The sequence below is a fragment of the Equus przewalskii genome, chromosome 27, assembly GCF_037783145.1.
Source record: "Equus przewalskii isolate Varuska chromosome 27, EquPr2, whole genome shotgun sequence".
Taxonomy (NCBI): domain Eukaryota; kingdom Metazoa; phylum Chordata; class Mammalia; order Perissodactyla; family Equidae; genus Equus; species Equus przewalskii.
Genome location: NC_091857.1, coordinates 37,105,269 through 37,175,968, shown reverse-complemented (window position 1 = coordinate 37,175,968; position 70,700 = coordinate 37,105,269). Strand labels below are relative to the sequence as shown.

General features: G+C 50.7%; 3 protein-coding genes and 1 long non-coding RNA gene across 4 annotated transcripts; 2 read left to right on the top strand and 2 right to left on the bottom strand.

Moving 5' to 3' along the window:
- Positions 1–43,202: 43,202 nt before the first annotated feature.
- On the bottom strand, positions 43,203–43,929 carry LOC103540627 (keratin-associated protein 12-1-like). Its single transcript, XM_008507246.2, has one exon. The coding sequence runs from the start codon at positions 43,887–43,889 to the stop codon at positions 43,479–43,481; it is 411 nt and encodes a 136-aa protein (XP_008505468.2). The 5' UTR covers positions 43,890–43,929; the 3' UTR covers positions 43,203–43,478.
- Positions 43,930–45,895: 1,966 nt separating this feature from the next.
- Positions 45,896–46,522, top strand: LOC139079957 (keratin-associated protein 12-1-like). Its single transcript, XM_070597895.1, has one exon. The coding sequence runs from the start codon at positions 45,979–45,981 to the stop codon at positions 46,237–46,239; it is 261 nt and encodes an 86-aa protein (XP_070453996.1). The 5' UTR covers positions 45,896–45,978; the 3' UTR covers positions 46,240–46,522.
- A 1,500-nt stretch (positions 46,523–48,022) lies between these two features.
- Positions 48,023–51,193, top strand: LOC139079958 (uncharacterized). Its single transcript, XR_011534011.1, has 2 exons — positions 48,023–48,147; positions 50,467–51,193. It is a non-coding gene; the product is annotated as an uncharacterized lncRNA (long non-coding RNA).
- LOC103540626 (keratin-associated protein 10-12-like) lies at positions 49,276–50,423 on the bottom strand. The gene has a single exon (XM_008507245.2). It carries the CDS (start codon positions 50,346–50,348, stop codon positions 49,539–49,541), a length of 810 nt encoding a protein of 269 aa, XP_008505467.2. The 5' UTR covers positions 50,349–50,423; the 3' UTR covers positions 49,276–49,538.
- Positions 51,194–70,700: the final 19,507 nt, after the last annotated feature.

The following is a 70,700-nucleotide window of genomic DNA, read 5'->3' as shown; positions in this document are numbered from 1 at the left end:
GTGTGGCTTGGACAGACAGATGGCAGAGCAGGGGAGAAAAATGACAGAGGTAGAAAGGGGAAGGCTGAGATCTGGGGCAGCACGGCCTCCCTGCTCCCCTGGCCTCCAGCTCTGCTACGCCCTTCCCCTCTCGCAGGCCAGCGGGCCTCGGCCAGGTTGGCGGTCCTTAGGAGAATCTAACCTGGGGCCTGGCTCCGGCCTGTCGACAGGGGCTTCAGGCTGCCCCAATTACACCTCTCCTTTCCCTGGTCCCTTTCATCTGGCGTGGAGGGTTGTCATTAGATCCCCATCTCACGAGGGACATAGAACTGGGGCATCCAGAATGTGCCTTTCAAGCTGTGGCATGACTTTACAAGCTGCCAGGGAAGTTCTCGGAGCTGGGGAGGAGTGGGGCGCTAATCACACATTGTGGCTGGAGGGGGCCCCCTCCCTGGCTGTGAGACTGACCCCATGCCTGCCGCTCATCTCCTTTCCCACCCAGGTGGCCTGAGATCACATCTCGTTTTGAAGGAGCTTCAACTCCAGGACCCTCATCTGCACAGCCCCTGGGAGTGCACGGAGTTTCTGGGAGCTATAGAGTGTTGTAGAAGAGGAGGGGAAGCCAGCATGCTATCCACGTAGGCATTTCCGGTAAATAGCCTAAAGAGATCACAGATGAAAAGTATCCAAATGTCCACACCTCCAGTAATTTCCTGTGATTTGTTTGCATTATAAATATGAATCCACATTTCTACCTAATTTTGATTTAATAATTTTGTATTCTTTTCCTTAGAGATGGCTCCTAAATCATGTAAACGTCAGTCCTACAAAACCTGGATGTGGATTAGGGTCGGCTCTAAATCCGATGACCGGTGTCCCTACAAGAAGAGGGAAATTTGGACCCGGAGACACACGGGGAGAAGGCCATGTGCAGATGGAGGCAGAGACTGGAGTGATACAGCCAAGGAGCGCTAAGGAAGAGGCGAGGAACAGATTTTTCCCTGAGAGCCTCCAGAGGGAGCCCATCCTGCCGCCACCTTGATCTCGGCCCTGTGGCCTCCGGAGCTGGGAGAGAATCCACTTCTGCTCCTTCAAGCCCCTGGTTTGTGGGACTTTGTTACAGCAGCCCGAGCCACATGACACCTTTTAGGGGAGAAGGAGAGCTAGAAAGTGAAGCTGCAGCCCCAGGGAAAGTGATTTAGACCCTCAACAATTCACGCGTGGCCGTTGATCGGGGTTGACCATCTTGAGTCTCAAACCATAAGCGGGGACGGGCATGATTCTTGCTAAGCGTTGCGCAACGATTTAAATCCCTGGGAAGGAGCTGGCCGAGAGCATGTCAACACAACCTCCAGCCCTTCAGGCTTTGGCTTCTTCGGTAGCCCTGGATGATGGAGAGCTTTTTCTCTCTTTCCGGTCAGCGCTGCCTGCCTTGCTCATCCTGTCTCAGACGGCCTATGAAGTGAAGGCACACGCGTCAGCTCGTACAGTGCTCCCTGGCCCCGTGCTGGGCTGCGTGAGTCACTCGAGGGCTTTTAAAGATGAATGCTCGGTGAGCCGGCTTCTCAGGAAGATTAACCATAAGTCACGGCCGTGCTTGCCGGGGCCAGGCTCTGTAGAACAGATTCACGTGCCCCAGGAAACATCGGCAAGGCGGACGGCCTGGCACAGAGCTTTGAAGCCGTGATTCTGCGGTCTCCACATGGGTTGGGGCGTGTCTCCATTTTCTACTTTCTTTTCGTTATTGTGTATAGTGTAGACTATATAAATGGAGCTATCCCATATATGTAGGTATTTATCAGTGGGTATACACCTGTCTCTGTCTGTCTGTCTCTCTCTATGTATACATACACTATATATATATCCGTATACTATATATTGTGTATACTATAGATATAGCATAATGAGTGGGGATAAACCAGTGGTTTGCAGATTTTTTAAGCTGGACAGCTTTCTTTGCTGTGAAATATGACAAACATAGAAGAATGGGCATAAAATGAAAAAGCACGGCTCCATGAGGGACCACAAAGTGGAGCACCCCCCCGTGACCTGCGCCCAGCAGCTCCCGTGGGAATCCACCCATGGGGCCTTAAGAAAAAGAAACACCTGCTACTTAGGGAGGTGCGCTTATGTGGGAACTGTGACCAGGAAGTTATTACCGCCAAGGGCAAGGTGGTAGAAAGGAGGAAAGGGGGGAGCTCGGGGTGGGGAAGGAGCACAGGCTGCCAGGACCTTGTCAGCCCCCAGAATCACCCTGTGCCCCATCTACGTGGTGTTATGCATACCACTCCTTTGTGCCTTTTCGTGGTTGTGTAGTATTCCACCATATGACTGTACCATCGTGCGTTCATTCTATTCTTCACGCCCTTTGGGTTGTTTGCAGTTCTTGGTTATTATGAATAAACAGCTAGGAACCTTCCATCCAGGTCTTGTCGGGGATTATGTGAAGGCCCATGCATTTCCCTTTTCTCCCTTTCTGCTTCCTTCTCTCCCACCCATCCTCCTTTCTACCTTTTCTCTCTCCTTTGCTGCCTTCCCCTCTCCCCTCCCTCGCCCCATGCTGGGCACCCAGGACAGGACGGAACAATGAGGACCTGTGTGCTCTGGGCAGGGCCGGGGGCACAGTGCCCTCCGTGGAGACTGCACCGGGAGAGCGAGGCTAGGCCTGGTCTCGTGAATGTCCACCATGGTACCCCTTGCTCAACACCTCTCCCTCCACCCCAGGGAGGGTGTACTTTCTACCCAGTTTCCAGCCCTGGCTGCCAAATCTTTTCCTCCCCAGAAGGCATAAGCTTGATGTAATTTGTAGGGAGCAGCCTGTGATCTTGGGGTCCATAAAGGGCCCAGTCGTTGCTTGGGTGGGCTCTCAACTGGATGACCCCCAGTCTACTCTTCCAGACCCTCTGGATCCTGCTCAGCTTCCCGTAACCCGCCTCCTCCAGGAAGCCCCCCACGGTTGCCTTAACCCCTGTGAACCCTCCTTCTCATGCTCCCCGCACCCTGAGGTCTACGTCTCACCTCTTAGCCCCCTCTCTGTGGGGGAGGATGGACATGTAAAGTTAACTATGCCCATACCTTCTGGCTGGTCAGTCCATTTCTAGAATCTATTCTATAGAAATGCAACCCCAAATTCTCCAAGATGAATGGACAAGAATATTCATTGCAGTGCAGGCCGCATGCAGACAGCATTGGGAATGGTTTCAAGGTCCGTTGGTAAGAGAACGTGTAAATAAATGTTGGCACATGCATTCAATAGACCCCGTGTCACGGCTCACACCTGTGCTACAAGACCTCTATTCAGTGTCCTGAGGTCCTCTCAGCACCCCTTTGAGTTGGGAATTCATACACCCATTTTGCAGATAAGGAACATGGGGCTTAGAGAACTCAAGTAACTTTTTCAAGAAAAGTTTTCAAAAAACTGTAGCTTTAAAATTGCTAAAGATGGGAGCTGACTCGAATCCACAGCCCGTCCATCTGGCCGCTGTGTAGCACCACCCTGAGCGCTAGGCCCCACGAGGTTGTGGCTTACATCACGTTATACTAATCCTGGGGACCCGTGCTTGTGCTCTTGTCAGACTCCCTTGAAGTGACATTGGTTGGGAACATTTCCAGGTGATACCCTGGGGTGGGGGCTTTGTCAGAGTTCCCGAAGTGACATTTGTAAAGTCTACTCATCTCTGTCTGCTTCCTTTTCAAGCTGCCCTCGAACCCCGGGGGCTCTCGGCTCTGCCTGTGTCCGCACGCGTGCCACACCAGCTGTGACAATCATGCACATGTCACCGCCTCATCGGGGGTGGGGGGTGGGGCTGACTCCGCTGATAGAGGCCCGGCTGGAGCTGCCCACGCCCGGTGAGCCATGAGCACGATCAGAGGGAGTTTCCACGGTCCTGAGTCAGATCCCACGGGTAGGGAGGGATGGGACAGGCGCTCGGAAATGAGCCTTGGTGAGCGAGCTGTTGGTGGAAGGGGGTGGGAGGTGAGCCGGAGAGGGTCAGAGATGCAAAAGGCTCAGCTCGTTGTCACCTGTGCCATGCCACCTCTCTCATATAGCCACACACTCTGAGAGGGTTGGACCCATCCCAACTAAGCCAGAGTGGACAGCAGCCCTAACACAGAGCCTGTCACTCAGTGGGGGTCCCAGCTCCTGTCTGCTGCACAAAATGAACATATCTAGGACTGTGTGTGTCCACCTAGAACCTCAGAATGAGAGCTTAACTGGAAACAGGGGCTTTGCAGATGTAATCAGTTAAATTAAAATGAAGTCATATTGCATTAGGGAGAGCCCTAAATCCAGTATGACTAGTGTCCTTACAAAAAGAGGAGAGAGTCACAGACACACTCAGAGGGAAGACACCCGTGTGACAGCGGAGGCAGAGTGAGAGTCAGAGGGATGCAGCTGTAGGCTGAAGCTCACCCAGGATTGCCGGAGCCACCAGAACCTGAAGGGGGCCAGGAAGGGCCCTCTGCAGAGCCTTTAGGGGGAGCACAGCCCCGCGGACGCCTGGATTTTGGAGTCTGAGCCTCGGGACCTGTGGGAGAATACACCCCTGTTGTTTCAGTCACCCAGTTTGTGATAATTTGGTACGACAGCCACAGAACGCCAAGACTATGAAACACAGGCTCCCCTCAGAGCGCAAGGTCACCAACACACGGACGATGTAACTGTGCACGGTGGTGTTAATGCACACAGTCTGATTACCAGATGAAACCTGGGTTCGAATCCCACCACTACCAGTCATGGGCTCTTGTGACTAAGTCATAAGAACAGCTGGCTTCCCTGCTGCTGAAAGGCTACAGTAAAACACCAGACACAGAATGAGTCTCAACACAAGAGAGTTTGCAGAAGATTCCTCAGGAAGCAGCAGAGTCTATTGATTTGGGCAATTTTTGTGGGGTTTTTTTGGTGAAGAAGATTGGCCCTGAGCAAACATCTGTTGCCAATCTTCCTCTTTTTGCTTGAAGAAGATTGGCCCTGAGCTAACATCTGTGCCCATCTTCCTCTATTTTGTATATGGGGTGCCACCACAGTATGGCTGATGAGCAGTGTGTAAGTCTGAGCCCGGGATCCTGCGAACCCCAGGCTGCCCAAGCGGAGTGTGCAAATTTAACCACTATGCCACTGGGCTGGGCCCTGAGCAATAAGTTTTAAATCCTCCTTTTTGTCATCTCATGATGAATTTCCCAAAATAATTCGGAAGCAGGGTTGAAGCACAGTGAGGAGGGAAGGAAGTAACGTTGTTCCTCAAACACCAAAATTTCCCTTGGGTTTAACATTTCTGTACTGACTTGTGCTAAACATATATGCAAATATTTGGGTAGATAGACCACTGATCCCAAAACACTTCCCCCACCCAGTCCAAGCCCCCCGGGGGGCCCTGCAGACATCACGAAGACCAGAGGGAAGTAGAAAGACTCCAAACATGGGCAAAGAGAGCCAGCACGAGCCTTGGTGCCCTGGAAGCTGCTGGTCAAGGAACCTCAGAGACTTGCAGGACCGGAGACCTGAACGCGCAGACCAGCGCTCTTTCTGTGACCTCACTCCCATTGCGTCTGCAGCTCAGCATCAGAGTCAGAGTCAGCCCCCTCCATCCTCCCACTTGTTTTCTGCCAAGAAGGAGAAGAGAGGGCGGATTCTTCCCTGGCGGCAGGACAGGAGGCCTTGACTCGGGCAGGAGGGCATCCGAGCAGCTCTCCGTATTCTTGTCTGTCCATCCCCGCCCGGAACGTGCGTGAGGTTTGGGGTCACGGACAAAGGGCAGGCAGGAGCTGGTGGATTTCCTCGGATCTCCCTACAAACCAATGCTGCTGGAGCCCTGCCCGGACCACCCCTCCCCCCCCCACACGCACCCCCTGCTGGGCTTGCTTTGGGGATGGCAAGCACTTCTGGGGCCAACCAGGTAGCCTCTGACCTGGACACTACTATGCTTGCAGCCCCGCGAGTTCAAAGAGGAGGGCTGAACTTGGGCATCACTGTGCCCTAGGAATGCTGTCTCCTCAAAGGCGGGTGTATGCTCATCACTCTTGCCCTTTGTGCAGGCGGTGAGGGCTCAGAGGGGACCACAGGCTGAGGACTTGGGGTACCAGACCCAGGACACCAGGGAGGGTGGGCACGGCTGATACTATGACCTTCACTGATGTCCAGGCGGGGAGAGAGGAGGCTGGATGCGGAATGACATCACGGCAGCATGCACAAGGATATTCTGTGTGTGTGTGTGTGCGCACTCGCGCGCGCGTGTGTGTGTTCTTTTGCCAGGACTGGCTTCCATTCATTCATTCACTTGTTGATTCTGATAAACAAATGGCAAGCAATAGGATATATTGGAGTATATGAGGAAGCCATGTGGTTTAAACCTAATTCGGCCTGACCTTCTTTTTCCAAAAGGGCCTGACGTGGCCGTTGAGCATGCATTGTGTATCTGCTTTAAGCATGTGCTACGTTCCAAAGATAAGAACAAATGTCCTCAAGATAAAGGTGCAACTTCCCCCACATTGGCATTTCCTCAAGGATGAACATCTCTCTCTTGGCTAGGAACTGATTGCTGTGCTCACCTGTGACCACCCAGGTTGAGACAACAGATGTGCTACCTGCTGTGTGAATAGCCGTGCTGTGCCGGCTGGGCAATCTCATGACTGTTGTAAAAGGGACATTCCTGTCATACGTGACATGTGCTCTTTGTTCCAAGACAGTATATAACCACTCTGTACACCCCACTCCTTTGGTGCCCATCCTTCCTTGGGGAAGGAAGGCCCCAGGCTATAGTCTTCAAACCTGGCTCATAATATACTCACCCCAATTTTGATTTATAGACTGGTTATGGATTATTTGCGTCATCAATTCATTCATTCATTGCCTTTTCATTTGCTCTTCCCTCGGCCGGGAGCTTTCTTCTCCTGGACAGCCTCATTTCTCCCTCCTGCACTTTCACAGTCTCTGCTCAGATGCCTCCCCTCGGAGATCCTTCCCTGTGGCTGTCCTGAGTCGGCGCCCACCTACCCTGTGCCGCCGACAGCAAACCTCATCACACGTCCCAGGCAGGGGTGAACAGGTGTGAGCCCAGGAACACGGAGACCTGCTCGGACGCCTTCCTGCATGGAGTGGTCGCCCCCTGTCCCGCCATCAGGGAGGAATCTGCCCTCTCTTCACCTTCTCTCAAGTGGGAAGGGCAGAGGAGGACTGATTTCAACTAGAAACCGTTCACCGCCATTTTACTGGGCTCTCTTTAGAGCCACATCCAGTTGTTTCCATCACAGCACATATCACTTCCAGCTTCATCGCATGTTCGTGTGCTTACTGTCTGTCTCTCATGCCTTTTCATCGCTGTATCACCAGCCCCTAGAATAATGCCTGGCACCCTTGTGTGTGCTATTAAAAAATTTTAAAAATGGGGGCCAGCCGGTGGCGTGGTGGTTAAGTTGGTGTGCTCCGCTTTGGCAGCCTGGGGTTCGCAGGTTCAGGTCCTGGGTGTGGACACATGCACTGCTCATCAAGCCATGCTGTGGCCATGACCCACATACAAAATAGAGGAAGATGGGCACAGATGTTAGCTCAGGGCCAATCTTCCTCGCCAAAAGAATTAAAAAATGATTGTGCTTTCTTATCATATGAAGTAGACAGTTAAAATCTTCTGTCATCTCATACCTCCCCCACATTAATTATTTTTAACAATTTGCTATAAATTCATCTGCATTTTAAAGGATACAGTAATTAAAAAAAAAAAGCAGCAATAGTATCCTCCTATATTTAGTACTTTGTAACTTGCTTAGCAACAAATCTGGGCCATCTTTCCTGTAGGTATTTACAAGTTAACCTCATTCTTTCAATGGCCATGTACTGTTCCATTGTGTAAATATGCTGTCAGGTGTGCAATCCCACCTTTGCTGATAGAAATGTGGGTTGTTTTCAAATTGCCTTTTACATGCATGCTGTAATAAATATCCAGCACGCCCACTTCTGTGCCCTGGGGTAAGTGACAGACACATTTCAGGAGCTGGGTCAAAGGGTAAGAAAGTTTCAAATTTTGTTAGATGTTGCCAAATTGCTCTTTGGAAGGCTGTACCCGTTTACCTTCCCTCCACGGGTGTATGAGAGTGTGACTCTGCTCACATACTCCCCAGAAGACACCATCACGCTTTCAAATCTTTATTTCCAAGGCTTTTAACACTTTGTTTTACAAGTGGTGCGTCTCATGGTGCCATCTTAATCGTATGCTTTCATTTTGATGTTTACAAGTGTGAGTGTGTGTGTACTTTGTGTTACACACGTGTTTGGATCATCTGACTATCCATTTTAAATTATCTGCTGCCACACAACGCTGTTATCTACTTACACTGGATTTATAGTCACAACGACATTGGCATCTGGTCCAGATATATGAGTGAATGCTTCACAGCCAACCAAGTACACAGGCCGCAGTCACCTTGACCCAGGCCAGAGGGGGAATGCTGACCCTCAAGTCCTGCCCTGCTTGTAGCAGCGAGGATGGTCCTCCAGCTGGGGGAGGACAAATGGTGGGGATTCTGTCCCTCTGTGTAGAAACTCCAAGAAGTTCATTAGCAGTAAGTACCATAGGAAAAAATACACAGCGTGGACTTTATTATTACGAGTTATTTTTATTATATTCTGGGGTAGACTCTTACATTTTTAGGATCATTGAAGTAATGGATTGAATGGTAAACTGAGTTCTTTGTTAAAAAAGAGAAAGAATAGAGCCAGCCCTGATGGCATAGCAGTTAAAGTTCAGGGCACTCTGCTTCAGCGGCCCAGGTTCGGTTCCCACACGCGGAACCACACCACTCGTCCGTCAGTCGCCATGCTGTGGTGGCAGCTCACATGGAAGAACCAGGAGGATTTACAACTAAAATGTACAGCTATGTACTGGGGCTTTGGGGAGAAAAACAAAATTAAAAAAAAAGAGAGAGAGAGAGACATAGTAATTAAAACAACCATAACTCCAAAGAGGGATCATTATTCTCAAAACCAAAGGAATCAAGCCTACCAGTAAAATATGAAACACAAGTATAAATGTTTAAAAGAAAAATGTAAACCCAACCTTGGTGATTTATTCTTAACAAAATAGCGTCATCCTCCACATTAAGCTTACATTGTTCATTGGAAATGTATCCATATTGCAGGTTTGTTTCAGTTCATTTGTAAATCTCTCTGGGTTTAGTTACATAAGGGCCATTTATAACATAACAGAACATACTTATAATATAAAAGTAACATATTTATACATACTCTAGTGTTGCTACACATATAAGTAACATTAACATCAAAATGATTCAACAAAAGCTTGGAAGTCCACACAATTTTTTCTTTAAAGGGGATCCACATATACAAGCTTGAGAAAAAGTGGTTTAAGGGAAACCAAGCTGAATGCTGTACGTGGCGTGCTTGGTCTGTCCTGGATGCAGAGGTGGGAGTTGTGTCTGAGCTGGTGGGAGATGCCAGGGACGTGAGACGTTAGGTCATAGCTTGATTGTGGCTTAGGCCTTCTTTCATTCACCGGATGGGGCCCAAGTGTGGTTGGCATCGAGTGGGGGATCCAGCCCAAGAGATCAGAGGGTAACAAGAGCTAGACAGGATATTCCCAGATCCCGGAATTATCCTGCCAGACCACAGAAGGACTAGAAAGGGAAACTGAGCCAGGAGGCCAGAGCATACTATGGGGGTGGGAAGGTGTCAGAGGGAGGAAGGTAGTGACGCCAGGGTCATTCCAACCCTTAGTGCTGACCCAAGACCTCACTGGAGTCCTGACCTACCAGCAGGAAGCCAGCCCCCTGCCCGAGAGCTCTTTGCCCTGGTCCAGAGGGCTCAGTCCCCGGGATGCTGCAGGGGTCCCTGACGCTTGGTCCCTGAGGGCTGGGAGGCAGAGCCGCCACAGGGCAATCATTGGCCATTCAGCCCTCTCTGGACATGCGGGCTGTTTTTCGTTTGTCATGACTGTGAATAAATAGCATATTGTCTCTTAGAGTTTTCTAGGCCCAGAAAATCTTGATGCATTGGGGAACAGAACTTTGGGCTCCTAATTAAATGCTTGTCCTAGCATTTAAGCAGATTCAAATCTCTTTTTAGGGCATCTTTTGGCCTTTCCCACAGGCAAGCTGCCCACTGCCTGGGAAGGGGTGGCCTGAGTTCGAGTGAGGCCATCTCCAGCCCTTCCGTGTCCATAGCTGACCGCCGACGCTATTTTCTCCTCTGTTAACTGGAGCGCTTGGCTGTCTTTTTAATCGGTAACGCAAAATATGGAATTGGCATTCTTGGGCTAAGTTGATTGATTTTTAGTTCCTGCCAAATATATGTTTGAAATGTCTATTACTGAATAGACATTGTTGAAACGCCCTACCATCCATTTTTATTTCCAAGTTTCATACTGTTGAAAATTAAATATCACCAGGAAGCAGCAAACTATTTTAGCTTTGCTCTCCCCCTAGATAAATTGCTTCACTGAGTAATAAACTGACGCAGTGCCCCTGGCTTCCACCTAGAGCCTGGAGAGGAACCCTTCCCCATCGCCTGCCAACCCACATGAGAAAGTGATGGGGCCCAAGTGAAGATGCACGTGGCATGTTCCTTCTGGGCTGGCAACAGCCCACAAGCGAGCTGCACACGCCCTCGGGGCACCTGGGGGAAATGCTCTCATACGCTGCCGGCGGGAATTCAGATTAGAGGAAAAGTTGGTGATTTCCATCAAAATGACAAATGCCTAGATATTTTTTGACCCAATAATCTTACTTCTGGGAATCCACGCTACACCTCTAGTTGCACATGTGCAAAAGGATGTTATGTACAAGATTATTCATTGCAGCATTTTTGATAATGGTGAAAGACTGGAAAAGCCAAACATCCGCTAACAGAAGAGTGAGTAAACGCGTTTAGAGGGCTTCCGTGCTATGGAATACTATTTCTCTGTAACAAAGAACAAGGGGCTCTCTGGGTGTGGTGGGCAGACTAACGGCCCCCCAAATGTCCATGTCTTCATCCCCGGAACCCGACACGATGTTACTTTATGTGAAAAGGACTTTGCAGATGTGGTTAAATTAGGGACCTTGAGATGAGGAAATTACCCCAGATTATCAGGTGGGCTCAGTGTAACCCCCAGTGTATACGATTGATGCAAGAGGCAGGAGATCCAGGCAGAAGGAGATGCGATGATGAGAGCAGAGGGCTGAATAATGTGATTGCTGGCTGGGAAGGTGGAGGGGGAGGCCACAAGCCAAGGAGTGTGGGCAGCCTCTAGGACCTGGAGAAAGCAAGGAAGCATATTCTCCCACAGAGCTTCTGGAAGAAACACAGCCTGCCAACATATCGATTTGTGCCCAGTGACAGCCATTTTGGTCTTTTGGCCTCCAGAACTGTAAGATAATAAATTTGTGTCATTTTAAGCCTCTATGTGCTGGGAGCCGTGGCTACATCATTTGATCGGCTGTTTGACAGGGTCCAGCTGATTAACGCCGAGGGGTGCAGGGCCGCCCCTTGGTGAAGAATAACCGGCCAGCCCCTCACATAGTTCTGAAACCTGTGCTGCTTCTAATTGCCCTTCATTCCTTTTCCTTTCTTAACCTCCAGTTTTCACTCCTTTGGGTGGCTGCTTGGGAGGCACTACCTCCCGGGAAAATTAGATACAGTAAGAGAATGTGACCACCTGCAGGTAACTTTCAAGATATTTTTCAGTTAATTAATGGAGGAGCACACAGTCCCATGTGAGACAATCAGAAAGGAATCCTGCCCAGATAAGATGTCGAATTAGGTTTATGGCCTCCATCTGGTTAATGTTTCCTTCTCCCTCCAGTTCTTTGTCTAAATATACATATGCATCGTCCTTCTAAGTTTGCTGGTTAATTGGATGATCAAGAAGTATCTATATATTATTCTTGACCTTCTGCTTTCTGTTAAAATGTTATAGAGGTTTTCTCCTAAAAGCAATAAATAATAAATAATTGGTGAGTAGAAGGGCCGAGGGGTGCAAGAATGCCCCTCGGTGAAGAATGGCCGGCCAACACCCCCGATATTTTCTGAATTATATGCATGCTTTCTATCAAGGTTATGTGTATACTTATTTCTCTTTTTTATTCTTGAAGATTTATAGTTTAGCTTAGCTTTTCAGCCCTTTACTTTACTAACAATATGATACTTTCTCCGGCAGTGTACTTAAGAGACCGTTAGCTCTACAATCTAAAAGACAAAGGAATGCTTCCACCCCCTAAAGGGCGCGAAAAAGTAAAGATGTTTAACTGCCCGCTGAGAATGCAGATAGCCCTGGGGATAAGACACCCTGGAGTCACCTTTTGTTCCCATTAACCATCTACACTAATGGCGTAAATGATTGAGGGAGGCAGGGATGGCTCCACCAGGATGTAACCAGACCGGCTGCTGCCCTGTCCGGAGGCCTGGACCTTCTCTCTTTGATTTAACTTTACCGTGAATTACAACAGATGCCTAGGTACCTATCTCCTTTAGTTTAGAGACAACAAACACTAGTTAATTGCAGAGAAGACGATCATTAACCTTATGCTCTATAGAATGGAATGCTAATAAATATTCTTGTGCTCGTTTCTTACTTCCTTATCTCTCTGAGAATATTTGTAAAACTATTTCTGTACTAATCCTGAAAAATATATAAACGACACTTGTGCACAGTAAAGTCGGACTTGCTAACACCAACCCAAGTCTCACGTCCCCTTTATTTTCCCCCTCCCTCATCGCGCCGACGCCGTCCATCCCTCAGGAACCTGGACTCCGCCGGGGCGGGACCCCGGCATCTATGTTTGTGGTAATTTGTTACAACGGCAGTCAGAGCAAATATACTAGGCAATGATATATTGTTCAGTTAAAAAAATGAATGAAAGGTTGAAAGAAAGAAAAGAAGGGAGGAAGGAAGAAGGAAGAGAGGAAGAGAGAAAGAGGACAGAGAGAGAAAGCAAGCAAAGCCAGTGGGTTCCGTCAGACATCGGATCGGGTAGCCAGGTGGCACCCAGACCCTGGCTCATTTACGAGCTGCGTGACACTGGCCAGTTTCTTAACCTCTCTGAGCCTGGGTTCCTCCTCCATAAAACAGAGTCAATAATTTATTGACCACACAGGGCTGTTGTGAAGGTTAAGTCAGTTAATACATGAAAGCACTTAGAGCCACCTCTAGGGCTAGTGTATATGAGCACTACGTAAATAGCCCACATTTGTGTAAAAAGAGAGGGGGAGATAAGAATGTCTATTTTTTCATTTGCTCATATTTGCCTAAAGAAACTCCTGAAGGATGCATTTGAAACTGATCAAATGGTTGTCTGAGGAGGGAGAGTGGGAGGGAATGGGCTGATGGAGGAGAGGAGTTGAAGGGCCTTTTCGCTGCATATGTAACATGATGCCAGTATATAGGTACACATATGCACTTTATAATACAGGCATGCATTTGAAAAGATATTTAAGCCGCGCCAATGTGGTGCCTATTCAACACACACACACACGGATAAATATCTGTATATCATTAATGCCTTTAGAGGGTCTCGGCACGGAGCGGGCAGCCCCTCAGGAAGTCCCGCAGGTCTTCCATGGGTCAGGCGAGCCCCACCTGATGCCTGGCCTGTTCTCCACTTGGTACCGGGGAGCATGAGCTACATCTGCTTTCCCCTGCGGGAACTGACCCTTCGCAGACCCCTGGAACACCCTCGTTCTAAATGGTTTCTGTTCTCACTTTATAACTTTAATGTAATTGTCCTGACTTATGGACTCAGCCTCAAGTCCTTTTAGGGCAGACGACGGGCACTCCATTTTAAATAAATAAATAAGAGTGCAAATACCAACAAGAGCTTCCGTTTCTTGAGCTCCTATTAAAATCCGGATGGTGTGAGATGCTTTCCACCCATCCTCTGTCATCGTCGTGGCGACCCCGAAGTTGAGAGTCTTCTGCCCGTTTGGCAGAGGAGGAGACTGAGGCCCAGCCAGGCTAAGTGGCTTCCCTGAGTTGCACAGCTGGTTTGTGGGGAGCTGGGCTTCGCAGCTAGGTTTGCCTGCCTCCAAAACCCATGCTCCTCCTTCTGCAGCTCAGGGTCTGGCTGGAGAAGCCGGTGTCCCTCGGACACCCGGACGCCGGATGTGGACCCACAGCCTCCTCCTCACCCTGCCCACCCTGCAGGGAGAGGAGGTGACTACACATCGCATTTCTGCTACGGCACCCTTGCCACAGACCGCAGGTCCCGAGGATTTTCAGAATGTCCCTGTTCAGAAGCGTGCTTGTTTACTCCACGATTCTGTGCTAAAGCTGGAATAAGGAGAAAGCCGTATTGTCAGGGACTATCGTTACCGAGTAGGGGCCCGCTGCCCGATGCGCAGAGAAGCCAATACTGGGGCACCGGCTTTTGAGAAAAGAAAAGGCTTTGTTGAGAGATGGACAGGCAAGGAGAGAAGGGGCCAGGCTCTCACACCTGTCTCCCCAGTGCAGGGTTCAGGGCGAAATTTAAGGAGTGGGGGCTGCTAAGCTGCAGTTGGGCCCCCGTAAGCTGATTGGCTAGTCTCGAATCAGCCCATCCATGGGAATTGAGCTGTTGGAAGCTGGACTTTCCTTCTGGAAGGACTTCTCCTTCCTAAAGAGCTCAGGTGGCGACATTTCTGAAGATTCTTGGTTCTGGGGTCATCCTGGGGCTACAGGTTCCCCCAGGCCCATGCGCAGTGCTGTCTCTGTTATTAACCAAGGTTTGATTAAAATAAGCTGTTTTAAGGAAGCAAAATTACTTTAAGCTGGTCAATGTTTTACAGGCTGTTTCAGTCTCAGCTTCCTACTGCTGTTATAACAATCTGCCACAAATGTAGCCATGGAAACAACATCTATTTGTCATCTTACACGTCTCGGGGTCAGAAGTCCGCAAGGGGTCTCACTGGGCTAAAGTCAAGGTGTCAGCAGGGCTGGTCGCTCCTGGAGGTTCCAGGGCAGAATCTGCTTCCTTGCCTTGTCCAGCTTCCAGGGGCTGCCTGCACTCCTTGGCTCATGGCTCCTCCTCCACATTCACAGCCAGCTACGTTGGGTCAGGTCCTCACACATTTAAAGAACTTGTGATGACACCGGGCCCACCCAGATCATCCAGGAGAATCTCCCTCTGTTTAGGTCTGTTGTTTAGCAATCTCAGTTCTACCTGCACCTGAATTCCCCATTGCTGTGTAACGTAACATACCATAGGTCACGGGGATTAGGATGTGGGCATCTTTGGGGGGCTCATTACTCCGCCTGCACACAGGGTTCCTTGGGGACCGGAATGAGGAGACTCCTCCCTACTCGGGTCTCTTGTTCTCTGCCCTGCTCCTTCTCTTCGCCCAGGTCTCTGCTCACCCAGGCCGTCTCTCACCTGCTCATTCCCCTCGGCTCCCCGCTGCTTCTCCTTTGTGGCTCACACTCTAGTTCCTGGCGCTGTTAATTGTTCACTGTCTCTCTCCCTGAACCACACACTCCGGAGGGAGCAACTATGCCCAGCACAGACCACAACCCATCCAGTCTTGCACTGGCTGCTAGGTCAGCAAAACTGACGACAGTGTCCGACATCACATTTATACAGCACCTTCTAATGCCCCCCCAAACATCATCCATTCTAGCCATCTTAGCAGCCTCTGACCACAGAGGTCAGGCAGGTTCCTTCCACCCTCTCCACGCACCAGGCTGGCATGTGTCTGTGTTAACTGGGACCTCATCACTCTGGGACTGATCTCTTCTCCTGTCTTATTTTCCGTTAGATTGCTACCGATGAGATCAGAACTGAAAAACTACATATTTTAAACAATATAATAAACATCTGTTTTAAATTTACCGAAGAAACAGTTTCACTGCTGTAAGACGATACTATTCCTGTTACTTCTTTATTTCTTTCAGGATCTTGTATGTAATTTCACAATGAACTTATTTCCTTGAATTCTTTTTTTCCATTGCACAATCTTTTCTCACAGGAGAAAATGTATCATCATCATCCACCCTAAGAGAAATCTATTCTAGAGCCTTAGTAAGAAGAAGAAATTTAACAGCATTACAAAAGATTGACAGTGTGTACCAGGTATGAGTTGTGGCAGGAATTGCTGAGCCCTCTCTCATGTGCGTTTACAAGTACATTTGTCCCTTATCTTCCCACGGAAATGTTTTCAGTTTATAAGCTTTTTATGAATATTTCCTTCTGTTTTCAAACTGCAATACTGGCTTTCATAACATTTTCCAGAATATCCAGGTGCAGTTTTTCCAAAGCACACTTAAAAAAATGTATAATGCAAAGTTCTATTCTGACCTTTTTTTTTAAGATTTTATTTTTTTTCCTTTTTCTCCCCAAAGCCCCCCAGTACATAGTTGTATATTCTTCGTTGTGGGTCCTTCTAGTTGTGGCATGTGGGATGCTGCCTCAGCGTGGTTTGATGAGCAGTGCCACGTCCGCAATTTGAACCAACGAAACACTGGGCCGCCTGCAGCAGAGCGCGCCAACTTAACCACTTGGCCACGGGGCCAGCCCCTATTCTGACCTTTTTTTGAAGTGGTATACCTCCTTTCCTAAATTGCTTCTAATTCTTTTGTATTCATAAAAATATATTTTGTACATATCAAGTGGACTATTTATTTAACACATAGACGTCTATTATTTGAATAGAACCTAGAATGATACTTGATATTTAAAAACATAGACTGAATGAAGCAACCGCTTTTTTGACGCTGTCGGCAGACCCTCGTGGCTGGCTCATCAAATTTCCATTCCCCTCCACATCATCCGTCCTCAGGGGAATGCAAACTAAAACAACAAGCTACCACTCCACACCTCTTAGAATGGCCCAAATCCAGAACACTGACACCACCAAATGCTGGCACGGGCGTGGAGCAACAGGAGTTCCCATTCACTGCTGGCAGGCGTGCAAAATGCTGCAGCCACTTTGGAAGACAGCTTGATGGCTTCTTTCAAAACTAAACACACTCTTGCCATGATCCAGCATTCACACACCTGGGTCTTTACCAAAGGAGCTGAAAACTTATGCCCAGACATAAACCTGCACACAGATGTTGATTGCAGCTTTATTCATCATTGCCAGACCTTGGAAGCAACCAAGACGTCCTTCAGTAGGTGAATAGATAAATAAACTGTGGGCCACCCAGACGGTGGGATATTATTCAGTGCTGAAGAGAAATGAGCTATCAAGTCACAAAAAGACATGGAGGAAAGTTAAAGGCATATTACTGAGTGAAAGGAGCCCATCTGGGAAGGCCACATACTGTACGACTCCAACTATTCTGGAAAAGGCAGAATCACGGAGACAACAAAATGACCAGTGGTTGCCGGGGAGTCGAGGGGAAAGATGAGCAGGCAGAGCACAGAGGCGTTTTCGGACAGTGAAACTGCTCTGTATGACACGACAAGCGTGGATCCATGTCATTGTATGTGTGTCCAAACCCATAGAAAGCACCACACCAAGAGTGAACTGTAATATAAACGATGGACTTCGGGCAATGATAATGTGTCACTGTAGGTTCATCCTCGGCAGAAAATGTCCCATTCTGCTGAGTGATGCCAATAGTGGGGAGGGCTATCCCTGTGAGGGGGGAAGGGTATGTGGGAAATCCCTGTACCTCCATTTCAACTTTATTGTAAACCTAAAACTGCTCTAAAATCATAAAATGTTAAATTAAAAAAAAAATTCCATTGCCAAGGATGTTCTGTGCCTCATCTATCAAGTACAGAGGCTAGAAAAGCCCCGTCTTGTGGCCTCCATTCTTCACATCTTCTGACTGAGGCTCAGCATGTTCATCCAGCCAGAGGCTCAGATTGATCCATTCTCCATCCTGGCACGAAGCTCGGCTCGGGGTGTAGGAGGGATCCAGGCCGCGTTTATTGGATGGGTGAACGAATGAATGACTAGCAGGCGTGGGCTGGCTTATAAGAAGTGACAAGGAAAAGGCCACCGGAACTTCCATTCTGTGAACTCGTGGAAATGCGTGGAACCTTTCTGAGCATCCAGGGCTGGAAGCTGGAATGCAGTTTGCACCCGGACCCCTGGAGCCTTCTCCCCTGAGAGGCGGGCGCATTCCACCCTGAATGCCTCTGGTTGTCCTCGCCACCCCTCCACCGAGGGCTGCAGGAGGAGGAGGCCTGGAGCCGGGATGCCCGGGCTTGTTCCCAGGCCTGAGGAGCAGCGAGCTTCCCACACGGTGCTCCAGGATCCAGATCAAAGCCCCGTCCAGGCCCCACAGCTACAGTTGCTGGAGGCGGACACACATTCCTGAGCGTCTTGGCAGCAAGACTTCCTGGCAGAGGCAGGGAAGGAATCTGGGAGGCGCTGTCTTTCTTACGAGGAGAACCTAACAGTTTGGATGCCCTCTATGGGGCTGAGGCCTGGCCACAGCTGGATGGACGGGGTGCTGGGCTGTGGGCACTGTGGGGGTAGGCAGGGGGGTTGAGGGTGTGTGGGGGGGCCTGGTGCTCCGCCACAGGCCAGCCATCACAGTGCCCCCTGTGGATGCTTTCCTTCCTTTTCACCACCACCCTTGTATGTGGGGGATGGGTGAGCGGGGGACAGATCAGTCAGACACACCCTCCGCCCCCAAATACCTGGGGAGAGCTCAGCCTGCAATCCTTGCTGTGCTCACGCTCAGCTAAACTTCAGCAACTACAGGGCAGCCGGGACGAGAGCAACTGAATTCAATGCATTTAGCAGGGACCGGTTTTGCTAACAAATAAAAGAAAATGCCTCTTTTATCGTTGCAGTGCTCAAGACAAAGGCAGGACTGTCCATGTCATCTTCCCAAATATCCAAGGACACGGAGCACGTGTTTGCAAAGGGGCTAGAGGTGGGCTCGATTTCTACTGCCCACACCCCCATCCCCCAGGAAGGGGTGCTGCTTTGTGCCCAGCACCCTGTGTTTCTGGGCCTGCATGAGCTGGGGTGGCCCGGAGAGGCCTGGGCAATGCCGGCTTAGCCCGGGCGGGCGTCGAAAAGTGTGGACACACCAGTCAATGCAAGGGCTAGAGCTCCCTCCTCTGGAAGCTGCAGTGCTGAACCCAGTGTCTGTCCTGCTTGGGTCCAGCTAGGTTCCACCCAGCAGGAATCAGAGAGACCACTCCCTCCCTTCTGATCTGCACAGTAGAGCCCCAGCTGCCGGGCTGATGCTCGGTGCCACGCCAAAGCACCTCCATCTCTGGTCTGTGGACCGCCGCCCCTCCTGCCTTACACTGAGACCTCTAAAGCCCTTTTGCATGGGATCCAGATGTGCTTCCACCAACCAGCACACTGTTGCCCACAGCGGGCACATCAGTGCAAGAGCTTGCCCTCCGTGACTAGCCCACAGAGCTCGTACAATGATGCAAGCATTTTATTGCATCCCCTTCTCTTATAAAAATTAGAGGCAATTGAAAAACCAAGGTGATATAAACGCAGTGCAATAAAACAACGTCTTATAAATTTAACCCACTTAACGCGAATGTGGAGAAACCCCTGTAGGAGGAAGCCCTTCCTGCACCCTGGAGAGGAGGCTCCGAGGGCCTCAGAGCCGACGCCAGTGCTCGACGGGAAGAGAAAGGTGGAATGAAGGAAGCGGGTGAGACACTGGAAACGTACCCCAGAGAATTGTCTCTGAAAGCTGAGCGGGTGGCGATCATTTCGTAATACATGTAAATGTGGAATCACTATGCTGTACCCCTGAAACTAATATAATATTGTATATCAACTACAATAAAAAAAGAAACTTTGATAAACATATGGAAAGCTAAGCAAGCTAACAATGGCAAAAAAGACAACTGTTAATTCCAGGGAAACAGTTGCATAGAAAGGGGAACTGCCATGGTCCACTGGAAACAGTGCTTTCACTGCCGTCATAAAATAACGTTGTATATCGAGCTACACAATAGTTTGGTAGCTCTGTGTTGGGGGTTGAGAAGCGTGTATATGAGAAGTGCGGTGCGGTTGGGAGTTGGTGAAAGGGAGCTAACGTCTCTTCTTCCAGAACAGGGAGTCAACAGATGAGGTATGTGTGACATCATGAGGAATCTATGTCTGGTCTCTGCCCTGCTTCCTGACACAGGGCTCCTATAACCCTTGTACTTTCCTGAGTGATGGGGGTGACAGCAGCATCTTACACAGAGCTCCTAGTCCCGCTGGAGTTTCCTGGGTGATAGGAGAGTCTCTTGTTCTACTGAGGCGAGTTTTGTGTGGGTTCCCGGATGGGGGTTGGTCCCCAGAAAGACCAGGTCATGACTAGAAGCTTGGAACTTTCAGCCCCACCTTCCATCCTCCGGGAAGGGGAGAAGATTGGAGACTGAGTTAATGATTGATCAAGCCTACGTGATGAAGCCGCCATAAAAACCTATAAACTAGGGGGTTTGGAGAGATTCCAGGTTGATGAACACATCCGTGTGTCAGGAGGGTGATACACCCCAAACTTTATAGGACAGGAGCTCCTGGGCTGGGGACTCTTCTGGACGTCACCCTCTGTACCTTCATCTGGCTGTTCATCTGTATCCTTCATTATATCCTTTACAATAAACCCATAAGAATTTAAATAAACTAAATAACAGTTAGTAGGAATTTTATCATTTTTTAACTCTCTGGACCTGGAGCCCGACGTTTGCACCTCATGCTCAGGAGCACATTCTGTACAGGGCTGGGGGCTGTCCACATTCCCGGCCAGCTGAGCCTCGGGAAAGGCCCAGAGAAAAGGGAACATCTTCCAAGACAGGTGTTTGCAACAGTGACTTGATAACAAATGTAAAGAAAATTAAAAAGACAGACCTCAGAGGAGATTCTGGGTTGTCCCAGCAGAAATCTGTCCTGGCAGAGGGACAGGCAGCCATGGAGTCTTAGCTTCTCTCCCCACCGGCCAGCTCCTGGCCCCATGGGACGACTCGTAAGACCTCAGTCCTTGAAGAGGCGTGCACACGATTCATTAATGTATAATTTGTAATTTATTGCACTACCTTCATTTCCCCCCTAAATCGTGAACCCCGCTCTGGTTATTTCTCATTGCTCCTGGCTTGTTTTGAAACAGGCAGTCAATCCTCTTTAAAAAATGGACCTACGTCATCTCAGGTCCTTGCAATTCCTCCCCACCATCAACAGTGGCCTCCAAAAAAAGCAGCAGCAAAAACCCCAAAGCATCGCCTGAACTTCCTCAGTGAACAATTATGGCCACAGGTCTGGACCTTATATAGTCATGTGCCGCAGCACGATGTGCGGGTCAGTGATGGATTGCACACATGATGGTGATGCCATAAGATTGGTACCATAGAGCCTAGGTGTATAAGAGGCTGTGACACCTAGATTTGTGTAAGCACGCTCTGTGATCCTGACATGACAACAAAATTGCCGAACAACGCATTTCTCAGAATGTATTCCCGTCCTTACGCGATGCACGACTGTACTTAATAAGGGACTGCCAAGCGATCCGATCCTTTCTTAAGGAGCAAAGCCCACGGGGGAGCAGATGCGGGCCACACTGCCCCCTGCTGGCCGGAGATCACAAAGTCCCCCCGTTCTTCGGTGGAAGCCTGGGAGGGAGCCTAGTGAGGCTCCTCTTCCTCCTCAGCCTGAGCCCCAGCACAGCTCTATCTGGCAGGAAAATAACGCCAGCCACAAAGGGGACCCACAGGTGTAATGCTGAGCTTTCCTGTAGCCGCATCAAAAGAAGCAGGTAAAATTAATTTTAATACTATATTTTATGTAACCCCATATCTCCAAAATATTATCATTTCCACATGTAATGGTATGAGACATTTATGTTCTTTGCTTTGCACTGTCTTGCAGGCCAGTGTGCATTTTATATGGACGCAGCATCTCCGTCAGATGGGCCCCATCTCAGGTGGCCCTGGGTCTGGCTGCACCCTGAGTTCTGTGCCGGGCGGGGCCACGTCCTCCCTCCCCGACCTGGGAACGCAGCCACGCAGAAAAGCTGCAGAGCTGCTCATCAAATCCCTCTCCCCAAGTCCGCTTTCTATGCCGTTACGTTACGCATTACGCTCCACTCTGTGCTGAAAAAAAGAAATAAGTGATTTTCCTTCGTCCACGAGTTTAACTCAGATCTGCTAGAGATTCTGGCGTCCCCTTCTTTCACCAGGAAGACGATAGTCCTGGCATGGACCAGCTTTGAGACCCACGTTCCAGAATCAAGCTTGCGACTTTGGGTAAGTCGCTGCTGTCCTGGTGTCTTCAGCATCTAGAAACTAAGCACAGCTTCCCCAGCGTGTTCTGCGCCTCTTTCCCTTTGGGATATTAATAACTTTTAGATTAAAGAAAGGAGTCTACCAATAGGAACTCTGCCCGTAAAAACTCTGGCTTTAAGTTTTCTCTTCCTCTGGGGCATCTCAGATCTGGGGACTTGCTGATATGAATGTCCCTACGACAGGATGCTGTAGAGTAATATGAGGTGGCCCCCAGCCTCACCAGGCCTGGCCATTTTTCCCTCGAGCCCCTCTTCCAGTCTTAGGCAGCGTTAGATGCCATGGGACGGGATGAGGCATGCTGGATTCAAGGGCCTCTGGACACGCTGGCTCCCGATGTGCTATGAGTACAGGGGGTTTATTATGGGGGTGGGTAGTGGTTTAGACTGAGCATTCTGGAGAATGCCCAGGTGCATTTGGTTCCTAGGAATTCCATCACAGACGACCACCAACTCTGCTTCAAAAGCAGAAATGTATTCTCGCCCCAGTCAGGAGCCCCGGATTCCAAGACCAAGGTACGGGCAGAGTCGGCTCCTTCTGGAGCTCTGAGGGAGAGTCTATTCCAGGCCTCTGTCCCAGCCTCTGATGCTGCCGGCCATGCTTGGCACTCCTTGGATTGTGGATGCGTCGCTCCGCTCTCTACCTCTGTCTTCCAGGGGCTTTCCCTCTGCGTCTCTGTGTCTCACAGCTCCCTCTCCTTTCTCTAACAAGGACATCTTGGTGCTCCTTGGAATGCGGACACATCACTCCACTCCCCGCCCCGTCTTCACTGTTGTCTCTCTGTCCTGTCTGTCCCTCTGTTCCTCTCCTCTTCTAATAAGGACACCACTCGTTGGATTTAGGGCCCACCTGGATATTCCAGGATGACCTCATCTCCAGGTCCTTAGCCAATTACATCTGCAAAGCCCCTATTTCCAAATGACGTCACATGCTGAGGTTCTGGGTGGACGTGAATTTGAGGGGACACCATTCAACCCACAACACCAGTCAATACTCACATTAGGGAAAGACAGAGACGGGCGGGAGCGCCCCACATTTGTACATTTTGCTGTTCACACAAACGGTCCTCACATGGCCTTATTCCAGCCTGTGTCCTCAGGTCCTGGAAGAACAGAGGCACTTGCTGAGGCCTCTCCAGCCCCGCCTGACTCACAGTCCCCCCACAGCCCATCTGTGGTCGGGAGGAGCCCCGGGATGCTCACGATGACCTGGGTCTGCTGCCTGGTCCTGTGAACTGATGCTCGTTCAGAGTCTGCCCAGAGCTCGTTTCTTTTGCTAATACCACCAGCTTCTATAGGAGGGTGGACAAGCATTCACAAAGCAGGGTGTGAAGGGCTCGATAGGAACGAAAAGGGCTGGTGTGCTTTTGTTATCTTTTCTCCTCGCTTGTGGCAGCTGTCAGAGGTTGCATCCATTGGGACTCTGCTTGATACAAGTATTAGCTCAACCTGGTGTTAAAATGGAGTTCCTTAGCTGTCACTCCTGGAAAGTCTGGGAATGGCTTGGGTTTGATCAGCAGTGTCATCGAGGACCCACTTACCTTCTCTGTCTCTGCTCTGCCTAAAGGGGGCTTCCCTCATGGTGAGAAAAAGGCTGCGGCAATTCCAAGCATCACATCTTCATACTGCACCATGCAGGAGAAAACAAGGCTGGCTTCCAGAATGTCTCTCAGAAGAGCAAGGAACTTTTTGTGCCCTGTCCCTGTGAGGGCAAATGTCCCCCATGTCTCAGTGGTGAGAAGCAGACCACGGGCTCATTTCTGGCTCGTCTCTCTGGTCGGGGGAATTCTGTACAAGGATGACCTTAGGCCACAGTCACTGACTGACCCCTGGACTAAGAGGACAGACTCAGCCAGCTGGGCTAAAACAACTACGGCCATGCCTGCAGCCTGGGTGGGTCCCCCTCAAACCTGTGACCTTCACCTGAAGTGCAGGATGCTGGGAGTGTGTCTCTGCAGACACCGTGTCTGCTGGCTGGGTTTAGCGTGGCTTCTAGAAGTCATCCTCAGAAAGAGCTCAGAAATGCAGGAAATAGTTTATGCATGAAGATGGTCCTTTTGGATTTCTTTTTGATTGCAAACAAGTGGAAACAAACGAAATAAAATCGGATATCTACTTGACAGCATGTTGTAGAACCATTTCAAGGAACCTTTAATTCCATAGGGAAGTAGTGTTCATAGTTTAACAGAAAAGTATACAGTATGGACTCAGCTCGGTACCTACACGCCTGGGGCAAAAAACAGAAGGACACACGCCAAAAAGTGTGCTCTCGCTGAGAGGTAGGATTGTCACTTTTTATTTATGATTTTTGTAGTTTCCATGTTTATTCAATTCCATGGGCATGTATTTTGTATGTGTCTACGTGTGGAGGATGCAAACGCATGAAAAATGATTCATCCAACAGCGTGGGAAGTGCCAGCAGGAGGGCCCCTTCCTTAACTTGGGGGCTTCTCGGAAGACTTCCTGGGGGAGGCAACATGTAGATGGAGGTTCGCGGCTTAGAGAGTAGGCTAAAGGGAGTGGATAGGAATGGATTGGCAGGATGGCGTCCTTCTGGCTGGACAAAGCTTCTCCTGGGAGAGCGACGGAGGCAGAGTGAAGAGGGAGGCAGGGCCAGGCTGCTGAGTGTGGTCGGCATGTGCAACGTGGCCATGGCCAGGGCTGGGTGGGGATGAGTGGGGAGGCGGCAGCAGCTTGGGGTCCGTGGAGGAAGGCCTGGCTCGGTCAGGAGGGGGCTACAGGAATGGGGGGAAGGCAGCTCCAGAGGCTGGAGGAGAAGCCCCTGCCCCTTCTGACCGTGGCAGAGCTTGGCCGGGGTCCAGCCCGAGAACCCTGCAGCCACCTGCATCACGAGGACGGCCACGAGGAGAGCCTACCTGAGGGGGACGGGAGCTTGGTTTTAGGTTGTGGAGTCTGAGGCGACTCCTGGACGCCCCCGTGGAAATGTCCAGCAGGTGATGGAAGAGGACACAGGTTCCAGGACAAGGGAGAGTGTCTGGAAGGTGGAGCCAGGAGGGCCGAGTGGCGCACAGAGCCCCTGCCCTGGGGACCCCCAACTGGCAGGACAGGGGCTGGTGGGAGGGGAGCAGGGAGTGCACGAGGCCCCTCTTGACCTCTGCTCCCAGGCTCAACCTTTCTCCTTGGACACGATCCCCTGCTGGGGGTCCTGCACGGCCCACCAGACAGTCCTGAGTTAGCTTCCCCCGTCCCCACCCTGGGTCCCTCCCAGGGGCGTCCCAGGCCCTGCAGTGGGAGAGCGTCTGCTGCTCCCTATCTGTCGTTGTTCCTCCTCTCGTTTTTATTTGCTCTTTAAACCTCTGCCTTTCCTCAAGCTCAAGGTCCCCAGGCTGTCACCATATTCCCTGTTATGCTGTCCCCATTCAGGAATTCACGAAACTTCTGTGAATTTAAAGATGCCAGTGCCCATGCACGCCACCTTAAACCGCAGATGGCCACAGGACACCTCACTTGCTCTGGGGGCTGACACCCCACCCCTGGGGCCATAGTACCACTGTGGCCTGTGAAGCTCCAGCCCTGTCACGGGGTCCCAGACGAGGGGGTCCCAGACGAGTCCATGAGGATGGGGAGCAGCAGCTGCTCAGAGCCTGGCAGAGGTGGGGCGGATCGGGGTGCTAATGCCCTGGAGCTGCCACACTGGAGGTCCGCAGCCGGGGCCACATGACCCCCAGTTATTGCCTCACGGTTCTGGAGGCCGGAAGTCCAACATCAAGGTGTGGGCAGGGCCATGCTGTCTCCCACGGCTCTAGGGGAGGGTGCCTCCTGGCCTCTGTCCTAGCTGCTGGTGTACTGGCCACCGGAGGTGTCCTTTGGCTGGTAGATGCGTCAGTCCGATCTCTTCACAGGGCCTCTCCCCGCGTGTCTCTTCGTCTGTGTCCCTTTTCTTCTAGGACACCAGTCGCTAGATTTAGGGCCCCCCTCCTCCAGTCTGACCTCATCTTACCTCGATGACATCTGCAAAGACCCTGTTTCCAAATAAGGTCACATTCACAGAAGGGGGGGTCAGGCCTTGGACATATCTCGTTGGGGGACACTGTTCAACCCCCAAGAATGGGGAGGAAGCCGGCCCGCAGTCAGGCCAGCGCAGACTCCTGCTCGCCCCCTCAGCGCGCCTGGAGCCGTTTGCAAAAACAAGACAGGTTCCCCAGGGAACTGCGAGTGGTGAGAACCCAGCCGGCCTGCGCCCCGAGGGGAATAGTTGTGAAACCTCAAGAATGCAGAGCCCCAAACTTCCTTAACTCAAGACAGTGAGAAATCTGAATCAAAAGCATCTGAGAACAAAGCCCCGAGCTAGCGGTGTCTTCTCCCTCTCTGGGTGGATCTCATGTCAGGCTGTAACATGTTCAGCATCGCCGTGGCTGCTTTTAACACCTGCCAGCTCCACGGGCGCCCGGGGCTGCCTGCGTCCTTGGGTTCCTCCCTGAAGTCACCAGGCCGGAGCTCCAGGGCTCTCTGTGTGAGAGCAGCTTGCCCAGGCCAGCCACAGCCGGGGGCAGCTCGTCTGGGCCTGGGCTCACCCAGGACAGCAGCTCTGTACAGCTCCTTCCCAGCACGCTGGGGCCCGACCTCAGCCTGGAGGGCGGCTCCACGCCAGGGAACTGGGGAAGTGGCTGAGCTGGGTGTCAGGAGCTCATGGGTTGGAGTCCTGGCTTGTGGGAGGATTGGTAAGTCAGGGCACTGGGAGGCCACACCACCAGCCTCGGGGTCAACCGTGTCCCAGGTTCCAGCCCAGCTCTGCCTCTGCAGCCTTGCGAATTTGGGAAAAGTCCTGGGCCCTGGGGTGGCCCAGTTGCCTATGTGGGTTGATAGGAACACCCCTCCATGAGGCTGTGGTGGGTTCAGTGACGTGGTGCCTGCAATGTGCCAGCCTGGGGCCTGGCTCTCCAGGGTGACACTATTGCTTTCTCACTCTTGGCCTCACTGTTTCTTTTTTTTTGAGAAAGGTTAGCCCTGAGCCAACATCTGCTGCCAATCCTCCTCTTTTTGCTGAGGAAGACTGGCCCTGAGCTAACATCCCTGCCCATCTTCCTCTACTTTATATGTGGGACGCCTGCCACAGCGTGGCTTGCCAAGCAGTGCCATGTCTGCACCCGGGATCCGAACTGGTGAACGCCAGGCCACCTAAGCCGAGTGTGCACACCCAACCGCTGCACCACCAGGCCGGCCCTTGGCCTCACTTTCTCATTTGCATGTCGAGGGGAGAACATCCAGGCTCCCTTCCAGGTCCTGCCCACTTCCACTCCCAGGGAGACCCCACAGAGCCTGCTCCGGCCAACAGGCACAGCTTCTCTCCTGTGTTAAAGGTAAACTGAGGCATATTAAAAATGTTCAGAGTTTGAGCAAAAATCGACTGAATGGGGCAGCATCAGGCAGAGGCAGCTGGGGGTGCTCTGCAGACAGAGGCAGGGGGAAAGACTCAGACACAGTGCAGGAGCCAAGAAAGGAACTCATTGACCAGCTACAGCTTAAAGCCCGCTTGGCGGTTCGTGATGGCTGGGGCTGCATTTTGACTTTGCACCGCTGAGGCCTGCACAGGCTCCGGTCTGGGTTTGTGCACGTGGTGGGCCACCTCAGTCCAATGGCCTTCTGGTTTACGGAATGGACACCTGCTCTGGGGGACACTCCAGTCCCCAAGGCGGGCCTGCCCCTTCCACCCGATGAGGACCACCCGGGTCCTCTAGAGAAGCCCCTGGCCCTGGCCGGCATCCTGGCTGTGCCCCGGGCAGTCCCACTGCGCCCTGTGCTCCATGAGTCCTCACCCGCAGTGGTGACCTCTGCGCTCACCCTGCTTTTCATTACCTTCCACAGAAGGGGCACATGGGCCCCAGAAAGGTCCAGGAGTGCTGTCCTGGGATGCAGCGAATGGCTGTGCAGGAGGGTGGCCTTTCGAGCTCCGGGCCGTGTCTGCGAGGGGCTGGCCTGGCGGCCTCGCCCCGCAGTGCACAGGTCCCCACAGGAGAGCATGTCTTCTGACGCTGCCCTGAAGGCAGGCCCAGTGGAGGAGCTGGCCTCTTGCCGCCTCAGCCCCATCCCACACGTGCCTGGGGTGCAGATGGCTCTTCGCGAAGGCTCCTTCTCCCGACCTCAGCCTGGGTCCCTCAGTCTGGCCTTTGGGTCCTGTGACCTCACGGCCGGCATGCAGGTCTCCGGGGCCTGGGCCAGGTGCAGGCACTCTGCAGGGCTGGGTCGGGCTGGTCCTGGCTCACGGGCTCCTGTGTCCACAGGGACAGGCTGGCCCCGTGCAATGGGCAGTGTCTGCGAGGACCAGCATTGGTTTCCTGAGGCTGCTGTACAAAGTGCCACAGACTGGGGGTTTAGCCAGCAGGAATCTGTTCTCTCACAGCCTAGCATGGCAAATCTGGCATCAAGGTGTGGGCAGGGCCACGCTGCCTCTGAGGCTCCGGGGGATGATCCTTCTTGCCCCTCCTGGCTCCTGGTGGGGGCCGGCACCCCTTGGCTTGTGGCTGCATCTCTCCAATCTCTGCCTCCATCGTCAAATGGCCTTCTTCCCCAGGCATCTGTGTGTCTCAAGTTGCTCTCTCCTTCTAAGGACACAGCCATTGGATTAAGGCCCACCCCAATCCAGTCAGACCTCATCTGAACGCAATTACGTCTGCAAAGACCACATCTCCAAACAAGGTCACGTCCATGGGTACTGGGGGTTAGAACTCCAGCATGTCCTTTTGGGGGACACAGTTCACCCCACAACAGAGCCTTTGACGGAAGGGTTCTGCTCCTCTTTCAGTACAGCACATGCTCCCATCTATCTGATATGGGCTCAACACGAGGCTGACACAAGGGAAGCCATATTGCAGAAAAGAAACCATATTGTAACTTTGAGTGACCTTTGCCTAACTAACCCAGCTGGATTTGCACCCTCCAGGAGACCCACCTGCTGTGTAGATTTTATGACCCCTGCTTGTGCATGTACCTCCCAGCTGCGATAAGACGATAACTTCGTTCTTCTGAGTTCCTTAGGAATGTGATGACCCCCCAATAGAGAGTCTATACTGCCAGCTGTCATCAATGACAACTGAAAGAGCTGGTGTGGCAACTCCCAGGCCGACATTCCTAACCCCTCCCCTGTAACCCACTGTCCTGTATAACTGCTTCAAGATTCTGTGCCCCCCTTAAGATGGTTCTTTTGGACATTAGTCAGCCATCTTCCCTCTTGCTAGCAAACTGTAATCCAACGCCCTTTCTCTGCCACCATCTTGTCCCGTGGCGAGCAGATCACGCCCTTTGTGCGGTGACATTCCGCCCCTCCCCACATCACCCCAGCCACTGACGCCTCCCCTCCCTCTCCGCGCCCCAGCCAGGACTGTTCTCAGCGACTCTGCTCCCCACTCAGACCCCAGCTCTTCCTAAACCTCCTACCCTCTCCTGCCACTCGGCCGGGAGGTCACACCCTCTGTCCCCCACAGCTCAGCCGGCCTCACCTCCACAACCCTGACCTTGGCTCGCCCACCCCTTCCCCCATCCCTACAGGAGCCTGGAAGGAGGGGTGACTACAGCTAATTCCAAGGATGGTGGCTGTGGTGGCACTTTGACATGGAGTACTGAGGCCACACACGCTTTGCCAGCTCCTTAATGGGCTATGCAGAGAGGACTGTGCACAAAGATCGTCACTGTGGGGTGGGCTGCGTGGAGCTCCTCAGGGCAGAACGTCTGGCTTCACCCCACACAGGCTGGCCATGTCCCCTGGGGGGGTCCCACCCCCCATTCCGTCCAGTTCCTCTAAGTGGTCTTCCTGCCCTGACTCTTAAGTACCCCCCATGTGTCCTCCACGTTACACCCAAAGGGATGGTCCACCCCTCCCTGGATGAGCCCCACTGGCTCCCAGGCCCCTGCGGTGGGGCTCACCATTCCTGGCCTTGGGTCCTGGGGTCTGCCCATGGCCCCTGCTGAGCCCACGCTCACCCCGCTCCCCTCGAGGAAGGCCGTCCATTTTAGCCGCCATTGCTGCAGTATCACTGTAGATACCAGCTTTTATCGACTCTTGTTCTTAATATAAAATTAATATAGGTTCATGCTAAATTTTTTTTTTAAATTCCAAGAAAAGAGAAAAATGGAAAGCACCTATAATCTTACCATCCAGAGAAAATCACTTGTAACAAGTTGGCGTCTTCTCAGCTTAGGTAAGTGCTGTGGTCTGAATGTTCGTGTGCCCCCAAAATTCACATCTTGAAATTCGAATGCCCAATGTGACACTGGGGGGAGGCCTTTGGGAGGTGCTTAGGTCATGCAAGTGGAGCCTCATGATGGCATTAGTGCCTTTATGAAGGAGACCAGAGGACTCCCCGGTCCCTTCCACATGTAGCGACATAGTGAGAAGTCTGTGACCACAAAGAAGGCCCCACCAGACGGTGCCGGCACACTCCAGAACAGTCAGAAATAAAATTCTGTTGCTATAAGCCAGCCAGCCTGTTCTATTCTGTTCACAGCCCGAATGGACTGAGACGGCAAGAGTGGGCTGTTTTGAAGCATAAGATGGAAGAGTGAGGCCCTGTGTCCTCCTTGGGTCACTTGGTAGCACAGGGTGAACACCCCTGCGCCATCTCTTTGTCTCCCCCCAAGGGGCTGGGGGGTCAAGGTGGGCCGCTGCTGGGGTGGGAGGAAGCGGCAACGGCTGACGCTCCAGCTCCCCACCCCGCTGCGGACAGAACAGCTTTTAGCTTTTGGTTTGGGGGCCATTGCGCAAGATTTAAAATTGATAAAGCTTTTCAGTGCTGAAATGTTAGGGGACCACTGTTTTAATGTACCTCTCCACGGCATTCTGCACTGCGAATGCAGCAAAAATTACTTAGTGGTCCCTTATGGTGGCACATTTGGTGGCTTCTGATTATTTACCAACCCATGTGACCCCGTGGGTAGCCCCTCTGGGGCTGAGATTTTATTTTGATTAAAACAGTGGTCCCCTAACATTTCAGCACTGAAAAGCTTTATCAAACAATTTTATTTTGATTTTAAATGTGGACAGTCTGTATAACAGAAAGACAATATTTCACGGCCTCTAAAGATAAGACAGGAGTCTTTGAAGACATTCTGAACCTCGAGGAGGTGACGTGGGACTCAAGATGCCTGGGATGAACTTCGATTTTCCTCTGCGTCAGCTGGAGGTCGTCCAGGGGAAAAGTTCGAGAGGTGCTCGCCCTCGTTCGTCATCTTCATTTGACAGCTCCACCCCCGACCCTGGGAGGTTAAGGGGCTTTCCCCAAACACCTACCTGCATGACCAGTGGCAGAGCTGGGAATGAAACCAGGCTTATTTTTTTCTTCTTCAAATAGTCAGGTATTCCGTGCGGTCTCCCGAGGGCTTGGCAGGTCCGGCCGACGAACCACGAGATGCCAGGCCTGTGACTGTGTGCCCGCCCCGAGTGGGCAGAACGGCCGGGGAGACCGCACCACCTCTCGCTGGGCTCCCGGGCCTACCCACGTTCGATCTGCCTGCCTCCAGCTTGAACAGGCACCAGAGAAGGCAGTCTTCTCCTGTTTGATGAGAGGATCAGTGGGACGATGGGCGGAACCTGGAGAAGGTAGCCCAGGCCTCTGGCGCACCTGGTAACCTCAAATCGGGTGTGTCCGGCACGGGGCGGGGTGGGGGGGGGGTGACCTCTGTGTGGCTGTGCGTCCTACTTTACCAGGATGAGGTTCATAATAACCCGCCACTGTGAAGGGGGCCAGAACATAACCTAAAACTGCCACCCTGGTGTAAGGGTTGGTTTGAGTCGAAGGCACTTGAAAAACAGCGGATGCAAAAGGGTGTTCTGAATCCTCTTTGCTTCCTCAAAGCAGGAGATAAAAAGTCCCACGTGAAAGCCGCCGCCCGGTACCAGGAGGAAAGGAACATTCTCATCACCAGAGCCGGGAAGTTCCGTCCACACAGACCTGCTTAAACAACCCTGACCTTCCTTTCTGCCGCCCCGTACAGTGTGGCTCCGTCCACACAGACCTGCTTAAACAACCCTGACCTTCCTTTCTGCCGCCCCGTACAGTGCGGCTCCGTCCACACAGACCTGCTTAAACAACCCTGACCTTCCTATCTGCCGCCCCGTACAGTGTGGCTCCGTCCACACAGACCTGCTTAAACAACCCTGACCTTCCTTTCTGCCGCCCCGTACAGTGTGGCTCTTCTTCCAGATTCACCTCGTCTCCCAACCGAGTATAAACACACGCAGGTTTTGCCACTTCTTGGGGTCTGCATTTCCGTAGGAAGGCCCCTGTGTCCGGTCAAACTTACATTAAATCAATGTGTATGCTTTTCTCCTGTTGATCTGTCTTAGGTCCATTTAATTCTCAGGCCCAGCCGGAGACCCTGAGAGGGAGAGGTAAAGTCTGCCCCTGGACACCTGCACGGCACCGGGCACCCATCAAGCAGATGGGCACCGACCGTGGTTTGGGAGCAGCGCCCCGGGGACCCCCGTGAGCCAGGACTTACCTCTTCAGGGAGGTCCCTGCAGGGAGCATGGGGAGGCTCTTGGTGAAGCGGCTATTTAAGGGCTGGTCCCGTAGTATTTCAGGGACCAGGGGCACAGTGCTGCCGGCGTGTCCAGCCGAGCATCGTCTCCCTCCTCAGCTGTCTGTCTGTGAGGTCGGCTGCCCCCCGAAGCGGGCACTTTGTGGGCCCCTCACCCCTCCTGCAGACACTTTGGAGACAGCTGTCCTGAAGAGAAGGACCAGCTCTTGCTTTCAACTGTGGACCCCAGCACATGCTTTGCACCTGGCAGGTGTTCCCAAACATGGGCCGAGTTGAAGAAATGCATTTCTGTTGGCTAAGTGTACAACTCTGCAGGCCGAGAGAGGGCATGGCTCTGTGTGGCTATGCAACAAATTAACCTCAGAACTTTTATCATCTCAAGTTTCTGTGGGTTGGGAATCCAGGCGCAATTTGGCTGAGCCCTCTTCAGAGCCTCTCCTGAGGTTGCAGGTGGGGTTTGGCTGGGGCCACAGTCATCTGAAGGTTCCAGTGGGGCGGATCTGCCTGCAGGCCCACTCGACAGCTGTCAGCAGGATTCAGTTCCTCGTGGGCTGGCTGTCAGCCTGTGGGCTTCTGTTCCTCACTGGCTGTTGGATCCTTGCCACGCGCCTGTGGGCTCTCTACCAAGGCTGCTTGTTTCATCAGAGCATACAAGGAGAGAAGGCAGGAGAGAAAGACGGAAGTCAGAGTCTGAAACCTAATCACGGAAGCGACATCCATCACTCATGCTGTATTCGATTCATTAGAAGCAAGTCCAGCCCCTGTCAATGGGAGGGTATCACACAGGACGTGAACACCAGGAGGCAGGATCATTGAGGGCCGCGTTGGAGCCCCTGCACCCCGACGCTGCACATTAGCGGGGAGTTGGCTGGAGGCAGCAGCAATAACTGACACTCGCCAAGTGCTAATCATGTGCCATCCTGTGCTCAGTGCTTTGCATGAAATACCTCCCACTTCAGGATGTCCATCCTCTTGGTATCCCCACTGAACACCTGACAACGCAGACACGTAGAGGAGGTAGGCAAATTTCCCACATTGATTAACGAGGGGCAAAGCCTGGGGCTGACCCAGATCATCTTGGCCACACAGCCTCCATCTTACCGCTGGCCATGATCTTCGCCTTTCTCAAAGTTGAGTGGTTTACTTTGGGCAGGCTTCCTGGAGGAGATGGCATAGGGCGCAATTATGAAGGAGGCAAAGGGCTGTGGCCTGATGACTTGGATGAAGGACGTTCTCATCGAGGAAACGCCACGTGCCGAGTTTAGGTTCCCCCGACCTCAGCTGCCGGTTTTTGGTGCTGGAGTGGGGAGGCAGGGGCGGGTCCTGGGGCTACTCATTCCATTTGCACATTCTGGAAAGCTGCTACTGTGCAGAGATGTGCTTCTGCCCTTGGCATCCCGACCATGCCCTGTCACCACCCTCCCAGGGTGCTGGGCTATGCATTTTGTGGGACTCCGTGTGCATCAAGCTGACATGTCCCGGCTCGGAGTCTGCAGGATGTGAATGGGTGCATGAACTTCCTGGAGATGCCGTAAGAAAGCACCCCAAACTGGGGTGTGTAACACAGCAGACATCTCTTTCCTCACAGTTCTGGAGGCCAGGAGTCCAAATCAGCATCACCGGGCCAGCAACGTGTAGCCAAGAGCCGGCAGGGCTGTGCTCCCTCTGGAGGCTGTAGGGGAGGATCCCTCCTTGCCTCTTCCAGAGAGGTGGCTGCCAGCAATCCTTGGCTTGTGGCCGCATCACTGCGTCTCTGCCCTCCTGGTCATATGGTCACCTTCTCTTCTGTCTGGTGTGAAATCTCCCTCTGCCTTCCTTCTGTCAGGGCATGTGTGATGGCGTTTAGGGCCCACCCTGATAACCCAGGAGAATCTCCCCGTCTCCAGATCTTTGTCTTAATCACTTCTGCAGAGTTTGCCATATAAGGTCACATTCACAGGTTCCACAAGTTAGGACGTGGGTATCTTCGGGGACCATTGTTCAGCAGGGTGGAGAGGTGCCCTTGGTCATGCTGTTAGGCGATGGGGCACCTTTGACCTCTGTCTCCCCACTCCCACTGGGCATCTTGGGTCCACTGACACCCATATGGATGGCAAAGGCGAGGAAAGGTACTGGGATCCATAGATGACCGTGGTACCCCAGAGGGCACCTGGTGGTGAGGGTCTTCTCGTCAACTTCTCCCCTCCTTCTGTCATACCCCAGTGGGCTCCAGGAGGCATAGAGACAGCCATCATGCCCACCCTCAACCCGGGACACGCAAACTCAGAGAGAGTCCAGGGCTACTGTGCAGTGGTGTGTCTCACGTCCCAGCAGCCCGTGCATGCAGACGACAGGCTGTCGCCCTGACCCCAAGTCTTTCTTTGAGTTTGGATCCTATCGGGAGTGCAATGTTGGGGCCTTTGCATCACGCGCCAGGATCCCGTTCTCCATGGCTGTGGTACTCACAGTGGGCCATGAATGCAGGTCAGCAGGGTCTCACCTGGAGATGGCCAGGCAGCCTGCTCGGCAATACTCGTGGTGCCCGTCCGGTTGGTTGCCCTGGTCCAGTCCACTCCCTCCCAGGCCACTGCTTGCTCCCCCAGCAAAGCTGCTCCTTCTCTGAACTGCTCTGCTGGTGTTGACCCCAGGGGATTCTCCCAGGGGCCCATGGGGGTCAGAACCCCAAGATCCAGCTACCCTGACCCCTGCTTGCTCCACAGCCTGCCCTGAAGAAAAGACAGTGAAAGCAGATAAGTCACCGGCTGCTGGCAAGGCTCATTGTTGGTGACGGGATGGCCACACGGGGCTCAGGGATGCCCCCTACACATACACTGTGCTTTGGGAGGAAGGATGCTGTAAGACCACGCCCCCCAACAGGGATGCTCCAGGAGGCAGTGCCCTGAGGAGTTCACTCTTGACCAATGAACTGTGCTCCCTTTTATCCCCACCAAGACCCAGAAGCCCAGAGGGCAAGGGTCTGGGTTCCCACAACCCAGACTAGGGGCCACAATTACACAATGCCGTCCCCTGGATTCCCTCCTGTATTAGTTTCCTGGGGCTGCTGTAACAAGATACCACAAACAAGGGGGCTTGAAATAACAGACATTTGGGGTCAGCCTGGCGGTGTAGTGGTTAAGTTTGCACGCTGCACTTCAGTGGCCCAGGGTTCATGGGTTCGGATCCCAGGTGTGGACCTACATACCTCTCATCAAGCCAAGTTGTGGCGGTGAACCACACACAAAATAGAGGAAGATTGGTACAGATGTCAGCTCAGTGACAATCTTCCTCAAGCAAAAGGAGGAGGATTGGCAGCAGATGTTAGCTCAGGGCCAATCTTCCTCACCAAAAAAACCCTAAAAAACAAAAAAGCCCCAAAACAACCAAAAAAAAGCCCCCAGACATTTATTATCTCACAGTTCTGGAAGCCAGAGTCCAAAATTAAGGTGTCAGCAGGGCAGTGCTCCCACCGAAACCTGTAAGAGAGGATCTTTCTTGCCTCTTCCAGCTTGTGGCGGTGGCTAGCAATCCTTAGCTTGTAGCTGCGTCACTCTAATCTCTGCCTCCATATTCACATGGCCTATTTCCTGTGTCTCTGTTCAAATTTCTTTCTTCTTATAGGACACTTCTTACAGGCCTGCCCTAATCCAATATGACTTCGTCTACACTTGATTACATCTGCCAAGACCCTATTTCCCAATAAGGTCACATTCAAGGTACCAGGAGTTAAGACTTTCACGTGTCTTTCAGGGGGACACAATTCAACCTCTGACAACCCCCATGTGTGAGACCTGAGAAGAACTACCAAGGGCCCCCAGGGCTGACGGCGTTTTGTAAGGGAGCCTCCAGTTCGTCCTTTGTCAGTTTGGGGAATAGGTTACTGTGGCCGTGGCGGTTAGTCACGAGCTGCTTGTCATCAGCTCCGAAGAGGTAGCATGATGGGAATGCCAGGATTTCGCCCCTAAGGGAGTCAAGGTCCCAGTGGAGCAAAACAGGAAAATGAGCTGCTGCAGCAGTCCCGGTCTGTCCTCGGGGTTTCCGTCCGAAAAGGTCAAAGCTCACACCTTCACAGACATGATCGGAAACACCAGCCTGAAATTGGGAGCAGACTTGTGCTGCCGTGTAATTCCAAGCTCAAACCTCTTTCAACGGGAGTTTTACGGTGTTGGAGAGACGTCCCACCCCCGTCGTCAGAATCTAGATGGGGATTCGTTCTTTTTTAGGATTCCTCCTCACTCCAACACAGCGGGTTATTTTAAACAGCAAAGCCTTGTGCAAACGGTATCAAGGACCCACAATAGGAGGATGATTGCCACTGTAGCAATTCATGTCGCTAATAGATCTGTGTCACGAGCCAGGCTTATATGGGAGAAAAGCAGGAAGCAAAGTTACATCGACCATACGACCACAGCTTTACAAAAGGAACAAGCAGACTCTTCCCCATCCTCAACACACGCACACAATACAGAAGAAGGATTTTTAAAAAACACCCCCAGGGGCTGGCCTGGTGGTGCAGTGGTTAAGTTCACATGTTCCACTTCTTGGCAGCCCGGGACTCACGGGTTCAGATCCCGGGTGCGGTCATAGCACTGCTTGGCAAGCCATGTTGTGGCAGGCATCCCACATATAAAGTAGAGGAAGATGGGCATGGATGTTAGCTCAGGGCCAGTCTTCCTCAGCAAAAAGAGGAGGATGGGCAGCAGATGTTAGCTCAGGGCTAATCTTCCTCAAAAAAAAAAAAAAAGCCCCCAAATCTCAACAGTGGTTCTCTAGAGAGTGGGAGTGTGGGGTGACTTCTGTCCCTTCTCTCTATAGCGTGAAGAAATCCTCGCAGCTCGTCCTGCAGCACTGAGCAAAGGCAGCTCTCGCCCTCTCCTGAGCGAGAACCACGCGCTCTGGGAATGCACCCTGGGTCTTCCGTGTCTGAACAAGTGGGCTTTTTGTTTGTTTGTTTGGTGCTAGTTTACTGCGGGTAGGATAGCGGCCAAACTAATTTTCCCAAGGGCATACCTCAAAGTTTCTAAGATACTTGAGTCTCAGGCTAAGCCAAAACTTATCTAGGATTGTTTACTTGCTGATAGAAATGGCTTTTTGAAAAGTCTTTCCACCACTGTGTCAACAGTGACTCTTAGTTAAAGGGTAAATTATTAACACATTCTGATAGAAAAAGACACAGAAAGCCCATTAGTGCTATATGGTCGTTACCTACACCATATTATTTAGCAGCTGCTTAATATCCTTACAAAGCATAGAGGCTGTAAATATCAGGGGAGGCAGGTCGGCCAACATCGCATTAGCATTGTGGCTTCCCAGATTAGAAGGTAAATGGGACGGCTCATGTTTCAAAGAGTTTTCCCGGCACCTGCTCTCTACTTGCCAGAGGCTTCTTGCGGGTTCAGGAAGAACAGTTTTTCCTGAGAACTGAAAAATCTAGTACCAGTCAGACCTCTTCCTGAAGCCACACCAGAAGTCCCCTTTCTGCCCCTTGGTGACCTTATAGAACTTGTTTTTCATCAAGGTAGGTTGTCAGCTCCCCAGTCTGTGTGCTAATAATCAAGCAGAGTTAAGTGTCACAGAAGTGGAACAGAATAGCCCAAAGACGTCATGGCCCTTTTCTGGTTGCTAGGCAACACCTCCTTCCCGGAGATGGACCAAACAGGTTTGGGGAGATACCAGAAAAGAAGCCTTCTTATTCCAGGTCAGCCCTACTGCCCCGCTGGACGGGGACAAGACAGGGGAGCCTCTCTCGGGGCCACCCACTCAAGAGGCATCGTTGTGCTCTCTTCTCCTGGGTCCTCGATACAATGGAATGGACCTTGAAGCCCCTGGGTGCGGCTGGTGTGTGTTACCACGTGTGGTCCCTAGAGGAATTCTGGCGTGCCCGAGGTCTCATCATTTGCGATCACTTGGTTACTGCATGGGACTGTCCAAGAGTCAAGTGTGGGTGGCTTCTGGGCCCCATCCAGTTTACTGGATACCAACTGAGAAATGTCGCTCAACCATGGGGACGCTTTTGTCCCCAGATTCAGTGGCTGCAGATTTCAAGCGTTTGCAGGATGCTGCTACAACCCCCCTCAAGGTTTTACAGTCCATTCATTGCACCGCTTAGACGTGTCCGCAGGAGAGGAGGAGGTGTGAGAGATGGAAGATCTGATCAGCTTTTGGGGCCACGCAGACCTGGTTGTGAACGCCAGCGCTGCTGTGTGCTGACTGCAGCCTTGGGCAGGCCATCTTCTGGGGCACGTTTCCTCTTCCTTTAAAAAGTGGATATTTTTCTCCCAGCAATTGGCCCAACAGAATTGCTTGCACAAAGGTGTGTGTACATTGTTTGTACTAGCAACGACAACAAAAAAGAGACACGATGTAGACCATTAATAGAGGACTGATGTTATTTTGGCATATCTGTATAATGAAATACTATGCGGGCATCAAAAAGAAAAAGATAGATCTATGTGAGTGGATGTGAGAAGTCCTTGATATTTTACCAAGAGGAACAAATTGATTAACCGTAAGCACACTACAAAAATCTAAGCGTGGACAGACCTGTGTCTATTGCAGTCATGCAGCGCACACACTATGAGCATTTATGAAAGTTTGAAACGTTAAGCTGTAAACAATGGTTAACCAAAACCTGGTCTGTTCCACTAATTCTCATTGTCTAAAATAAGACATTTAAATTTCTGATTTGTTCAAATCAGCATCCAAACAAGACTCCCACACCGCATGTGGGTGATGCTTCTGTCTCTTCTGATTTACAGCAATTCCTACAGCGTTTACTTGTTGAAAAACCCAATTATTTGTCCCGGGGACTTTGCTGCATTCTGGATTGGGTTGTCCTTGTCGGTAAAGGGTGATGAGGATTTTTAGGCTGGTTACTTTTAAAACTACAGATAAGAAGCAGGCTCCAAGGAGTGGAATTTGCTTGCCCTTTGATCAGAGACAGTTGCATTTGTGAAGGAAATCTCCATGCCTTCCTCTCTGCGCCAGGAGGAAGGGGGGATGGCCTTATCTCTGGAAACTCTTAATGGGGAAGGCAAGAACTTAAGTTGTTTACTGTCTGGCAACCTCATGTAACTGACCCCCCACCCCAAAATCCTCCTTTGTCTTTAGTTGAAGATAATATTTGAGCGGTGACTTCTGCCATTTACTCAATCCGGTTTGATTCTTATCTAAAAGTTGTGGGACCGCCCAATGGCCGGACCCTACTGGCACTGGTACCATTTTAACTTTTTTTCCTTTGTCTTGTAAAGAGATGACTCACATACCCATGCCTTAAATTTAGCCCTAACCCTCAACTCGGGGCAGCAGCAGTGGCTCTGACTGCCCATGGGCTCTGTCCCCATGCCAGCGGGGGCAGCAGCAGTGGCTCTGCCTGCCCATGGGCTCTGTCCCCATGCCAGCAGGGGCAGCAGAAGCGGCGGCAGCAGAAGCTCTGACTGCCCATGGGTCCTGTCCCCATGCTATTCTATACTATTCTCTAAATAAAAGAGCACTACTGCCAGATCTTGAGAGTCTAAGAAATCTTTCTTTCGACTCCTCGGCTCACCGACCCCGCATCAAATGGTTGCTTAAAATATCCCTCCATCTCCTTTCTTTCCTGTAAAATGGGAGACCTGCAGACTGGCTGAAATGCAGGTTCAACCCTTTTGGCAAGAAGACTTCACAGGAGGGATTGGCTGCTCCCAAGGCATCACATCGAGAGGCCGGCGACGTCTGCGGGCCTCCGCTCTGCTGGGGGATGTTGAGGCTGACGCCTGGGTCGGGTGTTGTCAGCCTCTTCCCATCAGTCCTCCAGCCTGGGTTTTAGCGGCCATTGAGAATTACTGCTTAGCGCCATGTGTCACTGCGCCTTGCAAAAGGGCAATTGCTAAGTGTACCATTTCTTCTACATTTATTTGCTGAAATTCCTCTATCTTGGAGAACTTGGCTTCAACGCCTATCTGCTTACTCTGAAATACTGCTTTTATAGGAAATGCCAGATACAGGATTTATTCTGTCTTTCTAAAATAAATTTTCAGAATAATTTTCGGTGTCCTAGTACGCTCTATAGCTTTCCAATTGGACAAATAAATGGATATATACATATATATTTATTACATAAAACTTTGTGCATCTTTGTGCACATATGGATTTTTATATATTCGGTGTGTTTTGGTCTACAGCAGGATTTATTCTTTCAGAGGATGAAGCTGGGCTTCTTCCTGAGCGGGCATCTGTGGGAGCCCCTTCAGGTTGGCTCCCGTGTCCTTTTGCTATCGTCTCAGGAGACTTTGATAGCTTCCTTGCTCTGGGGCTCAAGATGTCCCAGACTCATCTTGCTTCTTTCCTGCCCCAGTGACCTCCCGTTCCTCCAGGAGTCCCTGGTCCTTTTTAGTGGGACATCAGATCTAGTGACCACAATCTGGGCTCCTGGGGCACTCATGGCTAATGGGTTGACACTGCTTCCCGCTGCGGATGGAGCCCCCCTGACATTAACGTGCAGAAAGCCAATTAGGGAGCTCTTTTGGGATCGGCACCTGTGGAGGGCAAGGGAGCAGGATCGGGCTCAGGAAGACTTAGGCCATGACGCAATCTCAATGACCCAGAGGGAGCTCCCAAGCTAAGAGGGTCCGTTAGATCTGTCCTGAGTTGGGGCCCCCGGACAGGCCTTTATAGCCCTGGATCAACCAGTTACTACATGTGAGTTGCCTTGGGAAGGGGCCCTGACCTTGGTCAAGACAGTTCTCTTCAGCTGAGGCAATCCCCCAGCAAGGGAACGACAGGAGACGTCCCCAGAATTGCCTTCTGATTTTTCTAATTCTCTCCTCAACCGTGTCTAAGATTCTGTGTAACTTGCCCACTGAGTTTTAAATTTCCATTACTTGATTTTTTATTTCTAGAAGTTCTATTTATTTCTCAAGTCTATGACTTTCTTCTATTTTAGTAGATTCTCAATCTGTTCTCGTACTTACAATTCCCTCCTTTATTTAAGTATCTTAACTTGTTTTCTCTTGTAGTAACCAGGCTGCACGTTCCATCCCCAGGGCTTATTTACTCTATAACTGGAAGTTTGTACACTCTGACCCCCTTCACCGATTTTGCCCACCCTCCACCCCCACCTCTGACAACCACCAATCTGTTCTCTGTATCTATGAGTTTGGTTTGTTTCTTTTAGATTCTACACATAAGGGAGATCGTATATTATTTGTCTTTCTCTGTCTGGCTCATTTCACTAGCCATAGTTATTTTAAAGTTTCTGTCTGTTGGCTCCAACATCTGGGTCATATTGATGTGGATCAAGGCTGCCCCAGGGAGAGAAGCCCAAGGTGTCCTGGCCTACATGCCAATCTATATGACCCAATACATATCTAAAGTTATAGGACCACACAATAACCAGACCCCACCTGCACCGATACCATTTAGTGACTTTTTACATCATCTTTCCTTTGTCTAGTAAAAATAAGTCACGTACCCATGCCTTATAAATTTAGCTCCAACCCTCAACACATTGCACCTCCTCACTGCCCGCGGGTCCTGTCTCCATGCTGCAACTCTTCACTGCCCACGGGTCCTGTCCCCATGCCTGCAGCTCTTTAGTGCCCAAGGGTCCTGTCCCCGTGCTATTCCACACTATTCTCTGAATAAAAGAGCACAACTGCCAGGCCTTGAGAGTCCAAGAAATCTTTCTTTCGACTCCTCGACTCACCGAGCCCACATCGATATCTGAGTCCAGTTTTGTTGATTGCTTTGTCTCTTAGCAATGGATTGATATTTCCCTGCGTTTTTGAATGTCGTAAGTTTTGTTGAATATCAGATATTGTGTATTAGTTGAAATGAACATGAACACTTTCCTCCTGGAAGTGGGTGTGTCTCTTCTTCTGTCAGGTCATCTGTGTCTGTCAGGGGTGGTTTGAATCAACCCTCTCAGAGGTTGACCTTGGTTTGGGTTTTGCTGTTATTGTGATGACCTTCAGGGTACCAAGGGCGTCAGATTCCTCCTGTGGTGGGCTGCCGGTGCCTTGTGCTTAGGGCCAGGGCTGGGGGTGCAGTGTTTTAACTCCACCCTAAGTTTTCAGCTGTCCCTGCGTGCTGGGCATATGGAGGGGACCTCGACACCCTTTCCTGGGTGGGGACTCATGCTGCTCATGCAGCTATGCTGGCCAGGCAGGGGTGCTCTCTGGCGTCCTGGCCCAGTGTCTGTCTTGAGCAGGCCCTTGTGCCTGGGACCTGGAGCAGGAGGCATTCTCACTGCCTGCCGCTCCTAGCTGGGATGGCCAGACTCTGCTGGCCGTCTGTGGTGGGACTGTGGGGGGGTTTCCTGGCCTCCCAGTGCTAAAAATCCTTTAAGGTACCATGTGGGACCGGGGACCCAGGCCTGTTTCCTGTCCTCCACTCAGGGGGAGGGAATTTCCTCCTCGGCCCTTCCCCATCCACAATGCGAGTCTCCAGGGGCCAGTGTGGGGGCAGCACCTCCCCGCCGTGCTCCCACCAAGGCGCCCCCACCTTCAGCTGAGCCATGAGGAAGGGGGCTCTGTGAGGAGGGGTTGCTGTGCTTTGATTCGTAAACACCTTCCAGGAAGGAACTTCACAAATAAACGAAGATAAAGTGGAGGGACAAGCTGCATTGAGAAGCACGATTTATTTGGCTCACGTGGGGGCTGGTTTCCTGCTGGAGACAGAGAAGGACCCTGGGAGCCAGGGCTTCCCTAAGGGGATGGGCAGGTCGCGGAGGGATCCAGATCATCCGGCCACATTCTCACCCTGGAGTTCAGAGGGGTCGGTGAGCACGCTTTCCATCTGCCACGTGCAGAAGCTGGAGGCCCACAGAGGACTCGTTGTGGGAGGGCTACAGGTGTGGACCCGTCTGCACTGATGCAGCTGAGAAGGGACTCGCGGTCAATAGCAGCAAGGGGAGCTACAGGAGATGGGTCTGCAGACCAGGGTGGGGCAGGACGGCTGGCAGCACACGGAGGACTGGCAGGGGGAAGACACAAGCACGGTGGGCTTGCAGCTCACAGGCACACGCACGAAGGACTGGCGGGAGGGGGCCACATACACAGCTGGTTTGTAGCTCACAGGTGTGCACACAGCTGGCTGGCAGCTCACAGGTGTGCACACAACTGGCCGGCAGCTCACGGGTGTACACACAGCTGGCCGGCAGCTTACAGGTGTGCACACGGCAGGCTGGCAGCTCACGGGTGTGCACACAGCAGGTCTGCAGCTCACAGGCACACAACAGGACTCCTGGCAGGGCCTGGGTGAGCAGCAGGCGGCCTGGCAGCCTGAGGAGCAGCTGGTGTGGCACATGGCGGCGTGGGGCTGGGCTGGTGTTGGCGTGGAGGAGGTGGTGTCTGCAGGCTCCTTCCCGGGGCGGCCTTTATACCCGACAGTGGGCGTCCTGGCAACACGGAAGCACACTGTTGACTTCCTCCTGGCTGTTTCCACCACGGTCTCCGCAGCTTCCTGTCCGGGGACGCACTCCTCTGTTACGCTCTACCATAAATCAGTTTGGCTTCAGGCCGATTCCTCCCTCTGTGAACAGGATGTCCGGGTTTGACCCCATGTGGGGTTTCTCCAGGCCATCACTGTGCACGCAGCCTCCACTCGGAGGACTGTGTCCTTTCAATCCTGTTTGTCTTGTGCCATCAGTGGAGACCTGGAGGCAATAATGTATTTTAGCTCTTATTCTGTGCAGGAACAAATTAAAGCAGGGCTCGCAAACTGAAGTCTGAGGGACGCAGCTGGCCTGCTGCCCGTTTGTAATAAAGTCTTATTGGACACATGCATGTACATGTCGTCCGGGGTGGCTTTTGCACGGCAACGCTGAGCAGTGATGGGAGAGACCACGCGACCACAAGGCCTGAAATGCTTACACCTGCTCTTCGTGGAGCGTTTGCCAACTCCTGCCTCATGGTCGTCTACACAAGAATTGATTTTTTCATGCAACAATTATATCCTGTGTGCTGGCCATAGAGACATCCTGGCCCCATGAGCCTTCCAGGGTCATGAAGAAATGAGTGAATGAAGAAATTCATGCATGAAAGAATTCCAGAGAGGGCTGAGTCCCGGGAAGGAAACAGGTTCAGCAGATAGAGAGTGACGGGGGTGCTGGGGGGTGGTCTGGGGGCCTCAGTGAGGAGGCCATGCAGAGCTGGCACAGGGGATGTGAAGAGGGGAGGGGACAGTGTTCCAGCAGAGGCAGCCGTGGGGGTGAGGTGAGGACACTGCTGCAGAAGCAGGTGTGGTCCAGGAGCCGCGGGAAATCCCACCGTGTGGGGCGCGAGGGTGCAGGGGCCGGTGGACAGACTCAGATCCTGCAACCCGAGGACCAGGCATCGCAACCCTGGGCTGAGAGAAGGAGAAGGAGTCGGTGACCTTGAGGACACATCAGTAGAAATCATCCAATCTGAGGAAGAGGGAAAAAGAGTAAGAAAAAGGAAGAGGGCCTATGAGACGGTGTCAGAAAGTCTAACCTACAAGTAATTTCAACGGAAGGAGGAAAGGAGAACGACACTGATGCACAAGAATGTTTTGAAGAATAAAGGACAAAATCCCAAATTTGATTTTTTTTTAAAAAAAGGCTAACATAGATTCAAGAGCCTCAGAAAACCCCTAAAGCCCCAACACAATTTGGCACAACGGTAAAGACCACAGATTCCGGAGGGAAACCAGGCAGCTTCAAACACTGCTTCTCTGTGTGCAGTGGCGAGAACGTGCCCCCATCATGGGCTCCTTCTAGATCCTCCTAATCGCACATCTGTACCAGTGGGGTATCACCACCCCTTGAACGGCGGCAGGACGGATCATTAATCAGTTATGAGACCGTCCACGTGAATGCTTGGCTCTGCACCCGACACAAAGCTGGAACTCGGTTGTTACTGCTGTTATTGCAACAACGTGGACCCTGCACAGTGAGGACCCAGCCCCGTGGCTCCTGTCCGCTGGGAAGACCTTCTGCATCACTCAGTTTCCAAAGCAAAATGGGGACCCTGGTGTGGCGAGTGTGACTGTGCTTATGCAGACAGAGGGCAGGGTATTCAAAATTGGGAAGGATCTTGAAAATCATGGTGTGTGGCCCCTTGTCCCCAGCTGATGGCCCCTCACCATCCATCCTGGATTCGACTCCAGAGTCACGTGGCCACTGAGTCACAGGGAGTCTCCAGCTGAGGAGGAACCTCCTGGACGGCGTCACTTCAACGAGAAACTCCAGGAGGAAACCCAAGGAGAGGAAGAGGAGGAAAATAAACAGGAAACCATGAGGAAGGCACCTTCGTTGACAGGAAGGTGTGGATCGCGGCCAGGATGCCCGCAGCCTGGGTATAAAGGCCGCCCCGGGGCAGGAGCGTGCAGACCAGTCCCATCCTCCACCCTCAACCCAGCCCAGCCCCAGGCCACCATGTGCCACACTAGCTGCTCCACAGGCTGCCAGACAGCCTGCTGCGTGCCCAGCTCCTGCCAGCCAACTTGCTGTGCACCCGTGAGCTGCAGGCCCGCCGTGTGTGTGCCCGTGAGCTGCAGGCCCGCAGTGTGCGTGCCCGTGAGCTGCAGGCCCATTGTGTACCTGGCCCCCTCCTGCCAGTCCTCTGGGTGCTGCCAGCCCTCCTGCCCCACCCTGGTCTGCAGACCTGTCCCGTCTTGCACCCCTTCTTGCTGCTGAGCCTGTGGCCTCCCAGGACCCCTCCTCCATGTGGGGTCAGAAGCAGCTGGCTCTGAACTCCTCTGAGGCAGCCCAGACGTTGTTCACTTCAGACCTTCCGGACCCAACTAGACCACCTTGCAGCAAGGCCGCGCCATCCCAGGCAGCCAGGCTGAGGGGCTCACCCCCCAGTGTCCCCTGACTGCAGCCCGGGTCATCCACCTGGAGCCCACACTGGCTGGTGCAGCGTCCAGACTGCAGCCTCCAGCATCAAAGGTCTAATAAACACCATAGTGGATGCTCATCCCAGTGTGTGTGACGTCTCTTCTTAGTGTCCTTCCCTAACTGCTTCCCCAGGGTGGTTTCCTAAGGATTCCGGAAAGTTCCTTCTCTGCAGAGAAGGCCCAGTTTATCAGATGGCCGAGACCAGGTGGCTGACCACTCAAAGGTGGCCTCTTGGGCAAGTGGGCGTGCTCCTAGCACTCAGCCCGATGGGACCCCCAGGGCTCTCTTTTGACCCATTTTGTCTCTTGAACACAGTCATCTGTCCTATGGATTAGGACCCACCCCCCGGCCTCATTTTAACTTGATTACTTTGCAAAGACGCTATTTCCAAATCAGGTCAAGACATAGTGCTGGGGGTTAGGACGCCAACATCTCTTTTTTAAGGAGGACACAATTCAACCCCTGACGGGAGTCAGCTCAAAGCTGCAAGACCACACTGGCCCCTCCTTCGCCCACCCGCCTGGCGGTGCTGTGGGTCCTTGTGGATCTGTGGTTCCTCAGGAACAAGGGGACAGCAGAGTCCAATCTGAGAATCCAGTCCCACTGACTCTGCTACACAGGCAGGGCCCAAGTTCACAGAGGAAGGCCGACGCCAGGCCTGTGGTGGCCTTGCTCCCATCCAGGAATGACAGCAGCTGTGGAGGAAGGCGGAGCCCCCCCCACGTGGAAGATGCCTGCATCCTTCCAGGCAGAGGAAACCTGGCCCAGAAACCAGGGGCTGCCCCCGAAAGCGCTGGCTTAGCCCCTGTGGTGTGAACATGGGCCACTCCAGAGCCAGGCGCTGAGGCCATCCCGGGACAGGTGGGAGATGCCCGAGGGGTCACCGTCCTCAGCAGAAGGAAGACGGTGGCACACCAGGGTGCCTCAGGGGAGCTGTTTGGGAACCAGGAAATAGTCTAAGAAGAACACCGTCCGGGGGCCCTTCTTGCAGGAAAATACACATCTAGAAACTTCCATCATGGTGATGTCACAGGACAACGAGGACGTGAAAAGCAGAAGGAGTTCTTAGAGTGTCCACTATCTGCGACACTGACTCATCCGTTGTTTCATTCAAACCAAGCCCCTCCAGGCGGTTTTATATCACTTGGGTCCAAGCTGTGTCATCTCACGTCATGTCCTCGTCTCCCAGACACCCTCCCCGACAACCCCGGTGGCCGCCTTGGCTGGCCACCAGCACTGTGCAGGTTCCTCCTGTGATGCCTCTCAGGGCGGAGACTGTCCTGGTCTCAGTCAGGATGAGTCAGGATGATGGGGTGTCATGGGGTTGGGGAGCAGGAGTCGCGTTCACTGCTGACAGAGCGGCCCTGAGATCTGGACGGTCTCAGGGCATTTAGAGTCATTGTTGCATCACAAACGTGTATTAAGTAAACCATCACCTCTGATCCTCTCCTTCCGCGTCAGCACTGCCAACCTGATCCACATAGACACCCACAGCCGCCGGCAGCCCAGCTTGTTTTTCCACTGGTGTCACATGGGCCACATGCGACCACGTGGTACCTGGCTGTGCCTGTCTGTGGCTGTAACTGACTTTCCCAAGAGGGTTCTGGATGTTCTGGTGCCGTGGGGGTCAAGGCAGGAGCACGTCCGTGCAGATGACCCGTCCGTCCGTCCTTCTGTTGGACTGTTCTGGTGTCACCGTGGGTGGTAAGTTGCTGGTCTCCACGTGTGTCAACATCCCTGCACTTCACTTTTTTGGGTTGGGGGTGAGGTGGGACCTTCTTCTGTGTCTTTCCTAACTCTTTGTGCCATGAAGAGTCCATCAAGGCCCTTGTCCATCTATCTATAGAGAGGGCCCCACTTTTCTTAAAATTCAGTGAACAAGTACGGGTACAGGTTTGCATAGACTCGGGCAAACTGAGGGATTTAAGAGTCAGACAGGGTTACAATGCAGCCACTTACTCTTTAAGTCCCTCTTAGGGTTTTCACTCCCTACCCTCTTCCTGGGGTGCAGCTCATCCTGGGTGGGAGAGGGACCTACAGCCCTGGGGAGGTGGCTTCTGTTCCGGGTCCCATCTGCCGCCCGCCTCTGCTGTTTGCCTGCTCCTGTGGGCCTCCTCTGCCTGTTCCTGGCCCAAGGGATGAGTACGGTACCAATGATGACCTGGTCCCTCTGACTGGTACCCCCTTGACTCTAGTGCCAGTGGTCCACTGAGACTGCAGGCTCATCCTCCCCCACTGTCCCATGGATTTGTTCACAAGGTGACTGTTTGCTCTGGGCCTCCTCAATGAGGCCTTGAAACCTTGAGTAGAACGAGTGATGTGGGAACTGACACCCATGACCCTCTTGGGGCCCATGGGAACTTCCGGATGCTTCAGAGCATGCAGGGGTCGGCCTCAGGCCCTGTGCAGGACCAGCACGCAGGCGCTTCTCCTCTCTGTGAGCCCCTCTCTCCAAGGGGCCTCAGCAGGATCCCCGACCACACGGGGTTTCTGCTGCTCCGCACTCAGATGCACACTGCACGGGCAAGGGGACGGTATACACAGGAGGCCCAAGGCCCCTCGGGGTCCAAGCCTCCTGCACCCACGCCGGCCTTGGGGGCCAGCCCTGGAGGGCTCCCGACAGAGGGTGGGGGCCGTGGGGCGGGGCAGGGGACGGAGCAGGCGGATGCATCCTCTCTCAGCTCTTGGCGTCCCTCAGCTGTTTGAACCCGGGTTTGAGACCACGTCTTCACTGTCTGGTTCTACCAGACGGGGACCCGCTGCCCACGTGGGATGGGGCCTCGGGGGTGGGGGCTCAGGAGGAGGAAAGAAGAGACAGAGGGCCAGATTTCCTGACACAGATGTTGTATTGATTATAGCCATGGACGTTTGTCACTCCGAATGCCAGCAATCCATCCGCACAGGAGGTTCACGGGTCCCCCAGGCCCCTCCCGCTTGAGGGATCTGTGGGTCACCTCCTCTCAGAAAGGGACAGAGGCGGGGTATGCAAATCCCCGACGGAGACAGAGAGGTCTTGGCATCCGAGAGTCGGGCTCCTGGGAGGGACCTGCGCTCAGGAGCAGAGACAGCAGCTGGCGAGGCAGGAGCCGGACCGCTCAGCAGCAGGACTTCTGGGCTCGGGTGGGGCCACAGCGGGCCGCGCGGGAGCACGTGGGGTGGCAGAGCAGGGACACGCAGGAGGAGGGTCTGCAGCAGGACGCGGGGCAGGGGCTGGGCTGGCAGCACGAGGGGGCTGGGCAGGGGGTGGCCTTGGAGCAGACGGGTGTGCAGGAGACGGGCACACAGCAGGCCTGCTGGCAGGGGGAGGAGGTGCAGCAGGAGGGCTGGCAGCTAGACTGCTGGCAGCATGAGGAGTCTGAGCAGGGGGAGGCCCCAGAGCAGACGGGCACACAGCACACGGGGTTACAGCAGACAGGGGTGCAGGAGACGGGGACGCAGCAGGCCTGCTGGCAGGGGGAGGAGGTGCAGCAGGAGGGCTGGCAGCTAGACTGCTGGCAGCATGAGGAGTCTGAGCAGGGGGAGGGCCCAGAGCAGACGGGCACATAGCACACAGGCTTGCAGCAGATGGGGGTGCAGGAGACGGGGACGCAGCAGGCCTGCTGGCAGGGGGAGGAGGTGCAGCAGGAGGGCTGGCAGCTAGACTGCTGGCAGCACGAGGGCGTGCAGGAGCTGGTGCAGGCTGACTGGCAGGGGCTGCACACACAGCTGGCAGGGGTACAGACAAGGCTCAGGCAGGGGGCTGGGACGCAGCAGCTGGGGGCGCAGCAGGGGGGCTCGCAGCAGCTCTCTGGGTCGTCGTCCACCTGCCAGGAGGAGTCGGGGCAGGAGTCCCAGGCACCGGGCTGGCAGACCCGGCTGCCATAGCTGAGGTCGCTGGAGCAGACAGACAGGGTGGAGGCGGCCATGGTGGGGCGGTGGGGCTGGAGGAGGGTGGAGTGTGTGTGTGAGTGTGTGTGTGTGCGAGTGTGCACGGTGCCCGGGAACATGGGCTTTTGTACCCCTCCCTGGCTTGTGTTGTCCCAGGATGCCCTCCCTTCCGTGTTGATGCTGCGAGCAGACTGCAGGAGAGCCCTCATTACTGCTGGCTGATTTTCTACACTCAGTCCTTGCTCACTAAGCTCGTGAGTATGTTGCAGGGGGTGTTTGCCCATCTCTTCTTTGTTTGGCTCCAGAAAACTTGTGGAAACTGAGGAGGGTTCTTGCTGAGTGCCCGCCACAGGCTCGAAGTCTCGTTCACGGAGGGGCTGCTGTGAGATAAACTCGCAGCCCCCGCAGCCTCCCTCACCCCTGCGCCAGCGTGAGGATGCTACGGGCCAGATGCCAGCACCGCTGCAGCCCCAGCTCTACAGCACCTGAGAGGAAGGTTGAGAGGGTAGCGTTCAAAATAGCGAACAAAACAGTAAAACTTGACCAAAGGACACACACAGTGTCTGTCCACTGGGGACCAGAGATAGTTCATGGGCAGGGAACGCTGGGCTGTGTGGACCTCCACTCTCACGGGGTCAATCCATCACCAACGTCATCTCAACCAAAACCCAAAGGGAGTCTTTTCCATGTACACATTGAAGACAGAAAATATTTGTAATCTGCGTGATAGCTGAGAGGTTCATATGAAAACCTTAAAGTCCGTACAACTAAAACAGGATAAGATCCAAAAGAATGGAATACAAGATTCAAAATGTTCAAATTTCCAAGAAGCATGTGAAAACCTGCTTGATCTCATTAATCATTAAAGTTGCTCAAATTACAACCTAAATGTCCCACCTGTAAGATCAACCGAGATTTACGATGCTAACGATTCTGGGTGCTGTGGCGTCTGGGGTCCACACTCTTAGGAACACTTTGTAGATGTTTTGGTTTTTTTTTTTCTGTTGTGATAACACATAATATAAGATTTACCGTTTTACCCATTTTAACGTGTGCCCTTCAGTGGCATTTGGTACAGTCACAATGTTGTGCCAACATGACCACTATCTAGTTCCAGGACATTCTCATCACCCCAAAAGGAAATCCCATACATTAAGTAGGCCCTCCCCAGCTCCTGTCAATCACTGCTCTGCTGTCTGTCTCTATGGAGTTACCTATTCGCCACATTTCATATAAAAAGAATCATACAACATGTGGCCTTTTGTATCTGACCTCTTTCACTTAACCTAGCGTTTTCCAGATTCATCCACACCGTAGCGTGTGTCAGTGCTCCATTCCTTTTTATGGCTGAATACTATTCCATCACGTGGATGTACCACCTTTTATTTATCCATTCATCAGTTGGCGGACAATCGGGTTGTTTCCACCTTTGGCTACTGTGAATAATGCTGCCATGAACATTTTTGTTCCAGTTTTTGCTTGAACACCTCTTTTCAATATACCCAGGAGTACAATTGCTGGGTCATATGATAACTCTAGGTTTAGATTGTGAGGAAGTGCCAGACTGTTTCCCACGGCAGCTGCACCATTTGACAATCCCACCAGCAGTGTGTGAGGGTTTCAATTTCTCCACATGCTCACCAGCACTTGTTATTTTCTGTTTTTCTTTTTTTTTTTTTTAAATTATAGCCTAGCGGGTGTGAAATGATGTCTCACTGTGGCTTCGATTTGCTTTTCCCCAGTGACCGAGGATAGTGGGCTTCCTTTCATGTGCTTGTTGGCTATTTGTTTATCTTTGGAGAAATGTCTATCAAAGCGCTTTGTCTGTTTTTAATTGGGTTGTTTGTCTTTTTGTGTTGATTGTAGGAGTTCTTTATGTATTCTGGATACTAAACCCTTACAGAATTACAACTTGCAGGTATTTTCTCCTATTCCATGAGCTGTGTTTTCACTGTCTTGATAGTGTCCTTTGATACACAAAATTTGTCAGTTTTGACTAAGTCCAATTTATCTATCTTCTCTTTCGTTGCTTGTGCTTTTGGTGTCATATCGAAGAAACCATTGCCAAATCTAAGGGCATGCAGGTTTACCCCTATGGTTTCTTCTAAAAGATTTATAGCTTTAGCTCTTGTATTTAGGGCTTTGATCCATTTTGAGTTACTTTTTGCATATGGTGTGAGATAGAGCTCAACTTCTTTCTTTTGTGTGTGGAGATCCAGTGGCCCCAGCACCATTTGTTGAAGACACTATTCTTTCTCCATTGAACGGTCTTGACACTCTTGTTAAAATTCAATTGATCACCGATATATGGGTTTATTTCTAAACTCTCAATTTTATTCCATTGATCTACGTGTCCATCCTTATGCCAACACCACTGTTTGGATTACTGTAGCTTTGTAGTAAGTTTTCTTTCTTCCTTTCTAATTTGGATGTCTTCTATTTCTCTTTCTTGCCCAACTTCTCTGTCTAGAACTTCCAGTACAATGTTGAACATAAGTGATGAAAGTGGTCACCCTTGTCTTGTTCCTGATCTTAGGGAGATAGCTTTCAGTCTCTCACCATTGAGCATGATGTTAGCTGTGGGTTTGGATAATGCCCCCTAGTATGTTGAGGAAGTTCCTTTCCATTCCTAGTTTGTTGAGTGACTTTATCATGAAAAAGTCTTGGTTTGGCTTTTGTCAAATGCTTTTTCTGCACCGATTCAGATGATCGTGTGATTTCCCCCCTTCATTTTATTAATGTGATGCATTACACTGATTGGTTTTCACATATTGAGTCACTCTTGCATTCTTGGGACAAATCCCACTTGGTCGTGGTGTACTATTCTTTTAATGTGCTGCTCGATTTGGCTTCACTGTATTTTGTTGAGGATTTTTTATCTTTATCTATAAGGAATATTGGTCTGAAGTTTTCTTTTGTTGTTTTTCTGTCTTCGATATCAGGATAACGCTGACCTCATAGAGTGAGTCAGGAAGTGTTCCTCATCTTCTGTTTTTTTGGAAGAGTTTGAGAAAGGTTGGTGTTAATTGACATAAATGTTTAGTACAATTCAGTATTGAAGTCATCTGGTCCTGGGCTTTTCTTCTCAAAGAGGTTCTTTTAAAAAAATTATTCTATTGAGGCCATAATGGCTTATAACATTGTGTAAGTTTCAGATATACATTGTTATATATCACTCTCTGTATAGACTGCATTGTGTTCACCACCAATAGTCTAGTTTTTATCTGTCACCATACATATGTGCCCCTTTACCTCTTTTGCCCTACCCTACCCTCTTGCCCTCTGGTAACCACCAGTCTGGGAAGTTTTTCCTTACTGATGCCATCTCCTTATTGTTTTATGTCAGCTCAGCTTGTCTAGTTCTTCTTGAGTCGTTCACTCACTTTAGAGACCAAGATACAAATAGATTGAAAGAGAAAGGATGGAAAAGGATAGTCATGCAAATGGTAACCGAAAGAGAGCTGGATGACTATAATAAAATCAGATAAAACAGACTTTGAGTCAAAAATTATTGTAAGAGACAAATAAGGACATTAAATATTGATAATACTGTCAATATACCAAGAAAATATGACAATTATAATCACGTATGCACCTAGCAACAGCACCCCAAAATAAATGAAGCAAAAATGACAAAATTGAAGAAAGAGACAGTTCCAGTTCCACAATAATAGTTGAAGACTTCAAAAAAGTCATTTTCACTAATAAAAAATGAAATAATAGAACAACTAGATCAAAGATCAATAAGGTGATGGAGGAGTTGAAGAACACTATAAACCAACTAGACCTGATAGACATGTACATGACACTCAACTCAATGACAGCAGAATACACATTCTTCTCAAGTGCACGGGAAACGTTCTCCAGATTAGACCACGTTAGGTCACAAAACAAATCTCAAGAAATTTAAAAAGATTGAAACCATGCGAGGTATCTTCTCTGACCATGATGGACAGAAACTAGAAATCAATAACAGAAGGAAAACTGGAAAATTGACAAATACGTAGAAATTGAACAAACAATCAATGGGGCAAAGAAGAAATCACAAGGAAAGTTAGAAAATACTTTCAGATGAATGAAAATGAAAACACAACAAAGCAATACTTATGGGACACAGCCAAAACAGGGCTCAAAGGGAAATTTATAGCTGTCAACAATTACATTAAAAAAGAAGAAAGGTTTCAAATCAATAATGTAACTTTATACCTTAAGGAACTGGAAAAAGAGCAGACTAAACCCAGAGCTGACAGAAGGGAGGAAATAAAGATTAGAACACAGGTTAATGAAATAGAGTCTATAAAAACAATAGAGAAAAATCAAAGAAAACAAAAGTTGGTTTTTTGAAAAGAGCAACAAATTTGGCAAACCTTTAGCTAGACTGACTAAGAAAAAAGAGAGGAGACTCAAATTGCTAAAATCAGAAACAAAAATGGGGACATCACCACTGACCTGACATAAATAAAAGGATTATACTAGAGTATTATGAACAACTGTGCGCCAAAAAATTAGATATCCTAGTTGTAATGGGAAAATCCTTACAAACACTCAAACTGCTGAAATGGACATGTTTACTGATGTTCTTTATTTCTTCATATGGCCTCAAGTTACTGTTTAGTGCCCTTTTATTTCAGCCTGAATGGTCATTTCTTGTAGGGCACGTCTAGTAGAGACGAATTCCTTTAACTCTTATTTATCTGGAAATGTCTTCATTTCTTCTTCTTTTTTGAAGGATACATTTGTTGGATATCGACTTCTTGGTTGACATTATTTTCTTTAAGCACTTTAAACATGCCATCCCACTGCTTTCTGGCCTCACAATTTCTGATGACACATTGGCAATTGACCTCTTGCTGCTTTTAAGATTCTTTGTCTTTCGATCGTTTGAGTATAACAAGTTTCAGTGTGGATCTTTTTGAGTTTATTCTACTTGGAGTTCATTAACCTTCTTGGATGTGTAGATTCATATGTTTCCTCAAATTTGGGAAGTTTTCAGCCATTATTTCTTAAAATATTTTTACTCCTTTCTCTCTTCTCTTTCTGGGATGCCTGTGAAGTGTATGTTGGTATGCATGATGGTGTCCCACAGCCCTCTTAAGTTCTGTTCCTTTTTTCTCTTCATTCTTTTTTTTTTTTAATCTTCATTTATCTTTTTTTCTCTTCATTCTTGTTTTTATCTTCATTTATCTTCTTTTCTCTTCATCCTTTTTTTTCCCAACCACTTTTCAGACTGGAGTATTTCATGTGACCTAAGTTCATGTTCACTAATTCTTTCTCCTGCCTGCTCAAATGTGCTATTGAGTCCCTCTAATGAAGTTTTTGTTTCAGTTATTGTATATTTCAATTCCAGAATTTCTATTTGGTTCCCTTTTATGTTTCTCTTCATTGATATTCTCTATTTGGTGAGACACGAGTCCCTTGGTTTCTCTTAGTTTTTTGTTCCCAGCTTCCTTGAACTCTTAAGAGTATATTAAGAGAGTTGATTTAAAGGCTTTGTCTAGTACATTTAATGCCCAGACTTGTTCAGGGACATTTCTCCTAATTGCTTTTTTTTTTCCCTATAGATGGGCCATAATTTCTTCCTTCTTTGCATGCCTCATAATTTTTGTTGAAAACTGGGCATTTTGAATATTACAATTGTGATAACTCTGGATATCAGATTCTCCTCACTCCCTCAGTTTTTTGTTGCTAATCGCTGTGGCTTGTTGTTGTTTTTTGGTTTAGTGATTCTCCTAAATTATTAAGTTTTTATATGTGGCTGCTGTTGCTTTTTCTTGATGAAGAATTCCCTTGATTTTGTAAATCTTTGACTATTTTCCAGAGTTCAGACAAAGTTGTTTCCAACAGTTTTCCCAGATTCTCCAGTGTTTCTGTCAGGGGGGTGGGACCTTATTCCCTATTTCCTATTTTTTCTGACATCACTCTTAGCAGGCACGATTTTGAAAAGTCGTTTTAAGAGCATTGACAGAAAGGAGGAATTAGAATTATTATTTTTTTATTATAAGGCACTCACACTACCTATGAAATGATATAGTATTATTCGAAAGTGGACTTGGATTGGCTGTGAATGTATATTGCAATCTCTAGGGCAACCACTAAAAAAAGGAACAAAGAAGTATAACCAATATGCTAAGAAAGGAGAGAAAATGGAAATATATAAAATGCTCAATTAAAACCACAAAAGGCAGAAAAACAGTGGAAGACAAAAATAGTAAGGAACGAGGACAACAAATAGAAAATAGTAACACATATGGTAGATATTAATCCAACTATATCAATAATCACTTTGCACATCAGTGGCTTAAATGCAGCATTTAAAAGACCAATTGTCAGAGCGGATCACAAAACAAGACCCAGCTATATGTTGTCTATCAGAAATCCACTTTAAACGTAAAGACACATATAGATTAAAAGTAAATGGATGGAGAAAAATATACCATGCTAACACTCATCGAAAGAAAGCAGGAGTAGGGCCGGCCGGGTGGTGCAGTGGTTAAGTTCACATGTTCTGCTTCAGTGGCCCAGGGTTCGCTTGTTCAGATCCTGTGTGTGGACCCTCATATGGCTTGGCAAGTGATGCTGTGGTAGGCATCCCACATATAAAGTAGAGGAAGACGGGCACGGATGTTAGCTCAGGGCCAGTCTTCCTCAGCAAAAAGAGGAGGATTGGTGGCAGATGTTAGCTCAGGGCTGATCTTTCAAAAAAAAAAAAAAAGAGAAGAAGAGAAAAAAGAAAGCAGGATTAACTACATTAATTTCAGACAGCTTACTGCAAAGCAAGGAAAGTTATCAGGGGTAAAGAAGGGCATTACAGGGCTGGCCCCATGGCCGAGTGGTGAAGTTCGCGTGTCCCGCTTCAGTGGCCCATGGTTTCACCAGTTCAGATCCTGGGCATGGACACGGCACCACTCATCAGGCCTTGCTGAGGTGGCATCTCACATGCCACAACTAGTAGGACCCCCAACTAAAAATATACAACTATGTACTGGGGGGCTTTGGGGAGAAAAAGGACAAGTAAAATCTTTAAAAAAAAAAAAGATGGGCATTACATAATGATAAAGGGGTCAATTCTCCAAGAATAAATGACAATCCTTAATGTATGTGCACCTAACAACAGAGCATCAAAATATGTGAGACAAAAATTCAAAGGACTGCAAGGAAAAATAGATGAATCTACTATCATGGTTGGAGACCAACATCCCTCTCTCAGAAATGGACAGATGCAGTGGGCACGAAATCAGAGTGGACACAGTAGGTGATACAAAGATCTTCACTCTTTGTGCCCACTCCCATTTATCCTTTCACATGCCTCTTCCCAAGACGCCCCCAAGCAGCCCCAACCTCCCCACATAATGTGATATATGGTATATAAGAGGCTTGGTTTCCTTGCTCTGAGGCATGTACACCCCAGTGCCCCTGTGGGCTCAGGCCGAGGCTGGGACCTGGCCTGAAGCTGCCCCTTGCTTGCCATGTGCGTGAATCCTCATCTCAGAGTTGGCTTCTGGGCAACCAGCCTCACACCCGGGTCCATGACGGGGATGAAACGCGACAGTGTGTGAAGAGCTCCATCATTATGGATGGTCTGGGTCTTTAAGTTTATTTCATGTGTATAAATCTGGTCTCGGCAACACGATATCACAAGTCAAGATAAATTGCTACTATATTTCATTGACTCAAGGTCACATTTTAACATCTCTGAAATGGGGAGACATCTACCAAATGACGGCTATCATAGTTTACTTGGCAGCTGCTGTTTTTGCTTAGGGGTACATAAAATAATGAACCCTCTTACCGTGGATGAGATCTTAGTCTTGATAAAATACAATCTATCTAGGACATGTGTGTGTGTGTGTGTGTGTGTGTGTGTGTGTATTCTTTAGTGCTTTGCCCCAAATGGGCCCAGTGTGAATATCAAGCACTTTGTGATATGAATTATCTGAAAGCCTCAGGCCAAACCAAGATGCCTAAATTACTGTAGCACCCCAGGTCTCCTTTTGGGTTCCAAAAGCAAAAAAGAGCCCTTTTCTTCAAAGTCAGAAGCATGTTCTTATTTCAGCTAGGAAAAGAACATCTTGATGAAACAAACATTGAGCACCAGCTGTATGTAAGCACCATGCTTCGAGCCACGGATATAAAATTCACAGCACGGCCCTGACCTCCCGGGGAGTCCAGCCTGGTGGGGCTGACCTGGACCACAGGGGGCGATAAGTCAGCCTGGTTCTCTGTTGTTAGCTAGGTGTATGTGAGGCCCAGCCTCTCTCCTCCGTCTCCCACCCCAAAAATGTGCTATGAGCCATCAAGGTCGCCTACAAGAATAACAGGAATAAGAATTCTGTTGATGATAAGCAGATGAGAATGCCCTCACTGCTGAGTTTGGGATGCTGGGGGGCGGTGCAGGGTGGGAAGGTCGGGGCAGGAATCCAGCACAGGTGCCTGCTGTGCCCCTAAAGGCCTAGAGCCCCGCCTCACAGCAGTGGCAAGGCCTAGATTTCTCCCGGTGGCCCTCCAGGAAGCAGATCTTACTGAAGGAGGCAGACAGGCCCTTCACCGTGTGACCGGTGACCTGGTCTGTTCATGGCAGGCAGGCGGCTGGGTCTGGCTGGAGCCCGAGTGTTTGCAGAGGGAGGGCCATGGGCACCAAATCGCTCTGTGATTTCTCAGGAGGCTCCCCGAGCAAGTGGGGCCAAAGGCTTTATGGGACCCCCCCACCCAAGGAGCCCCAGGACGATCCTGGGCAGGGCATGCTTCCCTGTAAACATGCTGGCACCTGAACTGGTCCAGCAGACGTGAGGGTACGACTCATTCATCTGGAATGTCAATATTTGGGTTCAGGGTGACTGAGTTCATACCAACACTGGCTACACTTGGTGTGCATTCTTGCAAAACAGGAAGAAAAACAAAAGGCTTCTTTGATAAAAACAGTTCTGTTTTATGTGGAAACACCTCCCCACCCCCACCCCTATTCCCACCCCCACTGGTACATGGTCATCTCATCAGGGTCGGAAAAGATTTTCCAGTGGAGTCTCTCTCTCCCCTCTCCACCTCCATCCACTGGCCATCCTGCTCTTCTAGGCCAGGCGTGGAGACGCTTAGATCAAAAAGAAGCCCTAATTTATGGTAAACACAAGAAAATCAAACTAACAGAAGCGAAGGTCCAGGGACGCAGAGATCCTGTCTCTATGTTGCCCGACTCATTGGGGACCCCACACAGCTCTGCAACATCCTACTGCAGACAGCCACTATTCAGGGCTCTGGAGACAGGTGAAACCTCACGACACGACCTCAGCAGTTGACTCTCGTCCAGGGGTCCCGTCAATATCCTCATCACGTGCCTCCTGTATCTTTATCGGCAACGATACACCAGTGACCTGCCAAAATGCCCCCTGACTTTAACCCATGCCTATTCTGATCACATTACAAAGTTTCCCAGATAAAGTCAGATACATCCTAGCATTCACTTGCAAATAACATGCATTCCTACTAACCCGGGCTTTTTAATGACTAACCTAGGCCCCACATTGGGACAGCGACCCAACGATGACATCAGGGCCCCTTGTTCTTTCCTTCTCTCTACTTTACCACCCTTAATGTTGGCATTCATTCTGCAGGCAGTGCTTTGTGGTCACAAGATGGCTGCTGCAGCTCCAGGCATTGCTTCTGTGGTTCACGGAGGAAGGAAGGGTGGTACCTGCTTCAGGGAAGTAAAATTTTCCCAGAAGCCTCAGCAGACTTTTGCTTATGTCTCATTTGCCAGAAGTGTCATGTGGGCACCTGTAGCTCCAAGAGAATCTGAAAAGTCGAGTGCTCTTAGCTGGGCACGTGATCTGTCTGGATATCATTGAGGCCCCGTTACGTAGAATGTGTGGGAATGGATATGGGGTTGGCAACTAATGGTGTCTGCCCCAGTGGGCAAGTGAGGGAACTCTGCCCAGTGGTGGGGTAGGGGCATTAAAAAGCAATGAGTTCAGTGTAGGGAGGAGCCAGCACCCACTATCAGACCATGTTTTCTTTGCCTTTTGCACAAATGATGGAACCTTACTGCTAAGCTCTTCCACTCTTTGGGGAATGTTAATTTAAGTTTAATAGAACTTTAACCTTAAAGAATTGAGAATGTTGGAGCTGGTGCATTTTGCCAAAATGAAATTCTGTTCAGGTGGCGGGAGAACTCCGTGTGCCGGGACCTGAGCATGAGGCTCCACGAGGGGAAACGGAGAAAGGGACTGACCGCAGATGGGGGAGATTCCCTCCATGGGGAAGAGGGTCAGAGGGGCTGGTGGTGGCCCTCCCAGAGCCCACACCCCGCAAGCCCGGGTGCCCCCCCACCCGCCTAACCCTGCTTTGCCAGGCGTTTCTGGTTCAGGTGCGCTGGCTTTCTCACCACCGTCAGTGGGAAAACTGACGCCCCTGGCAGCAACATCATTCTACTTCTCTTCCCTTTATCCCTGACATATAAACCTGAACCCCAGAGGTGTCCGCTGTTTGTAAAAGACACGCAAGCAACAGAAAATGGCAAATATTGACACAGCCCTGGTGACGTGCCCCGGGGACTCGCGCAGGCCACGCAGGAGCTCTGTTATGATCCCCAAGCTCACAGGAGGAAAATGGGGCTGTCAGTGATATCGGGGAAGAGGGGTGTAGGCAGCCCCCCAAGACCCCAGTCCACACCTGCGCACGTTCCCGCAACAGGACCTGTGAGTGGAAGTCCACCCAGGACCACTGTCACTGCGTCTCCTGGTGGCCGTCCCTGCCTATGGTGCTTCTGTGGGCTCTCCTGCCGGATGCCCTTCAGTGGAACAAGGCCCTCCCAGCCAGCTGATCACGCAGTGGGGAGCGCGGCCTGTGCTTCAGCCCAGCGTGACTGCGGGGAGGGGCTTTTTCTCTGCTTGGCACATCTGTAAGGAATTTGCTCTCTTTGGGGTCTTTCGTCCCCCTGTCATTGATGGGAAGGAGGCCAAGTTCAGGCTCTGGGGTCAGTGGAAGACCTGGGATGTCACTAAGTCCATCAAACAGAACACAGACCCTGTGTGATGGGAGCAGAGGGCCCCACTGCAGAGCAAGAATATCAGTTCTTCGCTCTCTAAATCAGATTAACCCCCTCTTGGTCCCCTGTGGGCTCGGGGCGTGGGTCCTGGGAGGGGCTTGCTGGTGACTTTGCAGCATCTCCTGGTGGCAGGCCAGGACCCCTCCCTCTGAAAGAGGCTGCATGCCAACTCCTGCCCAGGTCAGCCTGGCGCCTTCCCGGGCAGGGAGCAGCTCCCCGGCCCAGGCCCCAGCCCTGCCCACCTCTCCACGGCCCCACCTGCCCGGTGTTCCCCCATCAGGGGTGCCAGCAGACCCTCACGGCCCCGCCTCCATTGTCCCAGCCTCCAGCTCCGGGCCCCTCCACCCTCTATGAGGGTCTGGGTTCAAAAGCCAAGGGCTGGCCTGCTCCCTAGGGGTAAGGGACCCCCAAGATTTGAGGCCATGGAGAGGCCAGGAAAACCCCTCTGATACAAGGCAATCGAGGGCATGCAGAAATGCTGTGTCTGACCGAAGAACTCGTTGTTACAGAGTGAACACTGGGTCCCCGCATCTCCTCACAGGCGGGTGGCAGGCCCTCTGGGAGTGTGGGCCCCCGGGTCCCCTGCAGCCCTGACTCCCTCCCTCTGCTGCTGTCTCCGCTCCCTTTCCTGGCTCTGCTTTTGAGCTTTACGTGCTGCAGACGACTGCAAACCCTGGGAACGAGTGAATAAGCAACAAGCAGGGGCAGAGCCTTGTGGCCCGCCCAGGGGAAGCCAGGCATGTCCTCACAGGGTCAGGCTGAGTAGGTCACAGGAGGGTGCCACGCAGCCCTCTTGCCGGCCCGGGAAGGTACACACGGGGCCCTGGCCCTCAGGCAACATGCTGAGTGCGCCTCTTCATCTGGGTGGTTTGGTTGCTTGTTTTGGTTTGCCATCTGAGCGTCGTCTGGTCATCATCACAAATGCAGAGAGAGAGACACACAGAGAGAGAGAGAGAGAGAGGGAGAGACAGAGAGAGAGGGAGAGGAAGAGAGGGAGAGAAACAGAGACAGAGAGAGAGAGAGACAGAAAGAGACAGAGAGGGAGAGACAGAGAGACAGGGAGAGAGAGAGAAACAGAGACATCGACAGAGAGAAAGTGAGAGACAGAGAGAGACACAGAGAGTGAGGCAGAGACAGAGAGAAAGAGAGAAACAGAGATGGAGGGAGAGGGAGAGACAGAGAGACAGAGACAGAAGGAGAGACACAGAGAGACAGAGAGACAGGAGAGAGCCGGACCAGGCGCTACTCCAGCTTCATTGCCGGCCGCCTTGTGTCTGCTCCTCCTCTGTCGGTCCTGCCCCAGCTCCCATCATGGACTCTGGGGCTTTGTTCCCTGATGACGTCAACTGTCTCCATGGGATTCCAGCTGCTCAAGGACGGGAGCGGTGCCGAGTCCACCCCGTGCGGCTCTGTAGTGTGGGGTCGTAAGGGTGTTCCCGACCCCTGTGATTCGTTATCTGAGGCCGGGTCCATGCAGGAGCACGGCCGCACAGGGTGTGGGGAAAGCGCCACCCATTCGAGCTCAGAAAGCCCGGGTGGCTCCTCTGAGAGCGCCCCGTGATGTTCGGCTCTGATCTAAAATCGGCATGAAGAGTAATGCAGTGATCACTTTTCGGAAGGAAGGGGCCGGGGTCTGGTGCCTGCTAATGGGGTGTGGAGGGAACCTTCTGGAAAGGCCCGCCCGCCGTGTTGCGCTTTCCCGGTCCCAGCAGACGTCATCTGGCCTGAGCGCCCCCTGACTCATCCAGGAGGCGGAGCGCCTTTGCACGCAGCTCCATCGTTCTGTCCTCCCCAGGTGTCTGCACCCGGCGAGTGGCTGTGCAGATGACCATTCAGGGAGGGGGGGCACTGGGTCATCGTCAGCACAGCAGGGAGGCAGAAGAGACTTTAAGAACCTGAGTTTTTTGTGATCTTGAGTGCCGCCTCCCATTTCACAGTTAAAGAAACTGAGGCCAGCTCCAGCTGTGCCCTCCTGCCCTGCTTTTCTACCCGCCTGTCCAGAGGGCCCCTCTTCTCCATCTCTCCTGTCCTCTGCCTGGCTCCAGGAGGATGCCCCTGCTCCCCTTCTCCTTCCATAGCCCTCCCAGACAGTCTGACCCCTGGCCTGGCTGCCCCGTGTCAAAGGGAGTTGATCCTCTGACTTCCTGCAGCCCAGAAAGCCTGCTGGTCTGCTCTCGGGGAAATCCCAAGACCCCAGCACAGGTAGGGCCTTGACTTGTGGTTGGGATGGATCAGCAGGTGGTTGAAGCGAGGGCAGCGCCTCCTCAGAGGGGAGGAGGACAGCCTGAAATGCCACTGGCCTGGCCCCCAGCCAGATTTCATCACGGGGTGGCTGGGTTTGCTGAGCCGATGGTCACGGTGGGAGCCACGAACCAGCATATTATCCTGAATCATTTCCTCAGGAAAAATCACAGCCGGCAACCCTTCGCTCCCTGACCTCATCTCCACAAAGCTCGGCCCCTAATTGCCTCCGGCTTCCACCGCAGCCGCCCGGGCAGGAACCACCTGTGAACTGACACCTGTTCACCGTTCTGCAAATTATGTACCAGACCTCGTTCCTGCCCTGGGAGGATGACAGTGAACTGGATGCACGAAGTCCTTGCCGGCGTGAAGCCCGAATTCTGGAGGGAGTGCTAGGGCGATGGGTCTCAGCACTTTTTATTTTATGAATAAGTGACTCTTTATGGTAAGGAGTGAACAGAGGTTTAAAGTTTTGAGCACTGTAGTAACATAAGCTATTAAAACACATATGCTGCAGACACTTTTTTCTATAAGGAAAGGAAATTGCAAAGAGCACTTTTAACAGTTTCCTGGGTAAATTTAAAGATGTCTTGGGGGAATGCAGGACTCTGGGTTGCGTCTCCGCTCTTGCGAGGGAAATCAGGTGTGGCACACTCGCTTGAACGCATGAGATGGTTCTGTTCTCATTTTCTCTCCCTCTTTTGCAGGCAAGCTTAGCTTTCTGCGAGATGAGTGCAGAGGCGATGGGCCCCACTGTCGTAGGGGGTCACCAAGAAACCAAAAGTACAACAGAGTTGTGCCTGATTATGGGGGTTTCTGTGTCTGCTGGAAAGCCTGAATCCACAGCCCTGGGCCAGCGTCTCCCCTGAGGCCCAAGTCCGCTCCTGGGTGGGCATCGACCGGGAGATCCCGCATATCCAGAAGGGGGCTCCTCACCTCCCAAACCTCTTCCTCTTTCCTGTTACTGTAGTGAACCAGCACCCCACTTGCTCAAGGGGAGCAGCTTCGCGCCGGCCTCGACTCCTGTCTGTGTCACGCCCACAGCAAATCAACGTTCAGAGCCTAAGCTTTCTTCCTCCAGACTCAGGTCCTTCCCCTCTCTCCATTCCTCCTGCCCCCCCCCCCCCCATCCTAGTCACCATCTCCTCTGTCCCAGACTATCACCACGGCCTTTTCATCCTTCTCTCCATCCAACCTCGACTTCCCGTCCAGTTTCTCCCCTGCAGGGACTGAGGTCTTGCAAAATGCACTTCAGCTTTATCCGGCCACGGGATCCTGGTGCTTTTAGGGTGATGTTAAAATTCCAAATGGAAACCTGCCTGCTCCTTCTGTAAAGCTCAGCCGTGTAAGGCATAGTATCCAGAAAACACCGGCAGATGACTAAAAGGGGAAAGAAAAAAAGAAATAGCTGTTTAATTCTTACTGAATTCTCTCTAAAAGGAATGAGTTATTCCATAGCACATGGGAAAACAGCTCAAATCCCCCCTAGTAGCTGGCGCAAAGATGCCTGCCCCCCACCCCCAGCCCCCTAACCTTTGCCCAGCTCACCAGCGGCTGGCAGCTCTGCTCTTCCTCTAAGCCCTGCCATGCAGTCACCAGGTCATGGGTTCTAGAACTTAAGCAAAGGGCAGGTCCTTAGCCAGAGTCCCTGGGAAAGAGCCTTGCTCATGCATCCTGCCTCTTCTCTCCGACCTCTGTGACCCCCACCCATGCCGCCTTCTGACTTGATTAGATTTTGCTTGGGTTCTAACGCTAACGATCCTTGAACTTAATGGGAATCCTGAATTCTTTTTACATTTTTCCCCATCTCTTTGGGCCCCGAACCTTCTAGCCTTTCAAATAAAATCAGGTTGAATGGTGGCATCTCTCATAGCTTTGTCTGACCACACTGTCAACCGCTAACGTGATTCTCCTGCCGTCGCAGAAACAACCGCGTCCTAAAGTGTCAACTCATTGCCCCAGAGGAGCATTTATTCTGACAGCCGAGCCTTTTCACCCCACCCCTACAATCTCAGTTCTCAACTTTGACCCACTTTAACTTTGCACGTCACGAATTTCTTCTTCCAAGGACTCGAGGAAGCAAAGCTGAATGAATCGGGCAGCCATGAATTTTGTGCAGATGGAGAGAAGAGAGGGTGGGGAGGTGGGGGCTGGCTGGAGAAGCTTGCTGTGGACAGGGGATTATCTCTCATCAGCAGATACGTCCATTTCCACCCCCCGTAAAGACTGTGCCAGACTGAAAGCCAGAGGCCCCCAGTGTGATCCCAACGACAGAGGTGTATGTGGGTATGTTTGTGTTATGAACCCTCCCTGAAAACTTTGGGCCATGTTTCATCTTTACAGGCACAACTATTCATTCAGAGCCAGCCCGTCTGGCTGTGTGTTTTTCTTGGTTGGAATTATTAACCCCACTTCCTGTTGTCTGGAGACATGCGGGTTGTGGAGAGGCATCTTGAGTGGATGGATGGCAAAGATGACAAATGAACCACTGTTGCCACGTGAGTTAGAATTAATGCTCTGGTCTTTGAGTTTATTAGAGTGAATGGCTATGGGGTCTTAAACTGAGATATAAATATTTGAAGTGTGGAGCATTATTTGGCCGATACTTGGAGAAATACGTAAATGAAAAGAGAGCATACGATAACTTGTGCTCATTCTTCAGGGTTTTAAGTGAGTTCCACTTCTGGCTTTTTGGATTGAATAGGTAGTTTGAACCAATAATCCCAATGAAAACAACTATAAAATGGATCAAATGTCTTCTAATATTGTTAAAAGGAATGGGAGCCCTAACAAGGTGGTGAAATGGTATGGAGGAAGATCCAGAAGATGATGGAAGTCTGGAGAGGTCTGGTCAGCATTGAGTGCTGCCCTGTCTGCTGCTTCAGGAAGAGGAGGTGAGAAGCTGCACAGCACTTTTGCCACCTCATGAGCCAGGAGGTCGAGAGCAGGAATCCAGGCCTGCCAAGGTTAGGGTCTTCATAACTCCCTCAAGTTTTGAGTTGGAAGCCCAATGGGTCACACCCCAGGAGCAAGGAGGAAGAAAAAGCAAATCTGCCCTCACATGGATGACAGCTCAGCTTCGAGTCACCCAAGTGGCCCTAAATATGTCAGTCACTGAAACTGTGCTCAGGTGATCCCAGATAGAGGGTACATCCAGGTACCCGGATGAAATAAAAACAAAATCATCCCTGGAGAAAGGTAGCATCCTCCAAGGCCTCAAATAATTTCTAAGCAATCTTCTCCCAAATACAATGTCTGGCACTCTACCAAAGATAACCAGAAACACAAGGAGACAAGACGACATAAATTAGAGCTAGCAAAAAGAACAGACAATAGAAAGAGGCACAAAAGGGCTCTAGATAAAAGAATTATCAGATACAGTCTCTAAAGTAATTGTGTTTGTGATGCGCAAGGATATAAAAACAAGATTTAAAATTTTATCAGAAAACTGAAAACTTCTTAAAAATTGGAACAAAATAGAAAATTCTAGAACTGAAGAATACAAGCACAAATTGAGAGTACCATGAATTTGTTTATGGCAAGGTAGAAACAGCTGAAGAGAGGATTAATAAACTGGAAGATAGATAGGCCAGAGGAAAATATCCAGATGGAAGCAAGCAGAGACAAAAGATGGAAAAGACAAAAGAGAGGGTATAAGATATGGAGGAGACAGTGAAAGGACTAGCATTTCAGAGGGAGAGGAGAGAAGGAACGGACAGAAGCAATATTTGAAGAGACAGCAGCCAAGAAGGTAATTTATTTCTTTTCTTTATTTTATAGGAAATGGAGCTCCCAGTTCTTTACAGGATTTTTTCCTGGGAAGCTGAAGTGCTTTAAAAAATACTCAATCATCACTATCAGGTAACTAGGGAGAACAAGACTCTTATTTCAGAGATACGGGCACAGAAGTATGCAAATTAAAACAGGCCTAAACAAATTTATGTTCAACTATCACTTTTTAATTTGACTAATAAATGAATAGTCAAAATAAGATTACTTTAGCTGATACACTATTGATAACTATTTTGGTTCTTTTGGAATATAGTTGAGCAGTTTCTCAAGCACTTGAAACTAAAGAAACTAAGATTATCCTTGAAATTGAAACTATGAAATACAGAAATAACTAATCAGGGCAAAAATATGCAAAAATCCCAGGATAGCCCCCAGGAAAGTTTGACTTGACAATGACCTGCACGATGTAATGTCTTAATCTGATTAGGTGTGTGAGTGAGGGGGCAGGACAAGCATTGACCGGGTCCATAAAAGCACAGTTTAGGGCAGGGACTGTGAATATTCCCATACTCCTCACAAGACACTCCTGTTAAAAGATTGCATACATCCCATTCACCCAACTAACTCCTTTGTTCTGAGTCCAGCTCTACCATCACAATTCTTGGGTTATAGTTTGGCTTCCAAGGCTGACTGTGCACAGTGAAAAAATTATCCCTAGGGCAATTACATACTTCATTATAAATTATAAGTTAGTGTTATGGTTTATACATCAGTCTCTGTTATGTTGATTAATGTGAGTCTACTACTGAAGATGCGTCAACTCAAAGGCCAAGGGTCTGAATTCACAGGGCTGAGGGCCAAAATCTAGATCATATTATATTTGCTAAAATAGTGCAATATTGTGAATCCCTTTGGATTTGTTATTCATTCCTTGTTTATAGCCCTGGCACCATCATTGACTAAAAATAGCCTTATTTCTTTTCAAAGGTATCTTTTAAAAGTTAAAGCCATATAATCACACATTTAAAAGCTTTATCTAATATGAAGCAGCTAATCCTCCCTTACCCCTACCCAGTGCCAATCCCCAAATTAATCTCGCCTCATTTCTTCTGGAACTCACCATCATAACTTTTAAGTACTACATATATTCTATTTATTATTTTATGGGTTTTAGATATGTGGAAGAAAAAAATTAGAAACACAGTGAGCCTCTACTTTCTGGGAGGTTTTCTTGCCTTTATTTATAATTTAATTATTCAAATTTTATTTCAACTATTTGATTTCTACTTTCTATACGTGCTTTCTTATTTTCTGATAGCTTCTCTTTCATATCATTCTGTTTTTGCTTTGTGAATGTAATAAGCTTAATCTCTCTGGAGGTATTCATGATCAATTTTTTAAAAGATTTCTTCTATTCCCAGAATAATTTCTGTGTCCCTCACATTTTTCAATTCTATTTCTTTATTTTAGCTTTACTGATATTTTGTATTATATGCTGATATTACAGCTTTTCCCAAAATTCAATAGGAGCTTTGATCTACGCTCACGTTTGTGGTAGACACACTCGAGAAGTGGCCCCCGTGACTCCCTTCCCCAGTCCTGGAGTTCACACCCTCGAGTGTGGGAAGACCTGGGACTTCTTCTAACCAACCGACCACCACACAGATGGCCAGATGTGCAAGGTTACAGCCACATAAGACTTTAGCATCAGTTTGGCTGGAGTCTCGCTCTCTCTGCCTTGCTGGCTTTGAGGACGCAAGTGATCCTCTTGGATAACCCCGTGTGGCAGGAACTGGAGGGTGCCTCTGGGGCAGAAGGGGGGCCCGGCTAACAGCCAGTGAGAAACTGAAGTCTTCAGTCAAATGCTTGCAAGAAACTGAATTCTTCCCACAACCGGGGTAGGCTTGGAAATGATCTCCTGCAGGCAAACCTCAGATGAGAACACAGCCCGTCCGACACCCAGATTCCTGCCTGGCTGAGACTCTAAACAGAGAATCCATCTAAGCTGTCCCTGGACTCTATTTCTTATTGACACATGAAAAAGCTCATGGGAGACTGTGTTTCTAAAATTGGAACAGAATAACCATACCAAGTACTGGCAAGGATGTGGATCAAGGGCAACGATCAAGGGCAACGCTCACACACCGCTTGGGGAGACGCAAAAGTGTACAGCCCCTCTGGGAAACAGGGCTACCGTTTCTTAAAGGTTAAACATTAAAGCAACAGTGAGATACCCCTCTACTCTTATTAAAATGGCCCAAATCTGAGACAATGACAGCATCACAGCTGGCAAGGGTGTGGAGCAACAGGAACTCTCGTTCGCTGGTGGTGGGAATGCAAAATGTGCAGCTACTTTGGAAGACAGTTTTTGGTGTTTTTTACAAACTTAACATAATCTTAACATAGGATCCGGCACCCACGGTATTTACCTTGGTATTTACCCAAATGAGCTGAAAATGTGTCCACACAAAAACCTGCACACAAATGTTTAGAGCAGATTTATTCATAATTGCTCAAACTTGGGAGCAACCAACGCACCCTCCAGTAGGTGAATGAATAAATAAACTCTGGTACATTGAAACAGTGGAATATTATTCAATGCTAAAAAGAAATGCGCTATCAAGCTAGGAAAAAACGCAGAGAAATCTTAAATAAATATCACTAAGTGAAAGAAGCCAGTATGAAAAGGCTACATGTATGTCCCACAACCCAGATGCCCCTCAGCGGGTGAGTAGACACACTGTGGCCCGTCCGCACCACGGAACACCTCCCAGCAATAAACAGGAGCAGCTGCTGGGGTGTGCCACAGCCTGGATGGGCAGAAAAAGCTTAGGGAAAGAAGCCAGGTTGGAAAGGCTTCTGGCTGTATGATTTGCTTTATATGATATTCTCAAATAGACAAAATTATAGCGATGGGGAGCAAGTCGGGGGCTGCCGGGGACTGGCAATGGAAAGGTGTGACCCTGAAGGGGCGGCGGAGGGGGCTTCTGGAATGAGAGCATCCTGCATCCTGCTTGGGGTGGGGTTGAGGGGTCACAGGAACCTGGACACATGTTTAAATTCGTAGAAGGGCCCACCTCCCCCAAGTTCAATGCTACTGTATAATAATTTGAAAATAAAAACACACTTCATGTCTAGATTGCACTGTAAAAAAAAAAAAACCCAAAAGTTACACATTCAGGTACCCTAGGACCCAGCTACTCCACTCCTAGGTGTTTACCAAGGGAAGTGAGAGTCCGCGTCCATGCAGAGCCGTGTGGACAAGTCCTCACAGCAGCTGCATTTGGAGTAGCCTCAAAGTGGAAGAGCCCCAACCTCCTTCAGCAGCTGAAGGTAAAAAAACTGGGTGCATCCGTGCAGCGGAGCGCTTCTCAGTGAT

Excerpts from the sequence above, each read along its gene's own strand:
- LOC103540627 (XM_008507246.2), bottom strand. The coding sequence starts at position 43,889 with ATGTGCCACACCAGCTGCTCCTCAGGCTGCCAGGCCGCCTGCTGCTCA.
- LOC139079957 (XM_070597895.1), top strand. The coding sequence starts at position 45,979 with ATGTGCCACACTAGCTGCTCCACAGGCTGCCAGACAGCCTGCTGCGTG.
- LOC103540626 (XM_008507245.2), bottom strand. The coding sequence starts at position 50,348 with ATGGCCGCCTCCACCCTGTCTGTCTGCTCCAGCGACCTCAGCTATGGC.